The sequence below is a fragment of the Amblyomma americanum genome, chromosome 5, assembly GCF_052857255.1.
Source record: "Amblyomma americanum isolate KBUSLIRL-KWMA chromosome 5, ASM5285725v1, whole genome shotgun sequence".
Taxonomy (NCBI): Eukaryota; Metazoa; Arthropoda; class Arachnida; order Ixodida; family Ixodidae; genus Amblyomma; species Amblyomma americanum.
This window is the reverse complement of record NC_135501.1, coordinates 57,675,603-57,739,997: the sequence shown is the minus strand read 5'-3', so window position 1 is coordinate 57,739,997 and position 64,395 is coordinate 57,675,603. Positions and strand designations below refer to the sequence as shown.

The window sequence follows — 64,395 nt, the reverse complement described above, 5'->3', positions numbered from 1 at the left end:
AAAAACATAGTAGACGTACCCTAAGGATAAGCCCACCACGTTGACATAAAGTAATAGCAACCCTTAAGCCCTAGACATAAGACCTATAACTTGAACACTATGCATAAGTTTTATCCTTAATAAACTGCTTATAGGTCACACAAAGATCTTGGCATTTGCAGGATATGAACATGCACATACTGCTGTTACATTGGATGTAAAGTTATTGGAGGTGCTTGACTTACCAAGACATCTTGCGATGCTGAGAAGTTACTTAACACGTCCACAGTAACAGACTCATCCGAAATGTCCATATCTTCTGAGGCCACATCAGAAGCTGCCTGTAAGGGTGCACACTAGAAATGAATCCTGTCCAGTGCAGGTGTGAGTTTTTTTTTTTTTAAACAGCGCTACCTAGTGAGAGATTGGAAGAAATTCAACATATATACTGTATCATCTTGAGGCGCTTGCATCTCTCGATGAAACGTGCTAATGGCTTCTGTTGTTAATGACGCAGTGCTTTGTCCCAGAGAACGCTAGCAAAAAATAAAACACAATATCAAATATCTTTTCTTCTAGCCTAAAGGGGAGGCATTCTGTTGCTCCGTTTCAATAGGAGGAGTAAGAAAGCTGTTCTAATTTTCAGCGCTTGTCTAGGAATAAATGTACAATGCATACGCTTGTCACCAAGAAAATCCATTAGAAACGGTCACTTAATAATATATATAAGGTCACATTTTTCTTTTGTATTAAAAAAAATGCAGCCACAAATCAGTGGCTGTCTTTCAGCCTTACCATTGCAAAAAATACTCTTTTGAATCTGGTTACTCTTGAATGCAATTAAGAAAAATTAAACCAAGTACACAGCAAAGTATATTTGCAGACATACAACAGAGAGGATGGCCTTTCTGTTTTATCTCGCGTACGAATAAAACTAGTGCGCATATTCCAGGGCATTAGGAGTACAGATGCTCAAGCGGCAGTAACGAATGGCATTTTTCGAAAAAGATCTTACAAACGCCATTCTTGTCGCGTTGCAACAGCAATGCATAGGTTCCCGCTTTGAACTCCGCTTATATTACTCAGCCAGCCTGGTAATTTCGTTTCCGGGGGCTTTTTGACGTGTCATTTTCATATTTCACAGGCTTGCTCATTTCTCTGAATGGAGGAACATTGGCACGCAAAGGCAAACAGCTAGTCCAGCAAAAAGCAGAGGACCGGAGTGTATATACGTTCGAGCTCAGCCGAGACGTGGAAACCTGAAACTGCGCGCACTTTTTCTCCCTCAAAAATCACCACCTTAAGAGTCAAACGTGACCTCGCAGCGGAGCGGCGGTGCCGCTGAAGGTACCTATGTGTAAAGCAACAAAAATTCGCCGTACGTGCGCCTAGCTTTGACGTCGTCTGGCGAAGCTCTAGTTGCCGCAAATTTATATGTGTGCATTTTACTTATTGAAAAAATAACTCTTTCACTATTTGCTTGAAAAAATCTGGGGAACAATTGAAGACGAACCCGATAACGTAGACTCCACAAACCTGTGAAATTGACGGCACGGCTCTTTGTTTCAGCCAACCTGAAATCATAAAATCCTCAGATTTGAAGTGAATAGAGCAGACACAGCTCCATTTCGATGGCGTCCAAGTTTCGTCGCGTTCCAGCGCTTCTCGCAAAAGAGTTTTCAATTTAGGATGTTTTGGAAACCTGCTGTGAAAGGTTCAGCACGTATCAAGATATGTGAAATTGAATCGGCATTCAGATTAAGTAACGTCATTTTTGTCCTAAGTCAAACTGAAACGAGTTTAGTATTAAACACTACATAGACATTCCCTAGTCGGCCATAGTTTCGTTTCTCAAGGAATGAGCGCAGCTTATTTACTCACCGAAGAAACGAAACCCCAGGACGGCGTTCTTCGGTGCAGCTCCTGCATCCCGCACGCAGCACTTCATTGCGCAGCTCAGACAACCCAGCCGCACTTCGCGAAACACACGGGCGCACTGAGGCACTGTCCTCTCGGCACATACAAATGTCCAAGCTCCATGGCCTGTGTGCGGTTCTCAAATTTCGAGCGCAGCCGTGTTGGTCGTCTGACGCAACACAGGGAGAGAGCGAAACCGGAAACGAGATCCGGCTAAAAACTACCGCTGCGTTGTCACGTGAGGGCTTATTTCCCATGGTGATTTCCCTTATATTTTTATGACTAGGCTTCAAGATTATGACGTCACGCTCCCTCCTAGTTTTTCTTCCTCCATGACCATATTTTACCGTGACGTCATCATTGGCACATGGCAGGTGGTTGTTTCTACAATGCTAATGTAGATGGCGCTACAAGTCTAAATGCGGGATGCGCTGTTTTCTAGTTGAAGCACACAGAGCGCTTTGATCTCAGGGTGGTAGGAGACCTCAAAAAATCTCTAAACGTGAGAAGTAGTTGCTGCCAAGATGGCGCAGTGATCAAGGGTGGTAGCAGACCCCAAGAAATCTCGAAACATGATGAGTAAGCGCTAACGCTCTTAAAAATCGCATGGGGAGAGCTCAGGCGAGTATGGCGGATGGGGAAGTACAGTAATGCTGTGCTTGGCGAGAAATTTTGTCAGTGTGCGGACTTGCGTTATGGTGGAGAATGCTCTATTGTCCAGATGCCCATAAGTCAGGGCGACGGAGTCGCAGCGCATCAAGCACGAGTTGGAGCACGCGGATATAAAACTCCTGATTCACCGTATGCCCGTGTGGCACGAACTCGTGGTGTATGACACCTCTGGCACTAAAAAAAACTTTCAGCATCGTCTTTGTTTCGGTCTTCTGTTGCCGCACCTTTCTAGACGCCGGAGAGCTTGTCGACCGCCATTCGGCGCTCTTCCTCTTTGAGGATCGTATTAAAAACACCATGTTTCTTCTTCAGCAATGATGCTGCCGACGAATGCAGCATCCTTCTCTGCCTCGGAAAGCAAATCAGCGCTCACTGGTGTCCGCCTGTCCTTCTGGTCCTGTCCGAGGAAGTGCGCCACAAGTCTGGCATTCAGCTTTCGTTTCCCTCTAGTTCTACCGCAAAATTTGGTGGCACGTTGTCTTACTAACGTCGAGAGCATTGGATAGCATGCGGACTGTAATGCTGTTGTCTTGCTGTACGATTTCCTTGATCCATTCCACGTTATTTTCATTCCGTGAGGTTTAAGGGCGCCCCTGCCTTGTGTCGTCTTCCACCGACGTTCTCCCCGAAACGAACCTCTTCTGCCACTCCAAAACTCGCGCCCGCGATAGCGTCTCGTTGCCGTAAACGTCACGAAGAAGCTCATACGTCTGTGCGGCTGTCTGCCAAGCTTCACACAGAATTTTATGTTTACACGCTGTTCGAGGTGGACGTCCATCTGTCTACATTCGCTCACAGTAGAATGCGCAGACGACTAGTGACAACGTATTTTTCTGCATGTAGTGCCATCTAGCGTCTGCCATCGCATTTAGCATAAATAGCTCAGGTTAGTCCGGAAAGATGGCTATGCACCAACATTTGTTTTTGGGGAATCATTTCTAGAGAAGAAAATAAATCAGTCTCGAGACTTTACGGGCAAAGGTTTGCTTGAAATGTTGTAAAGGTGTAAATTCAGTTTTCCCTTGTTTCTCAGGTGCACGTTCCTTCCTCAATCGGCTCAGAGTCGGTGCTCCTGTATCCGATGCCTGGTGAAACATAGTATTAGCACGGCGAGTAGAAGCAACTAGTGGCCGGCGGTGGGATAGAAGTGGACTCGTAACACCAAGCAGAAGGGTAGAGCCCGGTAGGGTTCGGCACGCTGTCGCATCTTTTTGTACATGTGTTGCGAATATTCCGCGAGAGGACAGTGACCTAGGCTGCGCGTCCGCTTTTGTTTTATTTTGGTTTGCTTTGGTGCACGCCGTTACAAGGGGACTCATGCCTTTTTGGTTAGTCTCCCAATTCGTCCTTGCGGTTTCCTTCGCCGCTCCGGACGGCGGGCCTATCTGTCGGCCTCGGCCTTGGACCCCAGGGAAAACGCTGACATCAGTTCTGAGCTTTCCTATTCGTCAAAACTGATGAGCCGCAGTTAGCAGTTTATTTTTACGTGTGGAAAGGGGCGCGGGCATCTTCGGGGTGTACCCGCGAAGGGAGCCGCGCCCGTGTGCTTTTTGGTTCTAGCTACTTCTAGCTGGCAGGCGCTCGGTCTGGCCGAGTGCGGAGGGAGTGACCGTTGAGAGCTGGTGCAAGGCGCGCCAGTTTGACTGTTGAGACGCAGTGTCCCTCGCCTCTGTGCAGGCGGTCGGCTAGGCCGGCCGCGGATAGTAGTGGCCGTATACTGACTTTTGTTTGTACCCATCTGTAAATAGCCTGTATAAAAGTTCGTTTCTCACTAAATCGCTTCGCCTGCAAGTCATTTCATCGAGAAGCCTTCAAGCGGTGCATCCAGTTTCTGGACATCACCGGACCAACACCACAGGCAAGCCTTTACAACCCCAAATCACAGTGACAAGGCGTTGAAATGTTTGTCCAGAGTCACGGATGCAAAAGGGCAATCGGATGTGTACGAAGATGCCGAAGGATGTAATGATGGCAATTCTGGCTACCCCGGATGGTTCCACGGGGATTTGAGGCTAGGCCCTGAGCGGGTAAATTTTAGAGAAAATGGTGGCCTCAAGCAGCATTGCTCTGAAATCCGCGATGTGAAGTGGCGACAGCGCTCCGGAAATGTCGAGTGGGAGCGTGGTAATCACCAGAGGGTCGCGAGAGTTGTATTGTGTTGGATTTTATGTCACATAGGCGACTAAAACCATCATGCGCCAAGCTCAAGGTATAATGAAAGTTTCCTCCAGAGTTCTATAGAAATTTGAAAAATCATGGGTGGTGCAGCGCCTAAAATGTTAGTACTACCTAATGATGAAAAAGAAAGATATTTAAGAAATGGCTACTAAGAAAAGCGTTCAAGAGGGTAGGGTAACCTCAGCAGCCATCCTTGCCTGGTCAAGGATATCAAGGCTCCCAGCCACGCAAAAACAAAAAACCTGTCTTCTCAGGAGTGAGAATGTGGTCGTAAGTCCCCTGGGGATTACTTCGCTACCATGTGGAGATTTGACGCCCAAGGACTAGACGAGGGTCGGCTAGTACCGAGTTCAAGCATGTGCGCGAACTCATTGCGGACAATCTGGAACCAGTCTGGCGCACGACGCCGGAGTCGGGCGTATGTGGTTGGGCCAGTGGTCACAATGGGATACCCGACCTGGTGCTTGACGGGCACCAACACGTTGGATGAACGGAGTAGGTCCGGGTATTCGTCCAGGAGGGTCTCAAAGGCTGACTAGGGTTTGCTGGGTATAGTGGCAAGCGGTGCTCGAAGAGAGGCCCTGAACATTGAGGTTCGTCGCGGCGTCCACGAGACACTTGCAGGGTATGTTGACAAGAAGGTTGTAGTGAGGCAGGCAGTCAGATCCTAGGATCGAATAGCGCACGTCCGCTACGAGGAAAACCAATCGAAATACACGTGGAAGCCCAAATTTAGTGTGAGGGCATGCTCTCAGTACATAGCGATAAGGGTGAGATTGGCAGCTTGGAGCTGTGGTCCCGAAAGGTGAGAGGGTGACGACGTAATGGTGCGGGGAGAACGCTCACCACTGCCCCGGTGTTGAGAAGAAAACAGAGGCCTGAGGTGAGATCACGAACCAAGTATAAGCGGCTGGCCTCTGGGCCGACACGCGCTCGCCGCATCTAGTGGTGTACGTAAAAGCTCTCCCGGAAACTACAGGGCGGAGCACACCGACGCGCCTCGTCCAAGATGGTGCGATGGAACCAACACTCGCCGTCTTGAGCGGTAAGGCGAGGTCCAGCAGAGTGGAGGAGAGCGATCGTGGGCCGTGGTCAGTGCGATGAGCTGGTCAAAGAGCTGAGCATGGAACTCGTCACGGAGTCACTGGAGGTCCAATCGGGAGAGAACATTTGATGGCGGGTTGAGAGGTCGCGAAAAACCGCTGAGAGAAACAGGGTAACAGGAGATATTCGTGGCGGAATCAGCAACTCTGCGAGCTTCTCCAAAGACCAAGAGTGGGCGACCACGCGCGCCATGCGGACTGATGATGGCAAGCGCTGAATGAGCAACTCCAGAAGAAAGGCTTGTTCGAAGGTGGCAGCCTTGTCGCCTAGGAGCTGCCGGAGCCGCCGCGGCGACTGTGTAGGTTTGCGGTCCCACTGTTCATCTGAGGAGATGACCGTTGCAGGCGACTGTGCACTGACGCTGTTATTCGCTGGAAGAGCGCTGCATTCAACGTGTCAAAGGGCGCCGAGGCGGGTGGCGTTATGAGAAGATCGCGTTCATCGCTCAACAAGTATGACGCCGGGTTGAGGGAAACGTGGACTGATTTATTTGTAGCAGTACCAGGGTTCGATGCGCTCCCTTGAGCCGGGCGGAACAGACTCTCGCCAAGAGGGGCCCAGCCAGTATGCTCCTCGGTGTCGTCGGCATCGGCGGCCGCTGCCAACTGCGCTACGTGAGGCTGATCCTCGTGGAAGGAGGGCTGGGCGAGAGACTTCCTTTTTAGGCGCGTGCAGTTTAAATGCTAGCATGCGCTGCGGCCTGCCGCGCCCTCATGGCGCATTATTTCTGTTCACGTGGGCTCCTATTGGTATCTGTTTACTTCCAGCCCAGAAAGATGAAAAATTACCTTCTGGGCGCTCTTGACCGGCCATGCAGCAGAGCCACGGCCTTCGACAAACACTGCCAATCCAGAAAAGACACCAGGTGCTTTGTGAAATGAAAACTTATTTCGCTGCTTATAAAGCCCAAACACATACAGTAGCTGTCGCCATTTGGCATATCGCTAAGCTCGTTCCGCGCTTCTTGTGCGCCCGTCGTTACTGCAACACGGCTCATAAGAGTGGTTGTAGCTGCCACCCTGCATCGTCAACTGAAAAATGTAAATTACGTGCCTCAAAAACACACAAACGACTGCCTCTTCGTTCTCCCTCGTCTGCCCGCATGCTCTGTCGCCGCGCGCGCGCATACAAATGCGCCTTAAAGCTGATGGCGCCACTACACAGAGGGAACACCACCCTTATGCAGTTCCTGGGGCGAGATTTATCCGAGTGTCTGCACTATATAAAATGCTTTCCTACGCCGCTGCGGCTGCTCCAGATGCACATCATGCGGTCCTTTGAAGGCCTAGAGTGACCAGAGATTCCATTGGTCACACGCGGCAGCATGTAACCATAGTGGTCTTGTCCCTTCTTCGCTGAAAAGGGGCGGCCTGAAGGCTGCGTGCGTATCGAGGTGACTTCCCTTGCCCGCGTAGCGGCAACAGTCGACAATGAAGCGCGGCGCACCATGACGACCCAGACAGAAGCATCAAAACATTGCGCAGCTACGGCCTTTTGGGCAAGGTGGCCATGCATTAAAATACAGCACTTATCTCCGGCGAGTACACCGACTGAGTCTTCAGTGTGTCCCTGATGATCAGTTCACGGGGAAGCATGGAAATATTCGCGGTGACTGCTTCGAAAAACAACTCGTTGCAATTAAACTACGAGCGGTGCCATTCAACCCTAATCAAGGTCGTACAAGTCCTAGATTGTTTGTGTTTCGGTAGGAAAGGCTGGAAATCAAATAAGGTAAAAATTACCAGTGCACTTATGTCTGCTTACGTGGAGGAATGCGAAAGTATGGAACCTTCTATAACGCTGTTTTCTTTCCACGACACAAGTACGCGATCTGGTTATGTTTATTTATTTTTTATTTGTGTGATTTTTATTTCTATTTTTATTCCCAGTTATTCCTAATTTTTGTTTTATTTTTACACTTCATTTGCTTTTAACGTCCAGGCTGTGTTGACATTCAGGTGCTATGTTGACGTCCATGGCTATTTTGTCATCGAAGTGTAATCAATTAAGTAATTACAATTCATCAAACAAATGTTTCCCACTGCAAGATCTCATCATGCACTAACCGCATCAAACGTTTGCACAATTACCTTCACAGAACGGCGCAATCGTGCGGAGAACGTTTTGCTGACACGAAAAACGGGGGATATGTGACATCAAAGTGTAATTTTCATTCCTAAATAATTAACTAATTATACCACATGAACCAAATTTTTCCGACAGCGAGATCTCATCATAAACTATATGAAACAATCAAACATTTGCACATATATCTTCACAGCACAACGCACTCCTGTGGAGAATGTTTGTTGACATGAAATTCGGATAACTTTTCAGCAATTCTGCAGTTACCTCTATGGGGCTGAAATTACCCCTTTAATCGTTTACGTTTGAAATTCATTAATTGCGACTTGTCACTTTTATTGTCTCACGAGTACAAGACGAGAGGACCTAGATATCTAGTGAGGCCCACCAGGGCAATGAAATGTTGGAGGATGGTTAAGCTTCGCCTTTAAGAGTGGAACGCGACAGCGTGTTGCAGCACTACCAGGGAGTCCAAGGAACTCCATCGCCCGTTGAGAGCGACGCCTTTCCCGGTAGACAAATCGCTCTGCTACGTACGGTGAAACTGACGCGCGGAGCGGCAAACAACGTAGACGCGCTGCCAGGCGCCTTGCCAAAAGGTGCTGGACTCAAGTTGCAGTCGTAGTTCCTCGGCACATCGTTCTCGACAAACCCGATACCAGGAAGGCCAGCATAGCTTCCGTGCCGAACGAACGGGCAGCAAGCCGCAAGCATCATTGTGAACGCGCTTTGAATGTGCGCTGCGTTGTTAGCCGCTCACCGCGTGATTCTGCATGCCCGCACGGCCCCACTGCGCCCGAACGAGACGAGCGGGAGGCGCTGCCGTCGCACGCTATCTGTTGGGGCCGTGGCGTACATTGCGAGGAGCAGGAGGAGTTTGGGGGAGGGGGGGGGGATTTTTCGCTCCGCGACAACGTCGACGACGCCGGCTTTTCTGCGACACGGGGCCCTTAACGCTATCGCGTTAAAAAAGTCCAGAATAGTGGCAGAACAGGGTCTTCTGTGGTAGCTGCCAAAGACTTCCACTGCGTCGCGGGTCGGTGACAAATAATTACTTCTATTTCTGACATTCCAGCTAATTTAAACCCTTAATTTGAACATATTTATCTTTTGTCGACGCTTAATCTCGGTTGAGTACTGATTTTTTTGTAATTGGGATATTGATATCGTAGCCAGCGGCAGTGGCTATGTGGCCTTTTGCGTTCGCCTGGCGATGGGAAGGTCGCGGGATAGAGCCCCAGCAGCAACGGCCGCATTGCTATGCAGGCGATAACGAAAGCCCGTGATATGTGCTTGGCCCGCATTCCCTAAAGAACCTGAAGCAGCCTAAATCAATCCGGAGCACTCCATTGGGGCCGCTCGCTTAGCCGCTATACCGCTTCAGACCTGCAAACTTAAAGGCTACTATCATATGGCATGGACGCGTGGTGATTTCTATGGATGCAATTTTCTGGATGAATATGTTTGCGGGCATTCAAGAAGGCACCAATGACTGAGGGCATACCGAGTGTTGTCAGCTTTCGGTGGGAGAGATTCTTTGTATTTGCTTCCACCCCACTGCTCTCTGCGAATGCTGGGAGTTTTGTGTGGGTGTGTAGTGCTTATTATTATGGGAAAGATTATCTGGTTTCGTATTCTATGTGTCAGGGTGGTCGGATATAGGAGACGACGCCGCGGCTGGCGGCGCCAAGCTCTTCTTGTGCGCTGCGAGTGATGGCGCTGGGGGCTCGGAATCGGCGTCGCCCTGTGGTTCGTTGGATTGGGTGCGCTGCGCCGCGTGTTAGGCAATGTTAGGTGTTAGGTGTGTTAGGGGCACGGCAATGGCAGCAAAGGGGAGAGGAAGCGGTGCAAAGGGCTCTCGCCCCACGCAGGTTGTTGCGCGTACGCCTCGTGAGTAAAGGCACCCTGAACGTATGGAGCCGAAGGAGGCGCAGCCTCACGTGATAGCGGAGCCTAGCGCAGCATGGCTTCGTTGCAGGCGTCTTAGGTGGACGCTGATGCTGTATTTTTCCTGGCAGGGTATGAGGCACTAGAGAATGAGGCATTTTAAGACGTGTGCTGTTGTTTACTGCTGTGCGGCACAGCCGTTATAGAGGCGCCTACGCAGCATGGCTTCGTTGCAGGTGTCTCAGGCGGACGCTGATGCTCTATTTTTCCCGGCAGTATTTCAGGCAGTAGACGATACGGCATTTTAAGACGTGTGCTGTAGGCTACTGCTGTGCGGCGCAGCCGTTATAGAGGCGCCTAACGCAGCATGGCTTCGTTGCAGGTGTCTCAGGCGGACGCTGATGCTTTATTTTTCCTGGCAGCGTGAGGCAGTAGACAATAAGGCATTTTAAGATGTGTGCTGTTCATTACTGCTGAGCGCCGCAGCCGTTATAGCGGCGCCTAGCGCAGCAAGGCTTCGTTGCAGGTGTTTTAGGTGGAAGCTGATGCTGTATTTTTCCTGGCAGGGTTTGAGGCAGTAGAAAATAAGGCATTTTAAGGTGTTTGCTGTTGTTTACTGCTGTGCGCCGCAGCCGTTATAGCGGCGCCTAGTGCAGCATGGCTTCGTTGCAGGTGTCTAAAGCGGACGCTGATGCTGTATTTTTCCTCGCAGGGTTTGAGGCAGTAGACAATAAGGCATTTTAAAACATGTGCTGTTGTTTACTGCTGTGCGGCGCAGCCGTTATAAAGGCGCCTAGCGCAGCATGTCTTCCTTGCAGGTGTCTCAGGCGGACGCTGATGCTGTATTTTTCCTAGCACGGTTTGAGGCAGTAGACAATAAGGCATTTTAAGACGTGTGCTGTTGTTTACTGCTTTGCGGCGAAGCCGTTATAGAGGCGCCAAGCGCAGCATGGCTTCGTTGCACGTGTCTCAGGTGGACGCTGATGCTGTATTTTTCGTGACAGGGTTTGATGCAGTAGACAATAAGGCATTTCAAGGCGTTTGCTGTTGTTTACTGCTGTGCGGCGCAGCCGTTATAGAGGCGCCTAGCGCAGCGTGTCTTCCTTGCAGGTGTCTCAGGCGGACGCTGTGCTTGCTTTATTTTTCCTGGTAGTGTGAGGCAGTAGACAATAAGGCATTTTAAGACGTGTGCTGTTGTTTACTGCTGTGCGGCGCAGCCGTTATAGAAGCGCCTAGCGCAGCATGGCTTCGTTGCAGGTGTCTCAGGTAGACGCTGATGCTGTATTTTTCCTGGCAGTGTGAGGCAGTAGACAATAAGGCATTTTGAGACGCGTGCTGTTGCTTACTGCTGTGCGGCGCAACCGTTACAGCGGCGCCTAGCGCAGCATGGCTTCGTTGCAGGTGTTTTAGGTGGACGCTGTATTTTTCCTGGCAGGGTTTGACGCAGTACACAATAAGGCATTTTAAGGCGTTTGCTGTTGTTTACTGCTGTGCGGCGCAGCCGTTATAGAGGCGCCTAGCGCAGCATGTCTTCCTTGCAGGTGTCTCAGGCGAACGCTGATCCTGTATTTTTCCTGGCAGTGTGAGGCAGTAGACAATAAGGCATTTTAAGACGTGTGCTGTTGTTTACTGCTGTGCGGCGCCGCCGTTATAGAGGCGCCTAGCGCAGGATGGCTTCCTTGCAGGTGTCTCAGGTGGACGCTGATGCTGTATTTTTCCTGGCAGGGTTTGAGGCAGTAGACAATAAGGCATTTTAAGACGTGTGCTGTTGTTTACTGCTGTGCGGCGCAGCCGTTACAGCGGCGCCTAGCGCAGCATGGCTTCGTTGCAGGTGTTTTACGTGGACGCTGTATTTTTCCTGGCAGGGTTTGACGCAGTAGACAATAAGGCATTTTAAGGCGTTTGCTGTTGTTTACTGCTGTGCGGCGCAGCCGGTATAGAGGCGCCTAGCGCAGCATGTCTTCCTTGCAGGTGTCTCAGGCGGACGCTGTGCTTGCTTTATTTTTCCTGGTAGTGTGAGGCAGTAGACAATAAGGCATTTTGAGACGCGTGCTGTTGCTTACTGCTGTGCGGCGCAACCGTTACAGCGGCGCCTAGCGCAGCATGGCTTCGTTGCAGGTGTTTTAGGTGGACGCTGTATTTTTCCTGGCAGGGTTTGACGCAGTACACAATAAGGCATTTTAAGGCGTTTGCTGTTGTTTACTGCTGTGCGGCGCAGCCGTTATAGAGGCGCCTAGCGCAGCATGTCTTCCTTGCAGGTGTCTCAGGCGAACGCTGATCCTGTATTTTTCCTGGCAGTGTGAGGCAGTAGACAATAAGGCATTTTAAGACGTGTGCTGTTGTTTACTGCTGTGCGGCGCCGCCGTTATAGAGGCGCCTAGCGCAGGATGGCTTCCTTGCAGGTGTCTCAGGTGGACGCTGATGCTGTATTTTTCCTGGCAGGGTTTGAGGCAGTAGACAATAAGGCATTTTAAGACGTGTGCTGTTGTTTACTGCTGTGCGGCGCAGCCGTTACAGCGGCGCCTAGCGCAGCATGGCTTCGTTGCAGGTGTTTTACGTGGACGCTGTATTTTTCCTGGCAGGGTTTGACGCAGTAGACAATAAGGCATTTTAAGGCGTTTGCTGTTGTTTACTGCTGTGCGGCGCAGCCGTTATAGAGGCGCCTAGCGCAGCATGTCTTCCTTGCAGGTGTCTCAGGCGGACGCTGTGCTTGCTTTATTTTTTCCTGGTAGTGTGAGGCAGTAGACAATAAGGCATTTTAAGACGTGTGCTGTTGTTTACTGCTGTGCGGCGCAGCCGTTATAGAAGCGCCTAGCGCAGCATGGCTTCGTTGCAGGTGTCTCAGGTAGACGCTCATGCTGTATTTTTCCTGGCAGTGTGAGGCAGTAGACAATAAGGCATTTTGAGACGCGTGCTGTTGTTTACTGCTGTGCGGCGCAGCCGTTACAGCGGCGCCTAGCGCAGCATGGCTTCGTTGCAGGTGTTTTAGGTGGACGCTGTGTTTTTCCTGGCAGGGTTTGACGCAGTACACAATAAGGCATTTTAAGGCGTTTGCTGTTCTTTACTGCTGTGCGGCGCAGCCGTTATAGAGGCGCCTAGCGCAGCATGTCTTCCTTGCAGGTGTCTCAGGCGGACGCTGATCCTGTATTTTTCCTGGCAGTGTGAGGCAGTAGACAATCAGGCATTTTAAGACGTGTGCGGTTGTTTACTGCTGTGCGGCGCAGCCGTTATAGAGGCGCCTAGCGCAGCATGGCTTCCTTGGAGGTGTCTCAGGCGGACGCTGATGCTGTATTTTTCCTGGCAGGGTTTGAGGCAGTAGACAATAAGGCATTTTAAGACGTGTGCTGTTGTTTACTGCTGTGCGGCGCAGCCGTTACAGCGGCGCATAGCGCAGCATGGCTTCGTTGCAGGTGTTTTACGTGGACGCTGTATTTTTCCTGGCAGGGTTTGACGCAGTAGACAATAAGGCATTTTAAGGCGTTTGCTGTTGTTTACTACTGCGCGGCGCAGCCGTTATAGAGGCGCCTAGCGCAGCATGTCTTCCTCGCAGGTGTCTCAGGCGGACGCTGATCCTGTATTTTTCCTGGCAGTGTGAGGCAGTAGACAATAAGGCATTTTAAGACGTGTGCTGTTGTTTACTGCTGTGCGGCGCAGCCGTTATAGAGGCGCCTAGCACAGCATGTCTTCCTTGCAGGTGTCTCAGGCGGACGCTGATGCTGTATTTTTCCTGGCAGGGTTTGAGGTAGTAGACAATAAGGCATTTTAAGACGCGTGCTGTTGTTTTCTGCTGTGCGGCGCAGCCGTTACAGAGGCGCCTAGCGCAGCATGGCTTCGTTGCAGGTGTTTTACGTGGACGCTGTATTTTTCCTGGCAGGGTTTGACGCAGTAGACAATAAGGCATTTTAAGGCGTTTGCTGTTGTTTACTGCTGTGCGGCGCAGCCGTTATAGAGGCGCCTAGCGCAGCATGGCTTCCTTGCAGGTGTCTCAGGCGGACGCTGATGCTGTATTTTTCCTGGCAGTGTGAGGCAGTAGACAATAAGGCATTTTAAGACGTGTGCTGTTGTTTCTGCTGTGCGGCGCAGCCGTTATAGAGGCGCCTAGCGCAGCATGACTTCGTTGCAGGTGTCTCAGGTGGACGCTGATGCTTTATTTTTCGTGACAGGGTTTGATGCAGTAGACAATAAGGCGTTTCAAGGCGTTTGCTGTTGTTTACTGCTGTGCGGCGCAGCCGTTATAGAGGCGCCTAGCACAGCATGTCTTCCTTGCAGGTGTCTCAGGCGGACGCTGTGCTTGCTTTATTTTTCCTGGCACTGTGAGGCAGTAGACAATAAGGCATTTTAAGACGTGTGCTGTTGTTTACTGCTGTGCGGCGCAGCCGTTATAGAAGCGCCTAGCGCTGCATGGCTTCGTTGCAGGTGTCTCAGGTGGACGCTGATGCTGTATTTTTCCTGGCAGTGTGAGGCAGTAGACAATAAGGCATTTTAAGACGTGTGCTGTTGTTTACTGCTGTGCGGCGCAGCCGTTATAGAAGCGCCTAGCGCTGCATGGCTTCGTTGCAGGTGTCTCAGGTGGACGCTGATGCTGTATTTTTCCTGGCAGTGTGAGGCAGTAGACAATAAGGCATTTTAAGACGTGTGCTGTTGTTTACTGCTGCGCGGCGCAGCCGTTATAGAGGCGCCTAGCGCAGCATGGCTTCGTTGCAGGTGTCTCAGGTGGACGCTGATGCTGTATTTTTCGTGACAGGGTTTGAGGCAGTAGACAATGAAGTATCTTAAGGCTTGTGCTGCTATTTACTGCTGTGCATAGAACTGGTTTATTCTCGGCATGAGGACAGAGTATGATGTGCTGCAGTGCTCTCAGTGAATTGCTGGCTAGTGGCGGGCGTGTTGATAGCCGCGCTTGGCGGCTGGCGGACAGGTGCGGAGGTGTCATAACGCTGGAGACGTGGCGGATCTGGAGTGAGCGACATGCTGTCATTTGCCGCGCTTATTGGCAGTTTCAATATTCACTGCAGAATCTTCGGCTGAAGTGTTGGTCTCTACTGAACCATCGTTCTCTATTGGGCTTCATCAAATCAGCTAGCCTTTTTCATTTAATTTAATCACTACTACGCCTTTCGTCACACCTTCGCTCATCATTGATGCCCTGAGGCAGTAGATCTCGCTTTAAAAAAATCAGTCACCGAAACCGTACACAAAACCCTGCAGACAGCAAGAGTAAGACGCTTTAATATCGAGTGACTTCCTCGCACTCGACTTTCTACGAGGGAACGCCGTGCACTGCTGTGGACTGTGCGCGCTGCAGAACAACTGCTCCTTGACTAGCAGTGTATGACATTGCTCCCACTCCAGTTCGCCCACTGGAAGGCTCACGCTCTGGCGGGAGCGCTTTTAGAAGTGCTATTTACTGTTCCTGCTCACTGACTGGTAATGCACCATATGTCTCTTCGGGGGTGGACTTCAGAGAAATTCCCGACCAAGCGGAGAGCGAAGCCTACGTCGCAGTGAATGGAAGGCTGGCGGGGTGAGGCTAACAGGGCACTAAATGAGAGCTTGCTTGAAAAGTGGGTTTCAATTTTTGAAAATAACATTTCCTTCCAACCGTTAGATGAGCTTCTTTTAAAAACTCGCTCACCAAGCACCGTGAAACTCGCCTTTCGGCGCTTGATTCGTTGAATTATTTCACCAAAGTACTTACTTTATAAGTAGTTGCTCCGATTCGTCGGCGTCGCTTCTGTGTTGTAAGCGAATGCCCGACTTCATTACTTGTAGGTTTCATTAAATCGGCAGAGAAGATAATCCGCGCAGCATGCACGGATTATCTCCAGCAGGGAAAAAAGTAGGCAATTTATTTTTTAAAGTTTTAATTAACATTTTCTACCCCTTATCACATTTCTTGATCCTTAAAGAGAGGAGTGTCTTTTTCCTTGTGTTTCTGTGTCCAGCCTCTACGATCAGGGAATGTTTCATAAATGTCCTTCTTGGACTTTGGTCTTTCCGTCCTTTCTGGGCGAACCTGGGTAGATATGTCGCTAGCTGGGAAACTGTCTAATACTTTTCCCTTCTACAGTACTGCGACTCCAGAAATTTGTCTGTTTATCTGACCTGGCTTTTCGAGCCCGTTATTCTATGGTTATTAATAAACCTCTTTCACGTTGGCCGGCTGGAATCAATGGGGTCCCGAACTGGGGACACTACCCACATGCTTTCACTGCATAAATAAATATCGTGCTCAAGTTTAGCAAATCGTAAATTTCAATCTGCGAAAGGAAAGGAAACTTTCCACGGCTTTTCCGTTCTGAGTGGCAGCCTGAAAATTCGTTCGGTATGAAGAGTTTCTACCCATTCACAAGCTCTGTCGACACTTTCGTCTTCGTGGCGGCCATCCCAGCAATTGAAACAACTTGTCGCGTTAGGTGGAAGACGCGCGCTAAGAGAGCATTCACGCCAGAAACTGCAACAGTGGATGACGTATTGCCTCGTCTGTTTCCCTAGCAATGATTCCACTTCCCATGTCTAATAACAATAATTGGTGTTTTGGGGAAAGGAAATGGCGCAGTATATGTCTCAGATATCGTTGGACACATGAACCGCGCCGGAAGGGAAGTGATAAAGAAGGGAGTGAAAGAAGAAAGGAAGAAGAAGTGCTGTAGTGGAGGGCTCCGGAATAATTTCGACCACGTGGGGATCTTTAACGTGCGCTGACATCACACAGCACACGGGCGCCTTAACGTTTTTCCTCCATAAAAACGTAGCCGCCGCGGTCGGGTTCGAACCCGGGAACTCCGGATCAGTAGTCGAGCACCCTAACCACTGAGCCACGGCGGCGGGTTTCCCACGTCTTCTAGTGGCATACAAGTCACACAGCGTAACGCCTAGTGACGCGCAGGCCAAACTCCTAATGACACCTACACCTATGCCTTGAACTAAAGAGAACCCTGACCTGACGGCCGGAAAACAAATGCCGTATATATGCGGCTTAGAGGGCCGCACTCGTGTATCGGCCGCTCCCATCGCTTGTGAGCCGATAGCCTAATGTATAATATTCTCGCGTAGCGAGCTTCGAAGGTTTCGCGCGCCAGTTCTTCGAACAAGCTGCATGTGTTCTCCCCGCGGTGCGACTATTACTTTCCTTGTGCTAGGTGCTGTGCAGGGAGCCATTATAGGGGCTCACACCCCGACATTTGGCAGAGCGGTTTTCTCTCTGGCTCTGTGTAAGCAGGAGTTGTGCATCCCCCTCTCCGGCCTCGTTCGAATGTTTAGTTAAAGTAAAACGCAGTGAGACCCACGGTTAGCTGGCTGCAGGGGGACAAGGTCTTCCAAGGCCGCGTCCGAGCCACCAGAGCGGGCGCGCGGACCCCCCGTGGTTTCCAGGAGAGTCGCGCGAAGTGATTGCTTAGGCCAGCACACTGCCCGGCGGACCAGATGCCCCGGAGACGAGCCGCGAGGGCTGAGGGCGCGGACGACGGGTCGCAGGAGGTTGGCGTTCCCTTTGTTTTGGTTGTCGTTTAGTGTGTATCTGTGTGCCAAGCGAAAATGCGCGCGTCTTCGTGGAATTTACGCCGTGCTCTCGAGTAATCAACCTCGTGGGCACCGGCGTGCTATTGGCTGCTTCTGTTTTAAAGAAATCCTTCTCATTGGCTCCGACAACAGCATTTCCGATTGGCTACTAAAAGTGTCCCCAGGATCCTGGGCAAACGTGTTTAATAGGGGGATTTGGCGCCAAGAGGGGAGAGGAACGGCTGCGGTCCTGCTGCTCGGGACCTCTGCTCGGAAGATGTTGCGCACCGGTTTTGCTGTCGGAGTGGAATGGTGCATGGTGTGACCTCAGTGAACACAAATATTCGCTTCGCCATCGGTTCGACTTGGTATGACTGACTGCGTTATTATTTACTCTTCAATCTTGTGTATCAGTTTGTTCAGTATAAATGATGTTTTGGACCCATTTTAAATAAATGAAGTTATTTCATCCTACCCATCGACACCTGCTGGTCAACTACTTCGAGGCGGCGGAGCCACCGTTCCGCCCGACGTACGCTTCGTCACGATATACCGGCTGAAAACAAATGCTTTACGCGGGCGCTCGCGTTCCCCAAGGAGGCTGCCATATGAAACCCGCCTGCTTCTATCATTATTAACATTTTCGAGCCTGCACCCTGTTGAATCCGGAGAGCAATTTCAACGCGACTTAAGGCCCTAAGTGTTTCGCGCAAGGCTGTAGTAGACAGCTCTTGCACAGCGAATCCACTCCAGCCTACGTTTCGTGGCTTAATGGCTCCTGCGCGATCTCGACCACGAAGAGAAACAGAGCAGTGAGCGACGGCCGCACAAAAACGTTGTTTACGCCATTCACACGGGCTGCTATGCTGCGCTTTGTTCACGCCACGGCCGAGACGTGACTTTGGGGCCATCTTCCTAGCGGCGGTAAGATCGCGACCGAAGCCACGGTCTGTTCCCAGAAGCTCCGATTCAACCTCCGAAGAACCGCGCCGCTTCCTCGGCTCATAAACAAACCCGCGCCAAGCTGCTCTTCTACCCTCGGCGGTCCTCCTGACCGTCCCCCACGGCTACGTAATGTGACGTGAAAACATAGGGACAACGTGTGGGGACCTGGGGAACATTTACTCTACTTATACAGAGCACCACCATGTATGAGCGCTCTCCTGTCGACAACCCGCAATATGTGACCTGCTGTACAAAGCCCTTCGTCCTCCCGCAACTTCGCATCTCTGTTGATTCGGGCCCGACACCATGCCGGAGACGCCAGTGTCGCTGACCAAGTCTCAACAACCCCTTTATTCCTGAGCGCTGCCTGTGAGGGTCTTAAAGTTTCGCTCGCGCGGTCGGACGCAATTTTCATTTGTGCTGCATATTGAGCCGTCCGTTTTGCCGGTCTGCCACACGTGACAGTTTCCGATGAAAATAAACGCTTAACCGCGTACGATGGGGCTCTCAAGCTTCTAGTTCTCGCATACGCCGAACTATTGGGAAAGCGGGTAGCCAGTATTTTCAAAAAACCTGCATGGCCATACGGCTGCACCTTAAAGGAGTACAGACACCTAATTTTGGTGGCATGTTTTCTTCAGTATAATGATGCAGAAGACAGTACTACGTATGAATCACCATGAGATATTCGTCTACGACCGTTAAATAATTTATAATCAAATTTTTTTCTGTCATGCTCTCTCGGTTTCGGTTTCAACAGCCGAATGGTGACTGTGACGACAGAGTGCTTTTGTGCCGCGTGAGGCGTGGAAAAACGTCCATTCTTCTTCTTCGTCCTTTTAAGTGATGGCACATACTCCCATGAGGGGTGGGTCAAAGTTTAATGGCATAATTAAGGAAATTTCCATATGAGATTACGACAAAATTTTAGCACCAAGCGTGAATTTCAAAAATGTATCAATAAAAACGACAGAAGCATATAGTAAAATAACAGCCAGCATTTTGGTGAAAAAAGAACAGCTCGAAGAATTTGAAACGAATTAGCAAATCAACCTATCAGTTGCAATTATGTAATCATGGAAAATCCCACAAATTAAACGCAATGAAAATCCTTTGGCGCTTGCACCGAACGATAATAACACTGGCAGAGATAACGGGGGCCCTAACCTGGAGAGAGGAACCTCCAGGTGAATCTTCCTCTGAAGTGCGAACTGTAGACAGTAGAGGAGAAAATAGTCTACAGATTCAACTTCCCTGCATGCGTCACATAGGTTTGTCGGTGTCAACACACACCTGCATAGATGCAAATTCAAACTGGGAATCCTGCACCGCAACCGCGTCATTGATACCTCACACACCCTAGTTTTACGAAGTTCCAATTATATGCATGCTAAATGCTGATAATCAGTGGTATTTAGTAAGGGATCACGTAACCTGGCTGACATGTGTTGGAACCGCTGAAACCTGGAAATTGCCAGGAAGCTGATATTGGGTACAGGATATGTCACTTACCCGTCAAAAGCAGACCATGCTAAGTAATCAGCCACCTCATTTGAATAGCACCTGCATGTCCAGGGACACAGGCAAAACGGACCTCCTTCAAAATGCATGGGACAAAAATCGCAGGAAACGGCTCAGAGAATATTTTTGTGATGTTTCAAGGGAGACTGTAACTAACAAACAATCAGCGAGAACAATAACGTGAGACAAATAACATGGAATTTTGTGCAGGGACAATTCAAGGGCCAAAAATTCTGCAAATTATATAGAAATAATATTAGGGATGCAGACAGAATAGCTGGAGGCCAAATCCTGCGAAAAGATGCCAACTGCAGCTTTTTGGCAACTGACGGAAGCATCGGTAGAAAGCACCGTATCATAGGGGTATTCCTTTATGTGATCAGAAAGAAGGCCGTTTAAAATGTTTGCCGACATATGTTTCGCATGAGACGAGAAGATGTGGTCAAAACGGAATTCCACTGCTGCCGTCGTGTCAACAACCCACAGCAAAGAACTGAGACAAACATCAATCGGTGTTAAAAGGTTCTGTGCTAACATAATTTGTGGCAATTGATACCGTGGCCAATGATGAAAAAGAATAAGGCCGGCTAAGACACAAAAATAGGACTGCTGACATTAGTCACCGGGTCCATCGACCTGAGGAAAGTTCGCACCGTGAGTATTTGAAAACGGGAAGTTAGATCAGGGATACGGGCTTCCAGATAAAGCAGGGCGTTTGAAACTGATTTTCGGAGACCAAGGCAGAGATGTAGAGCGCGCCTTTCCAGTTGAAGGGTTGAATCCTGTAATTTGCACTACCAGAGAACTTAATGCGACCAAATTCAAGTATAGGTCATACGTAGGCTTTGTATAGTAACAATAACGTGTCGCGGCGCATCCCAAACTTTTTATGGGCGATTCTTGTCAGCCGGCCTAGAGCGCGTTCTCCTTTAGACACACTGTTATTTAAGTAAAGGCTCCAATCTAATGCTGTGTGATATGTAACACCTAGATATTTAACGGATTCCACTTGTGGAATCTGGTTAGAGCGATGGAGTAATGAAATGTGCAAAGACGTGTATGGAGGAGATATCAAAACGCCGCATTTGTCAACATTCAGGGTTAAATTAATGCCGTGAAACCATACTCCAAGAGCATCCAAATATCCCTGCAGAATGTGGTAAAGGGAGTGGATATCCCTGGCCGAGGGAAAAAAAGCTATGTCATCTGCATACACAAAAACTGTTGTATCAGGGTGAATGTGGATGCCACTTACCAAAATATTGAAAAGCAGAGGGGATAGCACCGATCCTTGCGGCACACCTCTTGATTGATAATATGTATTAGAACACCGGGTTCGCTCTGTGCAGTAAAGGTGTCTGTCCTTCAGAAATTCAGATATCCACGCATAAATGTAGGTTGGAGGATGTAACTGAGCAAGTCGGTTAAGTAGTATAGTATGTTCTACACTGTCATAAGCCTTTGCTACATCAACATTCACCAAAGCTGAAACTTCCCTTCTGCGTAGCGAAAGCCAAATTCTGCTCTCTAGATCCACATGCGCGGACCATATAGAGCATCCACGACGAAAGCCAATCTGGGCTGACCTAGGACCGTTGACGTCATGAACATGTTTTGTGAGGCGACTGTGCACTATTCTTTCTATTAATCTGACTAAATTTGAAGTTAGCGCAATTGGCCGAATATTATCTAAGACGTATCCTTTTCCTGCATCTTTCATGAAAAAAATAATTTTCGGTGTCTTCCAAGTGCTTGGAATCCATGCATTTTCCAACGAAGCATTGACGATATCTAAGAAGTCGCTTGTAAAATCCTGGGCTAAAATTTTAATCACACCAACAGTGATACTATCTTGTCCAGGAGCTGCAGGATGCAACACTGCCACGACTGAGAGGAGCTCTGATGAGGCAACCTCGGTATAATCCGAAGAGGGTGAGATTGTGCACAAAGGGACGTTTCGCTGCGTCTTGAAACTTAACGCCAATCCCTGAGCAATACGCTCCACGGTTTCCTTAGCCTTTTGTGTTGATAACACTCTTGAACTAGTGAGGAGTGGACTGCAGAACGCTTGTTACGTTCCATGAATCTATACAGGGCTCCCGATTACGTGGATTTGAAAAATATGTGTTTAAATTTTGGTTATACTTCTCCTTGGCTTTTGCAGTTGTTATTTTGAAAGATGCAGAGAAGAATTTGTAATATAACCAATAGCTGAACTCTGGTTGCAGAACAGCCTCTTCCAGGCCCCTTTTCTGCGACGATAGGCATTCTCACATTCTTCTGTCCCCCAAGGAGACAGTGTTTTATTAGGGGCTGCTGCGGGCACACTGTACATTGAGTGGTCTACTGTATTTCGCAAAAATGAAACCGTCTGCTGTGCTCTGTCACCCCGGCTTGTACTAACTAGAGAGGCAATTGAGGCGGACATCAGATTTTTATAAATATTGTGGTTGACAAATTTATGGGTTGCACAACTAGTTTTGAGCGGAGATAACCGGATAGTGAAAGCTACAGGAAGGTGGTCACTAGATGTACCCGAACCCTGTGTCGACCAATCTGTCAACTCTAGCCTACCTGCTGATAAAGTTAAGTCAATGGCTGAGCGAGAAACCCCACGCATAACTGTTACTTCTCTGGAATTGCAGCAGCAAAAACGTCCATAAAATCGCTGCTTCATCATTTTAATTTATTGCAGTACTGAAGCTAGCCTTCCTCAAAAGCCGAATTGAAAGCGAATGAGGAAGCAGCGATTATATTGCAGTGACCTGTAAGTACACGTTGTCGTCAGAGTCCTCTTTCGGCTGTTGAAACCGAGACAGCACGAAAAAGAAATGTCATTTTAAATTATTTTATGGTCGTAGGAGAATACCAGGTAGTAACCCATGTATAATAATGCCTTACGCATCATTACAAACTTGAAAACGCGCACCCAAAATATCTGTGTCTATACTCCTTTAAACAATGGCGGGACAGCTCCGTCAAGGTAAAGGTATGGGCAGACATGGCGCCCTCCTTACACGATTAAGGGGGGGGGGGGGGGGTGGCTGCACACCGTGCCCGCACCCCCTGTGCTCACTCCTATGAAGGCAACCGGCAGCTGACAGGTATGACAGCAGTAGGTACACAGGCAAGAATTTGCGTTCTTACAATGTTACACACTTTCCTGGAACCAAGGCCGGATTTACGATGGAATGGAGAGAGCCACCGTCCCCTCTTCCTTCCCAGAAGTGGAAAAGTTAACGTAGGCACACCATTGTGAACCCAATTTTTGCCCCAAAATGCCCAAGCAATGCACGGTTCCAGCCGCACACGCCATCCGACTGCCCCCTCCAGTAATGGCCCCTTAGTCTGCCCCTGCGTTGAAGTGATTCTTTTATCGGTGTAATGAAACGTGTCATTTCGATCCATAGACCGGATTATATTGTGCGGAAGCTATGCATTCTGAGAAGGCCACGAAGTTATTAGCGCGGACTTCTGTCAGGAGTGTAGATAAACCACAACGTGCCAGTGCAAGAGCTTTGCGTCAGCAGTATGAGTGCGTGGTTGCATCTAATTGGGCACAAAAGTCGCCGATAGGTGAGGCTGTATTCAGATTCCCGATAACCGCCGTTCGCAATCACCCTCGACGGAGAAGCTAATGGCTCTAGGTCTGCATAACACCTTTGAGGAGCTAAGGGAGGCCCAACTCGTAGCTCAGCTCCAGAGGCTAAAAAAGACCGAAACAGGGACCGAGCTGCTGAAAAGATGCGGCTACGAGGGTGCACTGTCAGAGATAAAAAGATCAAAACGAATACCCGATGAACTGCGGCAAACAATTAGGGCAGCACCAATTCCCAAAAATATGGATCCGAACCTGCACGAAGAGCGACGAGAGTCTAGGGCACAGTATGTGCAACAGAACCTAGCCAACAAAGAAAACATTACGTACACGGATGCGGTTGCATACGGAAGAGCTAGACAACATAACAAAAATAGAGCGGTTGCAACGGTAATTAATCATCAGCTCAAAGAAATAGCCAGCGCAACTATCAGGGATGGCACGATTGAGGAGGCCGAAGAGGCTGCCATTGCCCTAGCGGCGGCAGAGGGCTACCGTGCTCAAAGGTCCCTAATAATTCTAACAGACTCGCGAACACCGTGCAGAAACTACATGAATGGCAAAATAGAGGGGACAGCGCTCCACATCCTAAAGACAGCCAAACTACCGCCGAAGGAAAAACAATTGCAACACATAATAATGTGGGTACCGGGACACACAGGCTTCGCGGGGAATGCCGAGGCGGATAGGAGAGCTCGAGAGCTTACAAACCGAGCCTCCAACCAAACCAGCCTCGAGCAGCCTGACGCGGAACCAGTGCCCTTAGGATACTCAGAAATTCTGAATTACTATAAGGGGGTCAGGATTAGATATCCCCCACCTCACAAAAATCACCACCAGCAGGAAGTGGTCTATTGGAGAAAGCTACAAACGGGAACTTTCCCGAATCTAAACATACTAAGCGAGATTCACCCAGGGCTATATAGCAGCAAATACCCGTGGTGCGATGACAAAGCCACAATCATTCATATAACGTATTGTGAAAAGAGGACAAATGCGGCTGCAATAAACAGAATCCCGAGTGCGGAGCAGTGGGAGAGGATGCATTCCAGCGAGGATCCGGCGGTCCAGGCAGGACTGGTCCGGAAGGCCTACCTGGCGGCAATACTCAGTGGGGCCCTGGACTAGGGGCTCCAACCCTTCCACAAGAGCCACAGACCACATCAAAAGATGGGAAGAGTGTGTCTACACCGAGACCCACCCATATATTTCTATGATTAAAGTTATTACTACTACAAACCGTCGTTCGCACGGAAACATTTGGCTGCGCACAAGCTCCGTCCCCCTGTTATCCGTCTTTCATCGTGGCTTCACGTGATGCGCGTGAGGGAAAGATCGGCTGCTGCGATGGGAAGCACGCCTCGAGGGATCTCAAAACTACAAACACACAAACACAAAATATAAGCATCCTGTGCAGACCGAAGAATGCTGGGATGCGTTTACACCGAACCATCCGCTCAAGGATCGCGTTGCCTGTCGTGTCGCAACGGATGGCGGAGGCGCTGAGCCCTACGAGCTCGCTGCGGCGCCGGCAGACGCACCATCCGCAAGACGCTCTTCGCAGCTAGCGGAAAGGGAAGACGAAGCGGAGAGTTGAAAAAGGAGAGAGAGAGAGTAAATAAATAAAGGCAGCACAGGAGCAGCCGTGTGCCCGCCCACTCCCTCTCCTCATCCCGCTGGTGCTACGCCTCACCGCGAGAAGTTTCGTTTTTGCGCCAGTGCGCGTCATATCGCTCGGACTCTTGGACGACTCGTTCTGCTCTGCGTGAAGTTGCCTACAAAGTGAAAGATGACTTGTGAGTACGGCACCAGTTTTTATTCCTACGTTCTGCTAGCAAGAAACAGCTGTTTCGATACCCTTGTACTGTCACCTCCGAACGCTGTAGCCCATTCTTTTGGCTGCTACTCTGACGTGACGCGCCATGCTGGACCGCCGAAACATTTAAATGCGAGATATGTTACCGGCCCCCCGCTATTATATTTCGTCTTAAGTGAATACGTGTAAATGAAGTGTAGATCCTACATAGTGCGGCTGCTGACCCGAAAGACGCGGATTGGATCCCAGCCACGGTGGTCGCATTTCGATGGAGGCAAAATTCTAGAGGCCCGTGTACTGTGCGATGTCAGTGCACGTTAAAGATCCCCAGGTTGTCGAAATTCCCGGATCCCTCCTCTACGGCGTCTCTCATAGCCTGAGTCGCGTTGGGACACTGAGCCCCATAACCCAAACCAAACCTACATAAAGAGGGCACTTTAGTGGGCGCCAATGTTGACCCGTCACAGTTCGGCAACTGGCCTTCAGAGTGTTAATTATGCTCGGTTCGGTGCTCCCAGTAAGGTGACAAACACGGGGACGCGAACGTCGCTTAGGTTGCCGGTGTCACACTTTCAGTTGAGCGCGCTGCCTTCTCTTTTGGAGCTAATCTATGGGGACCAGCAGGTGACCACAGCCATTTCCGGTTTGCATGCACACATTGTGCATACTGCGTTCATTTGCTGTACGCTATACGCACAATGAGTAAAACCACTTGTTACGGCGCAGCCAGGGTATACGTCGTGGGAAAACGTGAGGAGTGCCGCCGAAGTCTCTAGTGCAATGGAATGCGCCGACAAGCGGGCAAAGACTGAAAACAGCGCCGCGCCCAAGTTTTGTGTTCTCCGGGCGAAGAGAGTGAACAATGCTTTGTTTTTCACAGTATATATCCGAAACACGTGACGATGTCTGGACGGCTCGGGTAGACCGGTGCTGTGCGTTTTTAAACAAAAGCTTCACTAGTAGTCTACGTAGCTTCATCGCCGTATGCGCGAGTTTGACCTTCTATACCGAGGAGAAACCACGTGACAGCTATGATGTCACTCAGCCGCCGCCGCCGAAACCGAGCTCTCGCCTCTCTTAGCATAGGCCGTCTGCGATCATTGTGTTCATTGGCGTTGGCGTTGTCAACGTTCTAGATTTTAATTATTTTTAGGAAAGGAAGTATAACTGGCTCCCTGGGTCAGTGGACACCTCAATCGCGCTTTGAGGAACGTGGCGATGGGGAGAGAGAGATGTGTCCTGCATGCATTAACGCTCACAACGTTGTGCATACACGTGGCACTGCAGCAGTAGGCCGCAGCGTTCGTTGGGTGATCAACCTCTCGCGATCAACCATTAATTTAGATGCCAGGGCGGTAGGCTGGGTGCGCTGGCTTTCCAGTGTGCGTTCCCGCACTCAACATTACAGACGCCAAGCGGCATCTATATGCCCGATGCACCACAGCTTTCGCTCTGTAACCATGTTCAGCAGTAGTTAAACCACAGCTATTTTTTTTATTTTATTCTTCCCGGCTTGCTTGCCAGAGCGGCTAACAGGGACGCACGTGTTTGATATTGTGTTCGTTTCTTTTCGCTGTGCCTTTAGTTAGCCGCCGTGGCTTACAACTAGGCGCCCTTTCGGTACTGTGTTCTTTTCTATTCGTTCTTAAATCTTAGGACTGAAAGATGGCGTTAGAATCATCTGCAGTCAAAGCAACGTATAAGAGTACCAGTTATATCGATATAGCGCTGTGATACGAGAATGGCCAGTCGCGGCACCATCAGCTTTCACATGTGTTCTGTGGTAAAATAAACCGCTTATAGCAATGCTGTCATAGCAAATTACCGGTTATAACAAATAAATGAGGCCACTGAGCGTCAACCGTAATAGAAACAAAATCTTTAAAGGCTGCAATCGCAACAGCAAAACCACGCTTAAAACACAAAAGCCCTCGCCTAACCGACGGACTGTTAGTTTTTCAACGACGTACGGGAGAACGAGACTTTTGAAAACAACGAACTAGGATTTATTTGCAACTACGTAAAGAGAAAAGAAACACGGGCTGGAGAGCGTCGAAACGAGAGCCTCGCTTCTCCGGGGTCGCTGAGCGTCTGGCTTTGCGTACCCTGGCAACGCGATCGTCCCCTCCCCGCAACCGGCCCTCACACATCGACACCGCAGTCGCAGCGACGCGACTGCAAAAAGGCTCACGCAGAGAAGAGATTCGGGAGCATGATGCGGAGCCTTGGTGGAGCAGTCCATTGTCAACGTCTCAGAGGGGTGCGCCGCCCGGAGAAAGATGCTAGTGACGCGGATACGCGCGAAGCTCCCGCCGGGAAAGTAATAAAGGCGATTTGGTCATCGGTGATGATTGCTGTCGGTCGAGTCGAAGAATTCTTGCACGATGACTATTCAGTCATGACAAGTGAGGATATCACTGACAACGCGATCATGGCAGCTGTCACCGGCGCGAACAAGAACGAACAGGCTTTTGCAAGTTGCGGCATAATAGTAAAAACATTTAATTCGACGTACATTAATTCGGAAATCCGTATCGCTCGAACTGCCGGCGTAGTCCTGGCCGACGCCCACGTAAGTCTGTGGCGTCGTACGCTCGCTAATTCGGACATTGCTCGTGTCGCGCCGGTTAATTCGAACGGGGCCCCGAAGGGACGCTGCGTCTAGGTAAGACTGGCGCGGCAAGAAATCGACGAAATAGCCCAGTTCAAACCTCAATTAAATGCTGCAGTGTACTCCGTGCACCTGAGACGTGCGTGCAACACAAGGCGTGATGACAAATGCACGGCCATGTCTCGAAACCAGTCAGACCGCATAGTTAATAATAATTGGTTTTGGGGGAAAGGAAATGGCGCACTATCTGTCTCATATATCGTTGGACACCTGAACCGCGCCGTAAGGGAAGGGATAAAGGAGGGAGTGAAAGAAGAAAGGAGAGAAGAGGTTCCGTAGTGGAGGGCTCCGGAATAATTTCGACCACCTGGGGATCTTTAACGTGCACTGACATCGCACAGCACACGGGCGCCTTAGCGTTTTTCCTCCATAAAAACGCAGCCGCCGCGGTCGGGTTCGAACCCGGGAACTCCGGATCAGTAGTCGAGCGCCCTAACCACTGAGCCACCGCGGCGGGGTACCGCATAGTTTCCGTTTCGTTTTTCTGAGCCTTGCGCAAGTCCGTAGCAGCCGGCTAACTGAGCCCTGCCTCGCGCCGTTTAAGGCGCATATTGGCGCGATTGCGTTCGTCCGCGTGGTTCTTTCCCCCGTTCCAGTGCGCCAAAGCTGCGCGCTCGTCACGTGCCGTTCGCTGTTTGTGCAGCAAAGCCTTCTCACACGCGACGCTGCCGCTTGTGCGGGATGTGGCGTAGCAGCGGTGGAGCTCCAGCGCTTGCGCGTCGCACCGTCAAGGATCTTGAATTCTCCGTCGGGCGGCTTATATCTGCCGCTCTGCGTGGCACTTCAGGTTCGTGTGTTCTTAGATGGGAGGTTTATGCTTGTTGGCGTCGTTGCGTAGAACGCTTACGGCATGTGTGGAGTATTCACAGCAACCCTCCTCGCGCACATCGGCAGCTGGGGGATGGAGAAAGTGAAGGTTGGTGAACACACGCACACGCGCGCACGGAAGAACGCCCGCGTGCCCTCGCGCGCGAAAGCATGCGGACGCGTACCATCATGCGGCTTTTACGCACGATAAACAGTCCTATTAGCGCGAAATGTTCACACGGAATTCCGGAGTCTTTCATCACAGCTAGAAATCTTATAGTGAAGACGTGATCTGAGAGTCTCTTTTAGGGGTCTGCGGATGTATGTCCGAAAAGAACACGGAATAACGAGACAAGAAAATCACACACACACACACACACACACACACACACACACACACACACACACACACACACACACACACACACACACACACACACACACACACACACACACACACACACACACACACACACACACACACACACACACACACACACACCAGCGTTGTTTTTGGGGAGAGGAAGCAAGGGAATAAAATTAACCGGCATACTCTGACCTCGAGTGGGATTCGTGCCAATGGCGGCGCAACAGAGGAGCTTCGTTTACCGATGCCTTAAGGCTACTCGGCCATCCCCGAACTTTCTTTATGTTGTGGTTGTATGAGATATCAGGAACCTTCCTGGCCCTCCTTGTGCCGTACTTGACCGCGTCGAAACCAGCTGTCTCGTCATACGGCTTCATGCCTCCATCCCTCCTCAGTGTAACTGCACATAAAAATTCCCGAAACCGCACACGTCAAGAAAGGGCAACTAAAAGAGGCTGAACTTTCGCAGCGTATATCTCCCGCGCTAGAATGCTCTGTACTCTGAACAGTCACCTCGTTGGACAATGTGATGCACACTAGAAGAAGCACACTCAGACGGGCTGCTTACAACCCTGCTTAGAAGCGGAGCGTGAAAGACGCATTTATAGTACGACGTGTGCAGCGCGCGGGCGCGCGTCGCTCGCAGTCAGTCCAAGGCATCTACCTTGGTCAGTCGCGCTACTCCGGTTTGGCTGCGCCGGCCGAAACGCCACCCCCGACTTCGGAGCATGCGCAGGACGACCGTCGCCTCGCGCGCCGATCGTCGACACGCCGGCAGTTTGAATTCCGTTCGCGCCTCCTTCTGCGGCGCCTCATCCGTTTCCAGGCGCTCGATGTATGTGCGAAAGATCGCTCTCTCCACGGGAACAACTCACCCGTGGAGAGACCGGTGCTTCGCCTTCTGTTGCCGAGCGTTCTCTTAGCCCTGGTGGTCTCTGAAATCCAGCCTCTTGGTGTCGTATACACAAGGGTGTTGTTTTGATGGCTTCGATAAACCGTTCCACAACGATATCTGGCGCAATTTCAATATTTGGGCAGCTCGCGCCGCTCACGCCGCTCGCACTGGCATCTGCCATTTTTCTCCGCGCGATGCATTGTGGGTCGACGCGGTCGGCGGCGCCGGCGCGCAATTGGAGCAGGAGCCAAATCTGCGCCAGGCCCGTCGGGGCACGCTGGCAGCCGCCGGTTGCGTTGGCCGCTGCAGTGCCACGAAGTATGGACCTCCTTCACCCCGCGACGTCACGAAGATGCGGTGGCGCTGATGTTAGCAGCGACTTTCGCATATTAGGCAAAACAGGGTCCGCTTGCCCGTGCCTACCGCAGCTGCCGCAGCTACCGGCGGCTGCTTCAAGCCTGTGCACTGCAGAAGCAGCATATATTGACCAGCTGCGTCACTGCTGGATCCGCGTAATAGCTTAAAAAATATTAAATTAGCCTTGATGGGTTTCTCGCGCATAAGTTCCACATTCGGAAACTGGCTAACAGGCATTGGGCCACGGTAGTAAAGCGCGAAGTCTGGGAGTCGATAGGCTCTGCCACTCAATGCACTTAATAGCATGCAAGTTACTGCGTTCATTCACCTGAACTTCAGGATAGTAGGCTGATAATTGCTCAAGGAAAAAGAAGACATATGCAGCTGCACACGTACTTATCACCTTGAGCCGGAGTGCACGGTGCGCCGACAGGTTCACTCGCCCCCAAGGGATGCGCTTTTGTTTTGTTAATAGCACACCATGTTTTAATGGCGCGTTTTATGACATTTAATATTTACTTGAAACTGTTCCTTGATATGACGACGTAATTATTTCATTTGAGTAGAAAGAAGTCTGGTAAGTTGTGTCAATCTTGCGCGGTTGCGTTGGTGTGCTTAGAATAGCGTACCTTAAGTGTGCTAAACGCCATATGCTTTTTCATTGCATCATGCATGTGTCATGTTTCATGAGGTAGTACATGATCGCGAAGCTTGTTTGGAAAGAAGCAGCCGCAGGCGTACTACTAACAGACACGTGGCGAGATTGAGAGGGGACGCGGCAATGAAAAGTGTTTTCGTTATTCATGCATGCGATATGTAACTAAACTTTGTGCAAATATGAAATTCCTACGCTAGTTTCAGTAATTCCTTTTATTTATAGGTATACCTGGTGCAGTTCTGGGTAATTATAATTAACACCGTCGTCAAGTCCCCCCAAGGGCTCAAATAATTGAGTAGATAGTGCGCAGTTTTTTATGCCAGCATGTACATAAAGCCCTGTTCTGCACGATGACGCGATTAGTTCTTTTTCTATATGATCAGTACTTATGCATGCATAGTTACATGAAAACGTTTCTTACAAGAAATAACTAACACTACTGCACGTGTAGGGAAAAAAAATCTAGAGATTTATTACGCTCCTCAACGTCTCAGGAATAGTTTGCGACAAATGGAATCATTGATTTTCATGCGAATTACGAAGGTGAGTGATCCAGTCGCAGAAAATGTGAGAGGTCAGAAAACGAACCTTAAAGTTTATTCCCTCGTTTATGGCATCTTCGCTTTCGCTTTGGTCAAAGAAATGCGGCACTGAAATCAAAGAAATTACCTCCAAATTTTTGACGACCACACTTCTAAAAAGCGTAATTTATAAATTTGTACTCAATATTTAGCTATAATTTTTCGTCACGAAACTAGACTTCAGGGCTAGGAAAGAAAATAATTCTAGAAATAAAAAATTTTCACCAAATCGACCAGCTTAACAAGAGGACAAGTCGGCCTGGCTGGTGCGTGGTCATGCGGCTAAAAACAGCGCTAAGCGAGACAGGAGATCAGGGACACGACGCTGTCCCCACTTTTCGCACAGCGCGACACGTACGTATGTCAGCAGACGATGAGCGCATGTCTGCTCCGACGAAACAAGGCCAGCACTTCCCCTCACTATTGTCCCGAAGTAAAATCATTTCGGCTGGTGCAGAGTGTCAAAACTTGTTTTATTCAATGCCTAGCGCATAAATAAACGACAGGAACGCTTTCTACACGTTTACTACTAACCACATATACAATAAACAGTGGCAAACTATTTCTCTTTATAGGCCGCACGTGGCCAACGCGAGCTCGTGTACTTTGACAAATTACTAAGTTGGAAGCATCGACCATTGCTGTGATTCGCAGAAACTGGAAACGCGCCTACAAGCCTTGAAAACCCGCGCTCAACACCTATCCGCGATGCCACTCCCCGACCTTTTGCCTACCACGAGCTCGCTAGCGACTGCAGCGCCACCTTGTTTGTTTACAAACATGCAGGAGGTCTACAGACGGAGATTTTTCACCAACGCAACGCAGCGTGCGCGCGCGCTTGCTTGCTTGGGTTACGTCGGACTATATTCGCGCATCTCAACGCATCCCAAGCGTCCCAACGCAGCGCTGCATAAAGCGGCTGATCTGACGACCCCCACTTCCCTTCCCCTTCGGAGAGAGACATCGCGGCATGGTTCCACAAGCACTAACGTGACGACGCTTTGCTCTTCGAAGAGGGGGAGGCAGGGCGCCGCACTGGCGGCCGGACAACTGGCTGCGCGATCGGCACCGACGCGCTTTCGCTGTTTCTCCTCCGAACAACTTACTCCCAGGCTTTCTTTTTTGCATTTTGGGAGGAAGTCGCCAGTCGCCGAGGCAAACCCTGCCAGGGCTGACCTCATTCCCTCTTTCAAACCCATGAAGAAAATACACTTAGCCTGCTCATCGCCACGCAGGGGGGGTTGCATTGTGCCCCCGCGATATGGGTGGCAGAAATCGAGCACATTCCCCCCACATAGCCACAAGAAGAAGACAGCTCATCTGGCTGTGCGGAAGAATTTGTCTAAGCTGCCAATATTAACGTGCCGTTTGTGATTATTGCTGCCTGTTCGTTGTGTGCCGCTCCTGACATCAAAAGGACAGTTTGTGGCACGTCTTGTGTGTAGAAAAGCTTTGAACCTTTATATATTTTGCCTCACTATTTTCGTCACTCCTCTCTCCATCAGAGTTGGGCCAGCAGCACTGTGCTTCGTATTTCTACTGACAAAACCAAGCATGCCGCACTAAATGCTGCAAGTTTAGGCATAGCACATTCTTTCACGCGCTGTTTTGTCGCTTCATAATGTAGCAGTGGGTGCAGCGTATTCACTTTTGTCCCAATGTGGCGTGTAACCAGAGTTTCGACCATAGTGGTTCTCTTATTCTGATGCTGGCTGGCTCACTTGAACGTTCCCGTTCGCGGTATCTGTGCGCCTCAGTTGGCCAGTGCAAGCGGTAAGCCATAAGATTCGAAATGCGGAGCGAACGACACGGGTAGATCTGTCTTTACAAAAGGTTTAAAACGGGAAATGGCCATTTAACTTGGAAGGGAAATTTTGGTGCTTTGTGCCTGCTCTGTTCGGTAGACAGTGAAACGCGGAGTCCCTATCCGGGCCTGCTCGCTGTTTAGTCAGTTTTAATAATGATTGAATATGTGATTGGATTCACATAGCATGGGAATGGAAAGTGCTTCGTGGTATCTGCAAAGCAAACTGGCTTAACAAATACTGCTCACCTAGTTAGTTTGATAGTAGTAGTAGTACAATACTTTTATTCGGCCATAATTTACAGGCCGAGCATGTCTACCGCGTAGGCAAGCAGTCGACTCTGTGCCTCTTCCCCTTAGGCGCCAAGCCACTCGAGCCAGGTACTGAAGGATAGGGAAGGTGGGATAAGGACCCGACTGCTGATTAGCCGGGCAATAAAGAAGTAATGAGCTATGTCCACATAGGAAGAGGGGCTGTTGGCACAGGACGGATCCGATCGATAGGGATAGGGAAACAGGTGGGAGCGGGTGGTGACTGCTTTCATCTAAATCTTCTGAAGAAGGCTAGCCTCCAGCAGTTAGTGATGGACAAGGTTGAGAATAAATGCGTGGGTCGAGGCGGAGCTCGCAGTAGACCTTGATTGTGCGACGCAGGGAGTGGCTTCCACCGTCCTCCGAGTGCTTGGCCCAGGGGATGAGCGGTTCCCGATAGAGTGCCACGGGCGAGCTGATGGGCCAGCTGATGTCCTTCAATCCCTGAATGCGCAGGGAAGAAACCCAGCGGAGGAAAACGGTGGAAGGCTGCAGTGCGGAGACCGCTTGCTCGAACTCCTGTTGGAGTGAAGGGGGCAGGGTGCGCTTTTGAATGCGGCGGATAGCGGCTTGAGATTCGGAATAGATTGTGCACTCTGGTAGAGAAGGAAGGAGGGCAAATGACTGTAGGGCATGCGCAATATCGAAGACCTCTAGGGGCAAAAGTTATTGAGGGACTATAAAAAGAACTAAAAATCAAGTGTCCATGCCCGTGCCACTAAGTACTACGGGCTTGACCTCTAAGGACAACGCGTACATCACATTCCATAACCTTACTGACCACAGCACAGAATTCCTCCTCCAGACCTTCAATGAGGCCTCGGACAGCGGCTGGCTGCCGAGCTCCTGGACCTGCTTCCTCATTTATATGATTCCCAAGGCGGGCATACCTTCCTCCCTCACTAACCTCCGCCAAATCTCCCTGACATCGTGCGTTGGTAAGATCCTTGAGCGAATGGCCCGGACTCGCCTCTCTGATATTGTCGAGGCGCAGGAGTTCCACCATTCTCTTATCGGCTTCCAAGACCATGCCTGTGCACAGGACTTGCATGTGATTCTAATAATAATATTAATAAGTTTTTGTGGAAAGCAAATGGCGCAGTATCTGTCTCATGCATAGGCGGACACCTGAACCGCGCCGTAAGGGAAGGGATAAAGGAAAGAGTGAAAGAAGCAAGGAAGAAAGAAGTGCTGTAGTGGAGGGCGCCGGAATATTTCGACCGGCTGGGGATCTTTAACGTGCACTGACATCGCACAACACACGGACGCCTTAGCTTTTTTCCTCAATAAAAACGCAGCTGCCGCGGTTGGGTTCGAACCTCCAGCACAGCTTTCTGTCAGCCATTACAACTCAAATTAACGCACTTGCGACCGTCGATATCCACAAGTCCTTCGATGGTGTGTGCCACGACTACATCCTGTCACAACTCGCCTGCCTGTCCTGCGGTTCCCGCATTCGTTTCTAACCGAGTGGCTCGCTTTCGAGTAGATGCCCATCTGCCCGGGCCCCAAGACCTCACACGCTTCTTAGAGGTGCTGTTCTCTCCTCTACCTGCCCCTATCGCCTCCCAATCGGCAGAAATTCCCGACCTGCATTACATCTTTTACGCCGACAACATTGCTCTCTGGCAATTGTCTGGCTGTCTCGGTCACGTACAGGACACCCTGCTGCATGTCCTAGATCTCATCGACTCCTTTCTCATCGCTGGGAATAACAGCGATGAGACGAGGGACAAAGAGAGAAGACAAGAGGACCGGCACTGACCTGTGGTCTTCTTCTTTCTTTGTCCCTCGTCTCAGCGCTGTTATTCCCAGCAGTATATACCAACTAGCTCAACACTCCCTTTTATTGAAGTTTATTTCTCAACGCCGCTGCCCTCTCTCCTGCTCCAAAGAAATTTGAACTCCTCAACCACTGCTCATACCGACTCTCGCACAATCGGCCTTGTCTCTCTCCATCTTTATGACTCTCCCATTCCAGTCGCCACCCAGTGCAAAGTTCTTGACTTCCCTTTGCACGTGGTTTAGAACCTGAAAGCCCTCCACCACGCTGTCACAACCTGTCATTCAGTAACTCCCCTCGTGCAGTCCGCTCAGGGCTCCACGAGGCTCATGCGCGCCTAGTTGCCCGCGCGCTCGCCCTTAGCGAGATCTTGTATTGTACCCTGCGTTTCCTTCACTCAGACTGAACTTAACGCTCTCTCGACCGACGGGCCTTGTGGGCCTCGACAAGGCAGCTCTCAATTTCCCACCACTACCTCTACCGCTAAACTTTCCCACAGACCTCTTCCATCCTCTGCGTTCACTTCTCACTCTATGCCGTGACTCGCAGCTTTCCCGGCTTTCCCTTGCCCGCCAGGGTTAATTTGATGTATACTGTTCAAACCAGCGGACAGAGTGTCACGCACATGCAGGATGACAGAACTGCAACTGGGACACAAGCGCTCGCTATAAATTAATTTTCATTGCCAAGATTTGGAGCCTTATCACCGCTACATTTACAGACAACACAATGGGAAGCATCGGAGAAAAAGTTAAACCAACCATTCGTTGAACTGACTGCCACTCCTGCTGTCCCAAACCTAGCGTGTCTTTGGTTCATGCTTACAGCTGCTTCAATGTAGGTATCCACGTTTTTCTGATGTGGCATTTTTTCCCCGCTATCATCCTCTTCCTGCCGAATGACATCGCTTCACCCGCGCATTGAGAACGTCTCTTGTTTAAAGATTCTTCTCTACTTCTCCCTTTATACAGGCGCCACCAACAAGAGAATCTGACTTCTTGAGGTTAACGATGCGCTCATAAAGCCCCCTTGACAAGAGTTGAAGTACACATATACAGTGCTGCTTATTTTCCAGGTAACCACAACGCTGGGCTCCTCAGAAATGTGAAGCTTTTGAGATAAAAAGCCATGAAGATACTTGTACTATACCTAAGAATAGCTGTGCTCACACTACAAACAAGGTGCGCATTTGTGGGTGGCAGTGCCATCGTATTTTCTTCTTTTCAGTCATGTTGGCATTACAGACAATGAGAGAGCAGACATGTGTGCTGCACATGCCAGAACCATGGAAATAAAACATGCGAACTTCCCACCTAGGGATTACATGAGTTTAGTACGCAGCAAACTAAGTTCCAAATGGCAGGCTTCTTGGAAAAATGAAGGAAACAACAAGCTGCATTTCATAAAGCCCATTTTAGAAGAATCGAAATCATGCCGCCATAAAGAACGTTTTATCGAAATAATTTTATGTTGTCTACGCATAGGCCACACAAACATCACCCATATCTTCTTATTAGCAAAGAAAGGCAAACCTGTATGTAAAATGTGTGGTGATGAGCTGACATTTAATAACATTTTAATGTCTTGTTCGCGTCTCGAAAAACTTAAAACAAGTTTTTGCTGTATTTTACAATGAACACATCCCATTTCATCCCGCATTGCTTTTAGGCGAGCAAAGACTCGTCGATTTTTATCTTGTCTGTAAGTTTCTGAAGAAAGCCAATGTTTTGAATCTAATATAATATAATAACATCTATACAGTTAATATAACAGATCAACTAACCTTGTGTTTGGCGCATGATAGCCACATTAGCTTTTGCGCCATAAAACCCCGTATAACTAACTTATCTTTCTTTCATTCAGTTTTTCATCTTATTGTGAATACCCGCACAATTATGTGGAAGTGCGGAAATTTTTTTGAAGCGGTTCATGTTTGGGAGTGTTGTGTATGTGCTTAGCGGACAGGGCATGTCGATTTTGTTTTTCAATATAAAGCATAGGTGTGCAATAGAAACTCGCCGCCCTTTCTCAGGCACTTCCAAATTAAATGGTCAGCCGCGCTTAATGCGCACAGGGACTAAGGGAACGTGCAAAGTGTAATTTCCAGTTAAATTCTATTGCTGTGTGCGGGTGTAGAAAAGAACCAATAAGCTGGCTAAAAGTATCTCAGAGCTTCTGCTGCAAAACCGAAAAAACTGGGCGCTTTTGTTAACGTTAGCATAACGTTCGTCTTTGACAGCACGAGCGGTCGCTGGAGGCCTCGGCCGCTTCTTCCAATCTCGTCATCCATTGCCGCGACTGCGGCGAACAAAATAATACCGTATGTTCACCGGAGTTAGGAGGCACCGACGTTGTCCACATACTCAAAAATCAGCTGTGTCGGGAAAAAGCAAACGCATATATCTGATCGCGACATCGCGCACCACGTGTGTCGTTATACCTCTGTGACGCTGCCGCCTGTCGGGGGGTCAGTCACACTATGCCTGCTGAAGCGAGGAGAATTGAGCCAACAAGGCGGTAACCCGGCAAAACATATTTCTCTCCCTGAAGGCGAAACTGGGGGTCCGCTCACTGCTGGCTTTTAGGAGAACTGGTTGTCCGTCCGGCAGGTCGGGGCTTCACTCCGCTCATCTTGCGTCGGCGGTGGGTGGTGGTGGTGAAACATTTATTAATCATAGAGAGAGGTGTTGGGGGGGCCGCGGCTGCTTCCCGTGGTCTGCCTCTCTTCCCGGCGGCCGGCTCTCGTCTCCCTGTGTCCGTTGTCTTCCCGCCGCGACTACAGCGCCTCGCTGGAGATTCTCGGCTTCCCTTTCTCTCTTAAGGGTTTTCCTCGCCCAACGGCCTTTTCGCCGTCGCTGCTCGTGCAGCCGGCCAAGAAGGCACGCCGAATTCTCAGAAACAACGCCCGTTACAACGGGAGGGCCGATCGCCTCGTAGGGGATGTCTCGTTGGGGGGGGGGGGGGGGCAGCAAGTGTCTCTCGCAGGGCAACCCTTCTCGTCTCTTCTGTTGGCAGCCCATCTGGTGCCAGCTAGCCGCGGACTTCCTTCGCCACTTCGAGCCGTTACGCCGTCTGCTCCTGGTAGGGAAGCTTGACCGGTGGGAATCTGTTGTCAGCGTCGGGTACCGCACACGTCTACTACCCTGTAGCTTTCTGTGGCCCGTCTGTGTCTGCAGCGCCCACAGCATTCCACAGAAGCGCATTAGCAGGCATATCGGGGTCTATAATTCTTCACATCGGCGCAATGTCGCTGGCGTAAGTCGGCGGAGTTCTTGGAACCCTGACTGTGAGCAATAGTCCTCATGTATTCATGGTTTATGGGGGTTTAACATCCCAAAGCGACTCCGGCTATGAGAGACGCCGTTGTGAAGGGCTCCGAAAATTTCGACCACCTGGGGTTCTTTGACGTGCACTTACATCGGACAGTACACGGGCCCCTAGAATTTCGCCTCCATCGAAATTCAACCGCCATGCCCGGGATCGAACCCGCGTCTTTCGGGCCAGCAGCTGAGCGCCATAACCACTCAGCCACCGCGGCGGCTCCCCATGGATTCAGTCCTTCACACCTCATCGATGGCGTTTCACCCAGTGGCGTTACACCCTATCGAGCTGGATTATCTTGACGCACATATTGCAACTTCATGAGATTAATGCACGCGTTTGTTTAATGAGATTAATGACTTGTTTGTTTTTTGTGTTTTTATGCCTTGTGTGCCTGCGCGTGCTGGGTTTGAAGGCTTTATAAGTCTTTCTTAATAAAAATTCAGTTGATAGCGCATCGTTTGTGTGCGTGTTTCTAGCTTAGTCCTCATTTTTTGGGGGGCTGTTCCAAATGCTACTGCAAAGCGCGGGAAAATATGTACGACCACACAGTTTTGTGACTTTTTAAGCCTCGAAATTACAAACTGAAACTGGTCGGAAACTGCTGTTTCATGAAGTTTCTTGATTGCAGCAGTTCTATATTATAATCTGGCTCCGAATCATATGTGGCAGCTCTCTAGATATGACTAATGACATATGCAAATTGAACAGTTACTCACTAAATGTTTCGAGACTGTTGCAAAGTCTGAACGATCAGTGCGTGGGCATGCAGCAGTTTTCCTATCTATGCACCGTATGTATTATTATCGGAGTCAGTTAAACGATCTGCCGCAAGATGCTTCTTGCGGGCATCGTTGAAAAGTTCTGACCTTATGTATTATCACCCTTTTGTAGTGAGCAGAATGGTACGTAGTTTCGTGTCGCTTGTGCGGGTTCAGTTCCCGTGGAGTCGCTCAGAAGCTATGTATCTGATCGGTAGCAAAATATTAAATTGACTATTAGCTCAACTCAGTTCAATTCTTCTCGGTCATTAAAAGTAGGTTGTTCGGATTTTTGTGGCTATGGTGAGGTTTTTTTTTTGCCTAGAGGAACATATTGCAGAAAAAAAATTGTATTCACAAAGTTACAGCGATTTAGTTCACTTGGCCAAATGCGAAGTACTTGCGCTAGCACGTCGCTTTTCATTTTGCTTTCGGTTCGAGGCTAGGGTTTCAAGGTCAGGCTTCAGGCGAAGGTCGGCGATATCTGCGATTGGAACCTGCGATTGGGTGCCGCGCGCGCGATTAGTCCGAGACAGGACGCTATATACGTGCACGCGGCTATGTACATACAGTTTTTTTCTTTCCTGTAAATAATTGTACGCAGCGGCGCTCACGTGCACTTATTTTCGAACAGAACCTAAACATTAGCGCGCGAGCGGCGCGAACGTGATTGCTTTATGGATTATGTAAATAGTGTACAAAGCTCTACCTGGTCCTTTCTTGCTATCTCTGTCGTCTATACTTCTCTCTATCCTCTCCCTTTCCCTTTCACCTCCTCCGACTGCAGCTGGGCTGTTAAGATATTAGATAGCAATTGCCGCGGCCGGCAACATCCTTTCCCTACCAATTTTTTTTTATTTATTTTTAAATAAACCACTACTGCCTTTGGCAGAAAACAATATGGTTTTTGAGTAAAGAAAACGGTGCAGTAACTGTCTCACATATCTCAGAGGGAAGGGATAAACTAGGGTGTGAAAGAAGAAAGGAAATAGAGGTGGCGTAGTGGAGGGCTCCGGAATAATTTCGGCCACCTGGCGATCTTTAACGTGCACTGACATCGCACAGCACACGGGGACCTTTTGCGTTTCGTGTCCATCTAAAAGCAGCCACCGCGGCCAGGTTCGAACCCAGAAACTCAGGCTCAGTAGCTGGGCGCCCTAACGACCGAGCCACCGTGGCGGAAGCGCACTATAGGATTTTGGGATCGATTAACCCACCTTAAGAGGGCTGTGTGATAGCGGTGTGTTCTGGATCCATTAAGTACGGCCGAAACTTAATGAAGATTACGACGTGAAACGAAGCCCAGGCGCGTTGCAGTCAAGGCAACATTTATTTTACTTCTGCGTGTCCAGCTGTCTTGAGACAAACACACTGGGTTTTTCTCGAGATTGCAAGCCTTAGTTTTAACGCACTATAATGAAACATTCGTTCCCGCCACACTAACTGAATTTGTAATGTGGCCACCAGACAAAATTCTGCAGTCAACGCTTAGAAGTCAACTGCCCAATTATGCTAAACTGGGCGAGTTGGAGCATTTTCATCTTTCGAAACTGAGCGCGGAAAACCAATTTTTGAGTATCATTGCACGTGGCGTATATTTAGAAGCGAGAGCTTCACTACGGGACATCGTGCTTCGATCGCCGTGTCGCTAGTTTTGACCTTCAGCTGAGTTAGAGGTCAAACCATGAAAAAGAGGAAAAGAATTCTAATCAATATCCATGACCCGGGGTCAATCCCGCGGCTGCGAGAACAGATATGCTTTAAGGGCCGCTCAGCGGGAAAATCTTGACTGCAAATTCAACTGGAAGTAACCGGTTTAAACTGGGTGTAAGTGCATGGTTCCAGTTGCAAGCCAACCGTTGAACTTTTGAAAAATCTCGCCAACAATAGTAAGTGAAAAGTTAATTCTATCTCGAAGTTCTTCAGACAAAACGTTCCCATGGAACGCGATGAAAAATCGTACACGCCAACCACACGATCGCTGCCGCCATGGCTATACCCTAGCTTGTGAGACGTGTGTGAAACTGACGCTTGTTTTGCATTTTCACCTTTTCATACTACGTACTCTGATTGTTATGCCACAAAAAATAAGTTAATAATTTTTAAATCATACCTTACTTTTTTTCACAACTTTAATCGCCGCTCACAGTTTGTGCTATTATTTATAAATATGTTACGAACTTCAACGCAATGGCGGCGTAGAGAATGACACCGCGCTATCCGCACCGACGGCCCAACGGTTCGCGCAAAAGTCACGGCATGTCACGGTAGTCATGGTTGGTCGCGGTCTCAGAAATAGGAATTCGTTTGGGAGGTTGGAAAATTGTAAATATAATGTTACCCTGCCCGAAACGCCTATGTCACAACGAGCTGGAGGGCGGGCTTAAGAAAAAAATTTAGCTGCTAATAACGCGGGCACACGATATGTTCGTGCTGCAGCATGGCCATGCATGCAAACGCGCATTGCAGAGTATTGAGGGAAGTGGTGTTATTCGCCGGGGGAGTGTCTACGGGCATTTTCGCATACAGTGCACACAGTGCGATGGGACTGATGTTAAGCCAACTTCCATCTAATTTCACAGTACGTTCACTTAATTCTGCGCCTGACTTCGCGATGTGCTGATCCGCAGCAACATTTATTTCCTTCTCGACGTCCCTTCAAGCAGTAAAAAAATTTCCCATTTGGTTTTTACCGATGACCAGTTCTGCCCAGTTGGCCATCAATTGGGAATTTTTGCTTCCCACTTGACTACAAATGGAACCACTTACTTCCCAGTTGGTCTCCAGTTCCTTCCATTTGGCTGACGACTGGGAAATGACGTTTCCAAGTTGATGGCGAACTGGAACCATTTGCCTCCCATTTGGCCCCAACTGGACCACTCGGCCCTCAACTGCGGTTCAAAGTGGTACCAGTTGGCTTCCAACTGGAACCAGTTACTCCCAGTTGCAACTATTTAGTTTCTCCCAGTTCAATTTCCAGTTGAACATTTTCACCTGGGTTCCAATAAAAATTCAGTTCTGAGAAATGCTCGTGTCATGTCTCTGCCTTCTGTTCTTGCACTACATTTCGAATAATGCTCAGAAGTGAATGGGGTTGTAGAGTAACCTCAGGCTTCTGAGGGTATAAATATTATCTCTTTGTCATTTCAGTCTGCTTGAGCACACGGCTGATGATGGTGACACCTGTGTTTTGTTTTTTTTTGCTTTTTTAACCTATAAAATCTATTTTCAGTGAAAATGGCATCTGTTCCCCTAGAACGTGACAGTGTGCAGATGCAGAACAACTTGGCATTGTCCCCAGTGTCCTTTGAAATTGCAGATGCAATTCCATGAAAGGGAAAAATGACGAGAAGGCATTTTTGGAGTCGGGCATAAAAATTATAACGCATAGCATGATAGGAAAGAGGCCTCATGTGAGAAGGCAGCGGTAGCTCCTAACCAGGTTTAACTTTCTCTGGCTGCGCAACCGTAACGCCTGCGCTTGAAATTTATGACCCGCCTCGGGTGCAGCCCAGGGAACCTCATAGCCCCTGTACAAATTCCGCCAGAGCCACTGGACAGGCACTGCACCGCTGCATGCAGATTCACTAAAAAACACCATGAATAAAGAGCCATGGCTTCCAGTATGGTAACTATGAAAGGTCAAATTTCCAATATTCACTGCCATGGAGGAAGGAAAGAACTGCTCGCTGCGCAAAAGGGCCCAGGCGAGAGAAGGCAGCGGCGTCAGAGGAGGATGGCTTGACGTCACGCTCCCTCCTAGTAATTTTTTCCCTCCACGGGCGATTAAAACTGCGACGACGATATTTTGAGGGGGGTGGAAAAAATAGAGGTGAGTTCAGTGCAGGTGAAATAACTCTTGAATGTCCGGATTGATGCTGAAAATTCCTGTATAGAGTCTACGTAATGGCGCTTGCATTTTCTGTGACTAATAAAGAGACCAGAATCTATCAAGAGGGTTTTGTTCATTCCCTTTGTGCAGTTGCGAGCTCTTGTGGTAGCCACGTGCGGCAAGTAACAAATTAAGATTCTGCAAGATCACAGACAAGTAGTTCTTTGTGTGTCAGTTGACGCACCCTTGGATGTTTATAAAAGCACTTTTCAAGACTTAACAGCTTGTGATGCGTTTGCGTGACAACAAGTTTCTTTTCCAGACTGTCAGAGCTGCCGTGCGAGGATACCAGAGGAGAAGGTAGAAAATACACTGCATCCAGTGAGTATCGTACTTTGAGTTCCTACAGGCGATTTGGATTAACCAAGTTCTTTATTATGGGCAGAACCTACAATGTTCAGGAAAAAGTTGAAAATTTGTTACGGGTCTCCTTTAATTCTTCAGAGCAATTCATACGGATATTGCAAAATGTGTCATTGCCACTATAACGCTACTTTAGCTGCAGATGACTGCATGCAACTAGCACTTCCTCAGTGTCCTCATGCAATGTGATACCAGTGTAGATTGCCAGGAATCGATAACCTTATTTTCTTTTCCTTTTTTTTTTGCTCACCACAGCTGCGCGCAATTATAGTTCCTGTCACGTGCGCTGCATAGAAGTTCCGAGTATATTCATTCTGGTAGTCGCAGATAAGGGACAAATAATTGGTGGTCTGACGAAGGCTGTGGATAGAGGCTGAGCTGCATGAAGCGAGTACATGCATGAGATCAGGCGCCCTTCGTCCGGTGGCGTTCCCTCAATGCACAGTGGTGATACGTTGGCGGTAGGTGAAATTTTGTGTCCAGACATTAACGCCCGCTGCGCAGCGAATCAACAAGCATTTAACTGGTGGCAGCAGTACCAACCGAATAGGAGCGAAGAAAGGCCGCTTGTTTTTCGTTCTGTCTTCTGTCTCATTCCTTCCTCCATGGCCCGGTGTTTCACATTCCTGATTAGGTTGGTTGACAGCCCTGCTTTTGAAAAATTGGCTGCGAGGAGACAACCGTACATCTCCTGTGTGAGTGCACTTCTTTTGCGATCGAAAGATATACGCTGCACTGTGATCTGGACAGACTCGATCCTCGTCGCTAATCAGAGGATAAGATCGTCGGACAGTGGCCACAGCAGTCAACTGTCATCAAGGACTGCCCCAAGCAGCACAGGTAATCGCGCCAATATTTTAAATATTAGCAAGTGCTGGTCCTATAAAGGACCAGCGTGAAACAATTCATTTCCACCTGTCCATCATTTCCAATATTGGGCCAATTACCTGTGCTGTTTGGGCAATGCACTGTTTTTCTACGTGAGGGCGACTGGTTTTAGTGAGATATTGTAACTATGCTCCTCGCCCCTCTGTTTCTCTTTTTAATCCCTTCATCCCTCTTCGCTAGTGAAGGCTAGCCAACTGGAACTCCCTTCTTGTGAACTTTCCTGCCTTCTAACTTTTGCTCTTTATCTCCCTCTCTTCGCAGCCTACTTGACTCGGCGGGTCAGTAGTTCCAGCTAGCCTATGACTACTGATCCCAAGGTCACAGGATCGAATCTCGGATGCGGCGACCGCGTTTCGATGGCGGTAAAATGTGAAAGACAGGTCATTTCGAGTGCAATGTCGCACCCGTAAAAGAACCCCAATTGGTCGAAATTTGCAGCCATACGCTACGACGTTCCTTATAGCCCACGTGTCGTGTTGGGATGTTCAAATCCCACAATTTCTTTTACTACCCGCCATCAACGTGGCCGCCGCAGCCGATGCAGTACGGTGCGGGCATGCACAGAATTCTGGTTATCATGCATAAAGGCTTCACAGAAGAAAAATTTCTTCAGTTGTGAAAACATGACCCATTCTTCGTTTGAAGTGGCTTTGTATATACCATGTGAGTCAAATAGTGACGGGAAAAAAATCTCCCTGAAAACTGTGGCCTGGAAACGCTTATGCACCCAGTGCTTGGAGTACAGACAAAACTGAACCCATTCACGCCTGCTGTAATTATGCATTGCTGTCGAGGTTTTGTTTTCATGATTTTAGGAAAAATGTCAGCATTGCTGGAGCGTTTGGAACTGTTTGCTGTGCCTGCCTTGGTGTCGAAGAATGCGCGGTGTTGGCCAGTGTACTTTTGCTGTCTGCTTTTCCTGTCTGTAGTAATCAGGTTTAGAGGGACGGGTTATAAGTACGGAATAATTTGCTACGAGTTGATAAAATGGTAATGCTCCGGCTTTTACCTCTATACGACCTGACGTAAAGCATGGCACTTTGGGGCTGAAGCGAGAGAAACATGTTTTGTATATATTTAGTCAGCAGGATGTGTGAGCTATGATTGAGGCATCGTTTCCTATCGCTTACCCCCGGTCGCTGACTGCAGAGTCGAATGTATTCAGACCATAGTGTGTATCACAAATTAAAGAAGTTGGAAATTCAATATTTTTGTTGTGTCGGTTGTGTTTCTCTTAGGAGCAAGCAGTTCCATATGCTACACTAGACGGAGAAATAGCCAACCCGGGTTAATACACATGCCTCTGTGTGCTACGTATATTAATGCCATAGATATTACACATTCCTAATGGCATACAACTGCAAATGTAAATTCTTATTTTTTTGACAGTTCAGCGTAGAGGCTTTCCTGGCCAGTGGCGAGTTCACCGACTTTGAGTTCGTGGTGCGTCCCGAAGATGATCCCGATGTACCGGAGCGGAAGTTCCGTGCTCACAAGTTGTTCTTAGCTATGAGGAACGAGGTTTTCTGTGCCATGTTCTACGGGGACCTCGCCGAAAAAGATCAAGTGGTCATCACGGACTGCTATCCGGACGGGTTTGATATACTTCTCAGGTGGGGGCAATTCTGCCTAGTCATGTGCCTCATTTGCTAACTGTGCTGGGAAAAATTGCTCTGTATATTTAGTTTTTTTAGTCGTGTGGCAGAAGTATTGTACTAAAACATTTTCTCAATACAAGCTGGAATAAATGTATTACGGACGAGTCTATTTTGAAATGGCAGGTCACTAAACAGAAAGCGTGCCAAAAATCCCACAGATAAATAAAATAAAGCCACGTATTAACTCATGATTTTATATTTTCATGTCATGAGTGAAATGTGTATACAAGAAACTTGATAACCATCATTGATAGCCACAGGTTTATGTTTTATGGCAGAGTATACAAAGGGCACAATTCAAAAGTGCAAACTTGACTTGTGGTCAAAGCATACAGTCCAGCAGGTGACATCATAGTAACTGAATACATTACAACCGTGTTAATGCGTACTCATTTCTAAGGTAATTCCAGTAGAGTTCATGTTTATTCCTGTGAAGTTCACTTGAATTGGTGAAGGACGTGTAGCAGGAAGCCACCTGATGGCATTTGATGGGCAGCACACAAGGAACCCTGAAATTGAACTTTATAGAAACTCTTTACATGGTGGAGAACACACAACGAGCATACAAACAAATTCAACGTCAGCGACTCAGGGCGGTATCCCAAAAATCGCGGCTAGTCTTATTCGCTCAAAGAAGCCTTACCAAAAACCTAAGCATGCTACGCAAGGTTTATTACACAGCGTGATTTTTCATTCTTATTTTTGAAGCCTTTAGGAATACTACAATGAAGTGAATGTTCGTTACTTAGCTATAGCTCCACCAGATTGAAGAGGAGGATGAGAAGGCATTGATGAATAGCAGGAATTAACATAGTTTATAAGCATAGAGTATAATGAGATAGTCTTTGCACTGGTTAAAATAGACAAAAAAAAGCATACATTCAGTCGTACAAAGGGGCACACGATTTATTGTAGACAAAAGTCACTGGGCATATCATGCTTAAAATAACGGAAAGTTGGGCCAGCTGGTTGTCCATATACGTAGTACCGGAAGACAACATTGACAGAAGATTCGTCCTTTCTTCCTGTTTTTTGTCTCGAGCTGTTATCTATAAGCATCATGGTGGTGGTTTCTGTCGCTCTGCAAATACTTCATTTCATTTCATTTTCATTTTTATTTGTTCTTCACAACATGACGTACACATTGTGAAAGGGGCCAAGAAGAAAAGCCGTTCCTTTACGGCTTGAAAAATCTTGGTCCCCCCTGGCATTGACGGCAACGAAGCAACACAATCCAGAAACAAATGTACAGAAAAAAAAAATATACAGAAATATACAGAGACAAACAAAATTATAACTTGGCATTTTTATGAAAGGTATGGCGACAAGCTCATGGAACGGTCGGGAAATAAAGACATGCAGTCATAATGAAACAGTGGCTAAATATCTGTACAAGGTGTTTTGTTTATGAAATGTGTGGTGTGTATTAGGGACATGCAAATTAATAAAACAACGCCTTCAGGTTCCGGAAATTTAGTCCTAAAATATCTGTTCCCGCTTTAATATGTTCATTTAGTAATCGAGGCAGGTTATTCCTAAGACTCTGAAACCCATAGTTCGTACGGCATTTTGGCACTTTCCAACGGTCTGTTGTCCTCGTATTGTAGGCCGCGTTGCCTATTAATTCTAAGTTCGATATGTCCAAAAGCAGCCTTTGATTTTCCTTGATGCTGAGTTTATATTTGCGTAGGAGTTTATAATGATACATTTTAGTTATTGGAATGACCTTAAGATTTCTGAAAATAAATTTACTTGAGTAAAACTTAGGCAAATTATTAATGATCCGTAAAACCTTTTTTTGCATCCTTAAAAGACTACTAAGGTTTTTGTCGGTCGTTGTGCCCCAGACTAAATGAGAATAGTTCATGTAAGAAGAAAATAAGGCATAATAAATGGCTAGTTTTGCAGACATTGGAAAGACATAACGATTTCGACTGAGTATACCTGTTATGGAACATAATTTCTGCAAAATATGGTTTACGTGGTCATCCCATTGCAACGTCTTGGAAAAGAAAACGCCCAATACCTTTATTATTTCGACGACCTCAATCCTTGTACCTCTAAACAGAAGATCGTAATCGGTAGATAGCTGCTTACCCTTAGGGTGAAAAATTACTGCTTTTGTTTTTTTTTGTATTAATATTCAATTGATTACTGTCTGTCCAAGCTTCCAACTTTTTTAAGGCTATGTTTCCTTTAACGAACGCGTCAGCACAAGAGGATGAAGGCACAAATATACTAGTGTCGTCTGCATATATAACAAACTTCAGGTCAGATGATATACATACTATATCATTAATGTATAAATTAAAGAGTAAGGGACCAAGAATACTTCCTTGAGGTACGCCTGCGACTATTGCTTTCTGACTAGATATTAAATGGCTTACTTGAACAAATTGTTTTCTGTGAGAGAGATAACTAATTAACATATTAAGTGCATGTCCTCTGATACCGTAGTGATGTAATTTATCAAAAAGAATAGAGTGATTAATGTTGTCAAAAGCCTGCGTAAAGTCAACAAAAATCCCCAGAACGTAGTTTTTATCCTCGAAGTTTTGCAAAATGTACTCTTTTTGATCAAGAATTGCCAGTTCTGTGGACCGATGTTTTTGGAAGCCATACTGCGATTTTGTGATTATATCATATTTGTGGCAGAAACGTGAAAGTTGTTTGAATAGGATTTTTTCCAGACCTTTAGAAAACACAGGCAATATTGATATGGGGCGGTAGTTCGAAACATCTCGGTTATCACCCTTTTTTTTGTATAGCGGAATCACTCGAGCCACTTGAATTTTTGTTGGATAAACTGCAGTTGAAAGGCAAAGATTATATATGTAGGTTAGTATGGGACTTATAACGTCAAGGACATATTTCACAGGACTAATTTGCACATCGTCAGCGTCGCAGCTACACGAATTTTTCAAATTTGCAAACACAGAGCAAACTTCTTGAATGTCGGTTGGTTCTAAGAAAAAAGTATTGGTGTTAGCTGTACTTTGCATTGTGTTGTTTCCTGAAGGGCGTGCAGTCACATTCCTGTTAAAGAACTCGTTAATAGCATTAACCATTGCGTCCCCTCTCAGCGTTTTTCCGTCATGTATAATCTCTACTACGGAATCTTTTTCCTGCCCACGTCCCATAAGAGCATTCATTTTACTCCATAATTCACTCATTCGACCTGAGCACATAGAAAAGTAACGAAAGTAGTAGGCGTCCCTGCACTTTTTCAGTTCTTTATTTAAAACATTACGAAAACGTTTAAAAGCTAGAAGGTCCGCCTCATTACGGGAATTCATAAATTATTTGAAAAGTCGATCTTTTTTATGGATTTTTTTATGAAGTTCACGGGTCATCCAAGGTTTTTTATAATTTTTGTTTTTTACACGTTCCTTACGAATGAAATGCTTTTTATAGATACATAAGAAACGACCCATAAACGCTTCATATGCAGCATTTGCATCAGCAATGTTCCGGATGTAGTCCCAGCTTGTAGTTTCTAACTCTGTACGGAAAGAGTCTAGTGTTTTCTGTGAAATCAACTGAGAAAACATCTCGTTACAACGAACTTCACGGGACCGCCGAATTTCAATCGTTATTTTGAAATATCGTAGTACTGAAAAACCATTATTTTCATGTCAGTAATGCATCACAAGAACTAAAATAAGGTACCTTTGCAGCAGATTTATGTGTTGGTAAGTAAATAATAAACGATAACGCTGGGCACAGTTTAACTACAATTTATTGCTTGAAAAAGTCTTATCTTCTTCTGGCGAGTAGACGACAAACGCTGCAGGACGAACGTCTCCACATCCTCGACCTTCCTGTGCACGTCATCGGGGACATCTTTGCAGCGCCCGAGGAATGATCGGGTCTTCTCTAGAAAGACTAGGACATCCGAGCTGGAAACAATCTCTTCCTCTTCGTGCGCTGATCCAGTGTTGGCATCGTCTTGCTCACGCACTTGATTCACGATGTCTTCGGTGGTGAGCTCCGCGGATGTAGCCGCCGCGCTGTCGCTATCCACATAATTCGAAAGTCGCTGTCCACGGTAGTTGCCCAGCCGCAGACGTTTTCTTGAGGGAGCCAGCTGCGACACTCGATGTAGTTTTACGATCTTGTCCCGATCTTGGAACATCGTTGCTATTGTTGACGGTGTAATGCCAAGCTCCCTGCACAAGTCCGCTTGCTTTTTTCCAGCAGCTGCGACAGAATGTCCGCTTTTTCTTTAAGCGAAAACTGGCGTCGCTTCTTTTTAACGCGGGGGCCAGGAGAACTCATTGTCAGCAAAGCTAATGCACAACACAATCACAGCGCCGATAACTTCGCAGATCCTAACGTTCGCTGTCGACGTGGTGACACTGCGCTGAATAGGCTTAAGACTGCTGCGCAGTACGTATGTGACCACACGCTGGGTGGATGATAATGGCCTTACCCTTTGTATCGGGCGGCAGCTCGCGCCGCCTCGCGTGATGGCGATACCGCTGGGGCTGTATCCGTTGCAACGAGTTCCCCAGCGCATAGCTGATGCTTCGGATGATGATGACAGGCGTCAGCTTCAGGGATTTGGTACGGAACTTCGTAATAACGAAGCGTTTTGCGACGAATGCGAGATTAAATTACATACGTTATTCTGAAATATTCGGTAATTTGAAATTCGTAGTACTGAAAGTTTTTTACATTGAAAGTATAGGCATTTTGGCGGGGATTTTAAAAAAATTCGTAAATCTGAAAATTTCGTTAATCTGATGTTCGTAGTAACGAGATTTTACTGTAAACGGATTAGTGTCAACCTTACAACATATTGCCATATGGTCACTAATGGAACAGGGAAGAATAGCTGTAGTGATGGACCCTATATCATAATTAGCTAGGAACAAGTCTATAGTAGTTTCTGAAGTAGGTGTCAACCGAGTAGCCATATTTATAAGGTTAGAGCAGGCATTGCTACTAAGCAGATTTTCAAATTCAACTTTTCTGGAGGTATTACATGACATGTCAATATTAAAGTCACCGCCAATAATGACATTATAATGATTTTCATTTACAAATGTTAACATATTGTCTAGGAACTCAAAAAAATCACACACATTGCCATCTGGAGGACGGTAGCATGCTGCAATAACGATATCTTTTGCCTGCACACACACAATTTCATAACTATCTGTAACAGCAGAGAAGTCTGCCAATGAACGGGCTTGTAAGGAGTTTTCTACAAGATGAGATACGCCCCCACCACGGCGCTTGGTTCTATGAACATAAAATGCTTTTATGGTAGGAAGGTAAAACGCATCCGTTTCATGAGCTTGCCAGGTCTCGGTAAACATAAGTACATTGAAGCAATTCTGTATTCTATTATATAAGCACTCAAGTTCAGCAGTTTTGTTTTGTAGAGACTGAACGTTTAAATGGAAACAACGCAGGAGAGTGTCTCTATTTCCATATTCTTTGGTTAGCTCATCCAAAGATATGTATCCCAAATGCGCCATTGAACTTGGAATTTAGACAGAACAAAGGCAACACAGCACAGACACAAGACTCAGGTGATCAGGTTTGAGAGATCACTTTCACATTTGATGACTACGGCGGAGTCCCCAGGCCTTCTGCGCACCAGGACCTTTCCGTTTGAGTGCCAGGCAAAGTCATAGTCATGCGATTTAGCCCATGCCTTGACAGCTACCAGGAGCGCTTTTGAACGCTTTGTCATGTTTTCTGTGATATACCTCTTTCCTTCGGAATCCCTCAGAGCTTTTCTTTTTTCCAACCATGCATCTCTTAGGTCCTGGCGCGCAAACCTCACGATCACGGCTTTTGTGTACCCGGGCTTCGCGGGCAGCCTATGAACAGCCAGAACGTCCTCCTTTACGAGTTGATGCATGTTCAACTCGTCCGCAAGTTCATTGACTTTAGCAAGGAGGTCTTCATCTTGAGATTCCGCTAGACCATGTATTTCAATGTTTAACCGCCTACTCCGCCACTCAAGCTCGTCAACATCCATTTGCAGTCGCGCCAGGCCCCCAATGTCTTCCTCTCTCTCAATTCGGTCAATTCGTGCCTTAATGTCTTTTATTTCCTTTCGCTGTTGCTTTAACTTTTCTTGCACTGCATCGAACTGGTTCGATAACATCTGGATCGATTGTTCAATGCCATCTACTTTGTCTGTTAGTGGGAGAAGGGATGACAATTTCCGGTTGATCTCTAATACGAGGGGCTTTAGTTCAGCGTCCTCCTTTCCAAAAGCCACGGGACCGTCGTCCCGAGCGCCACTTGGCCTGCACATTGCACATTTCCAGGACTTTTTGCTTTTTTTAGAGTTGAACACTTCTTCAGTCATACCAGAACACTCAACAGCATGAAAATGAAATTTGCAGTCACAGCAAACTATTGAAGGCTCGTCATCACGAAGCGCCACGCGACAAGTACAGCACCGAGGCATGGCTCGCAGTTAAAGCACTGAACACTGTAGCAAGTTGGCAGCAACGGCAGCAAAAGCGCGTGATAACCGCGTGGTAAAGATAAGTGACGGTCACCAACCTGCATGTGCAGAAGAGCGGCGTTACGGACGTGTTGCTCGAGCTGCCGTCGCTGCCAAAATGCGTGACGAAACACGCCCCCCTGTAGCAGTCCGGAACACAGATGTCTCTGCTGGTGACGAAATGGTTGCCAGGAGCGGTCGCAGACGCGCCGCCGAATGGTCCGGAATGGTCCGGAACGTTGAGAACGGTGGCTGGCAAACAAAATCACTGTCCAGTCTTCGGCATAAAAGGCTTGCAAAAGCACGAAGGTGGGTAGGCAGCCGCAAGAATTTCCGGCTGGCACCGATCAACCTGCATGTGCAGAAGAGCGGCGTTACGGACGTGTTGCTCGAGCTGCCGTCGCTGCCAAAATGCTTAAATAACGTTTGGAGTCATTTTGTAGACCCATTGATTGATCAAAAGGCAGCTTATCAGGATCGTATGCACGTGCATATTTCACAACATTTGTTATGTTTGTATTTTTATTTTCGTCACAGTTGTATAGTTTATTATACTGTATGTGTATTGATTGCCAAGTGGAGAATGTAGCGTTCCATGCTGATCTGTTCGCCACCCTTGCCAAGAAGGGCAGGAGCCTTGTCAAGCTACTATGGCAATAGACTTTTGTTCTTGCCCCTAGTTTTTTTTTCCACCAGCTTTTAGGCGAAAGAAGATACTACGTTAAGATGTTTTGATTTGATTTGAATCATATAGCTTGGATTAGACCTTAGCGGGAAATTAAGAGTCCGCCGTTCGCCACCCGTGGACAGAGTATTGCCAAAAGTGCATTAAGCTTCGAGTCAAAGTGGCGTTACTTGCTGTTTACGGGCCCGCAAAACAGGTGGCTTTCCCGTCGGCGACAGGCATCCAGGAAGGGGAGATCGACATATAGTATGTGGTCTCCCTTTGATGTTAAGTGCGTGTAGCAGCTGGCCATAACAGAACACTCAGAACGCTTAGATTACAATCCCGTGCCCTTTGTAGCCTTAATGAAGAGACGCGCCAGGTTCACTAAATGCGTTTCGAGAATCGAAGCTCGTCTCTGTGTTCGTTCAGGAACTAGCGAATTTACAGTCTGTCGAAAACTCTAAAAGCCCACTTTGGAGCAGTATGTCGGTTTGTGTCTTCTCTATGTGCTTGTTACAGAAAGCATCGGTATATCAGGCCAAAAGCATCTCGAAGGACAGCCATTTGGCACAAATTAATAATGTCGCATTTCGACAGAAATGCAGTGGACCATTATCGAAGCATCTCTAGTTTATTGACCACTGGAGATGATGCCGACACCCACTATTCCTACAGGATGGACATAAGTTTTTGCATTATCTGCTTTGTGCAACATGCAGTTCATCAAATTGGCATTGCCTAAATTCGTGCCAGTTGAAATCCTTTGAAGGTGATCTGCAAAACAGACTGTTAATTTGGTATTATCTGATTCTAAGATATTTACAAAACCTTGCCACTGTCTGAGCTTGCAGAGCTTCTTGAACGAACTGGTAAGTCTTAGTGAAGCACATTATCTTCCATTGCTGCTTTCTGCCACGTAAGGAGTGCTGATCGTAAATATAAGGCTGGAACAAAAAGTGCTGTGCATGAGCTCATGGGGAGAACACACAAAATGTTAGTTTTTATCCCAGCGGCAAAAATCTGTTACTTTGACATATAACGGAACCGTAAGTTTTGAGCCTCCAAATAACCTGTCTCATGTCCATGCGGGTGTGCAAAAAAAGGGCAGCATGGAAACCGTCGAGACCCAAAAAACGTGCAGTTATGCGCGAAGGCATTTATATTAGCTGCAAGAAAATACTAGTATGTGACAGACCGCAAAATTGAGGTTAGACATACGACTGCCAGCCAAGGGGTGATCTTAACACAAGACATAGCAAGCACAAGTTCCCAAAAAGTACAGCCTTTGTCAAAAGCTTTCAGCCCATAAGTTTTCTTTGTAATGCCTATTGTAGAGCTTCTATACATTCCTGGATGTCACACCCACTGTAGGGGGCAAGACTGTATATCTGCTTACCTTCAGGAGATTTGGAAGGATGTGGATACAATACGAGCCACACAGTGTGGCTCAGAAGCAAAGAGCTATGGCTCTAAACTATTGACAGACTATATGTATTCTTCTCACTTATAAGCACATTGCCATGACCGCTATTGTACGCCACTACTGAATTATACTATCACGTTCTGTAAGAGATGATAAGAAATTCGCTGAAGGACATTACATTAGAAAAACAGGGACTTAGTGTATCGGTCTGCCATTCATTTATGTGCACAGAGTAGTTCTGGCTCATCAATAGCGCAAAGTTTTGTGACCACAGACTCGATTTTATTTCGGAGAGTGTATATGTGGAACCATTTCTTTCTTTGAATGTATTGGAGTTGCCACTTGTCATTCGTTTCAAGCTCTTTTTGTTCTGTATTGCACTATCGCTGTGATGCCTTTCTATTTTCTGTGTGAAAACAATAATAGTAATAGAACAATCAAGCAATGAGGCTTTCTTAAAAAAACCGGCTGGGGAGGCAGAGTGCAGTTGTGTCTCTTGTATTTTTTTCTGAGCAGTTTCATCATGACGCATGAATGAAGCAGAACCCTCCCCCCACAAGAAAAGAAAAAAACCTTTACCTCCATAAGAGAAACCAGTGGAATTTTGCTATTGCACTTCGTAATTTATGCTTGCAGATCTTAGGAAGATTATGGTGCAAGAAATGTTTTCCTCAAATTGCTAGTGTTGTATAATATATTTTCTTTGTAACGTCTGCATCCCTTTTGAGTCGAGGACTCAAGCAATGCTTAGCAGACAAGTACTCAAATTATACAGGACCCCATGGTTGCTGGCTAAAGTAGAACTGTCTACTGGCTTTTATGTCCAATATGCTGTACGTGCTCGCATGCATTGCCTCATGAACAGAGCAGAAGCTTTGCGGCGCCGCATTGTTTAAGATCAGGGTGCCAATACATTTCTCTACACAAGCGTGACACAGAGTAAACTTAAAAGTAAGCGCTGTTTTGAATGCTTTTCACCGTTCGTTAACAACAACACAGGTATCTCTACTCGGGGAAGCCCAAGCTGAAGACCATCAGCGACGCACTGCATGCCAGGTTCGCCGCCAAAAAATACCTCGTTCCTCAGCTGGCAGACGCCTGCAGTGCATACATTGAGAAGAACCTCAAGGCTGACCAACTGTGTTCATTCATAGATTACTACATGCGGAGCCGCGAAGCAGACATGGACAACATTGTACAAACTCTTCTGACGTCGTCCAATTCCCCAGCCGTGTTGACCTCACAGGAATTCAACGGTGCGTTGGAGGACACTGTTCTCTATATTGTGGACAATATCAAGAAGGTCTCTGAAGGCAGCGTCTCGAAAGCCGTTTTCGGCTGGGCCCAAGAACAGTGCGTCAGGAGCCTCGGTTCGGATACTCAACTCGAGTTGAAGACAGTGATGCGTCCCTTCTTTCCAAAACTGCGATTTCTGACCATGACGCCGGAGGAGTTTGTAGTGGGACCAGGGTCTTGGGGCGTGCTAGAAGACACCGAGAACCTTTCACTGCTGCGAAACATTGTGAAATACGGATCACAGCCTCTGCCTGAGGGGTTCTGCACTGTCACTGATGATCGCATGTAGTCATGGTGGATGAAGGCTGTGAAGAATTTTTTGGGTTGTGTTTGTGCACTAGATAAACTATCTACCTTTAGCAGATTTTTCTTGTTATGCTGTCTAATTATAGCGCGACTAGATAACAGTAGGCGATATACAGCAGTCTATTTCACGTCAGTAAAAGGTAGCCTGAAGTTATCAGGCGCCTAAAGTAAAGGTTATTGTATAACCGTATAGAGTGGTGTTTCCAAAACGAAACAAGGCGCACACTTTTCTAGTAAGTATAGAGACAAGTTTTAAACAAGTGCCTAAAAATGTAAAGCGAAAAAGTGCAAAATGTAAAAAAAGAAATAAAAGCATGCACATTGGAACAGAGTGTTGTCTCTAGTACTGTGTGAACGAGTAACACAACTCATTCCACTCTACGCCTCAAGCGATACTGGTTACCTTCAGTGCCCTTGTTCCAGAGATATAAATAGGGGTTCTTCGGAACTCCACAAATTATAAAAGGACATAATGTCATGAAAAAGGAATCACATGTGCGCTATAGTTTGTATCATATTTTGTCATATTTCAATGTCAAATTGACACGGAATTCGTGTTTATGTAATACAAGGAAATCTAAGGCTATAGTTAGTAGCTGAAACTTAAAGTACCTCTGAAATCGGAGGATGGTTCTTGTATCATTGCTTTGTGTGCTTTCTATATGATGTATTTGTTTCAATGAGGGATAATTTGATGAAACAACGAAAAAAAAACGTATATTGAATGAAAAAATGACAAATTGTTGACATTTGATTCAGATTGAATGCACGGGCTTTATTGTGTTTTGGCAAAGACTTTTGACTGCTTTTACGTTCATGAATGACTGGACAGAGGCACAGGCATGGTGCCTTACTCAAATTTGTCTTTTTTTAGCATACACGCGAAGGACGATGTTGCTGGAGCCAGAACTTCTAGACCGCGCTGCGTAGAAGCCCTAGAAAAAAATTCTAATAGAAGTTTGTATTAGTCTAACACCTTTTTGTATTTGATGTATGAGTTCCTATATTAGTCAAATGCACTTTGGTATTTGAAGGGGTGCGGCGGCAATACCAGGATGAGGGCTTCAAACCCTTTTGTTTTCTTTACCCAGGATTTTCTTGTATTGCTTCCTCTACTGGTGGGGCAGCCGCCGGCATTACGCTGCGCATCGTTATCGGGCGGTACGGCTGCTTGCATCGATCCTGTCATCACTTCAAGTATTTCAAGATTCCGAGAGGCCGTATTCCAAGATTTCTACTGCAGCCTTCCCAGCGGCGCCACTGCTTCGTCGACGGAAGCAGCAGAAGCATCGGCAGCAGCATCACCAGACTGTATAAAAGAGGGGTGCCACGAAGCACGCGACAGTGGGCGCAGCGGCAATACCAGGATGAGGGCTTCAGACCTTTTTGTCTTCTTTACCCAGGTTTTTCTCGGATTGCTTCCTCTACTGGTGGGGCAGCCGCCGACGTTACGCTGCGCATCGTTATCGGGCAGTACGGCTGCTTGCATCGATCCCGTCATCACTTCAAGTATGTCAAGGTTCCAAGAAGAGGCCGTATTCCAAGATTTCTACCACAGCCTTCCCAGCGGCGCCACTGCTTCGTCGACGGAAGCGGCAGAAGCATCGGCAGCTGCATCGCCGGACTGTATAAAAGAGGGGTGCCACGAAGCACGCGACAGTGGGCGCAGCGGCAATACCAGGATGAGGGCTTCAAACCCTTTTGTCTTCTTTACCCAGGTGAGCAAACGCTATGGAAAATGCTTTCGTAGCAATAATGCTTGCCTTCTTTTGCTGCCGTGCCCACGGCCCGTACTTGATGTGTAGTTTAAGTGTTTCACTGCGATTCTTGTTGCTCCTGGGGTGCGATATCGAGGCAAACCCCGGACCAGACAATTCGATTTCGGAGCAATTGAAGTTGATTGCAGCAGACATACAGGAAATAAAGAAAGGAAAAAATGTAACGAACCAGAAGCTCAACATTATTGAAAAGAAGCTGGAAGAAATAGGAAGCCGTAAGGAAAGTCATGGAATAGGAAAAAAAATGTAACTGAATTGGAGCAAAAGCTGTCCTTAATGACAAAAAAAAGATTGATGATTTAGAAAATAGAAGCCGACGATCGAACCTGATAGTTTTGGCATAGTGGAACAAGAAGCAGAATCTGACGAATAACTTAAGACTATTGTAACAAAAGTTACTCTTGAAGATAAGCTGAACGTGACAATTTCAGGTATTGAAAGAATACATTGGCTCGGTAGACGAAAGGCAGACAATGGAGGCAAGGATAGACCTGTGATCTTTAGGTTACTAGACTACCGTGATAAAGTGAACATTTTAAAGCAGTGTTCTAAACTTAAACGGTCTACCTATTCAATCAGCGAAGATTTTTCACAAAGTGTCCGAGAGGTAAGGAAAAAGCTGTGGAATCGAACCAAAGAAAATCGTGACAGGAAAAAGAAAGTGAGGCTGACGTATGATAAAGTCCTAATAAATGGTTGTCTTTTCACCTCGGACAATGATAGCAATGACATCGTTGAACTAGGATCAAAAAACGAAGAAAGCGAAGTAGAGCACAGTGTGGAACCATGGACCACTCTGTCAGGGCGCCGCAAACATTGATCAATGTAGAAGTGCGCAGCCTTATCAACCAGCCTTATGAAATCACCATGAATGAAGTAAAATGTAATGAAATATTAACAAACACTTTTTTTCGTTGTCTCCATGTGAATTCGCGGTCTGCCGTAAATAAAACTGCTGATCTTGAGTACCTGTTTAATAAACTAGATACATTTGAAGTGTTTATGATTACGGAAACATGGTACTCCTGCGTTGAAGAAGTGATTAATATGCCCGGATGCAACTCGTTTTTCATGAACAGATTGTTAAATCGTGGTGGCAGTGTTTGTGCTTTATTAAAGAAGTGTATAAATTGTGACCTAGTATCAAGATTTTGTTGTCACTTGTGACTACGAAATGGTTTGCTTAAATTTTGACCGCACTATTATTACAGTTTGTTACCGCCCTCTTGATGGCCGAATTGCAGGATTCTTTTCTTTCGTTGACATATTTTTGAATTTTGTGAACTCTAACAACTTCAGTGTCATTCTAGGCGGCGATTTTAATGTAAATATGCTTTCCGATAGCAGCACATCAAAAGATTTGATTCTGCTGCTTTCTGCAAATGGCTGCATTAACACAATTGATACACCTACTAGAGTTACTATGCATACAAAATCACTTATTGACCCTTTTATTACTAATTTTGATCAAAAAAGCGCATTGCGTCCGCTGTCTTTCATCATGACATTAGTGACCATTTCCCAATGCTGCTAGAGGTGAAATCAGGCATGAAGAAAAAACCAGCACGTGCTTGCTTTCATCAAGCGATAACTGAGGAAAACCTTGCTTCTTTCAGACAGGCTGTTTTTTCAGATATAACCTGGTCTGACGGGCTCTCTATGGCAGACGTCGACGCAGCTTATGATAGCTTTCTTGATAAATTTAGAGTGCTTTACACCGAACATTTTCCATACAAGGCGCACGTAGCACCTCGAAAAGGGCGCAAGGAGTGGATGACGTCACAATTGCTCAAAGAGATACAATCTAAAGAAAAAATGTACCAAGACTTCATTAAAACAAGTGATCCCGAAATATTAGCAAGATACAAAGTCCTCAGAAATAAGCTAAACAAATGATTAAGGCGTACTAGGGCTTTGTATTACTACGGAAAATTCGAATCATGCGACGGTGATTCCCGAAAGTTATGGAACCAGATTAACAACCTTGTTTTACGTACACCGCAGCCTAGCTCTCCTCAAGAAGTACTTATTAAAGAGTGAAGTGTAAATAGGCAGGAACTAGCAGAGGCGTTCAATCAATATTTCGTTACCCGAGAATGCCAAAGTTCGTCATACATGTCATATGATACTCTCATCAGGCAAAGCAGCGATTCTATGTATTTAAGTCCAACTACATGTTCTGAAGTATTCACTGCATTTTTTAACATGAAGAACAGCAGATGCCATGATGCGGATGTTGTACTGATATGGCCTGTGAAGCATGTGTTAGATATTCTAGCTCCAATTTTAGCACATATATTTAGTTTAAGTTTTGAATGCGGAATGTTTCCACGCCTAATGCAAATTGCTAAAGTGACTGCTTTGTATAAGAAAGGAGATAAGCTTTGTGTTTCAAATTACAGGCCAGTTTCCGTGCTGCCAATCTTTTCTAAAGGACTGGAAAAAATTATCCACACGCAAATATCATGCTTTTGTGACAAACACCAAATAATAACAGACTCGCAGTTTGGTTTTATCAAACACAAATCAACCGAGACAGTATTACTAAGCCAAAAAGAGTATATCTTACGGTGTTTCGAGGAAAGAAAACTTGCCCTTGGTGTTTTTATAGATTTTTCGCAGGCTTTCGACTACATCATTTATAATATATTTTTGGCAGAACTGTACGACTATGGCTTTAGGGGTCATGCTCATGTGCTTCTTTCGTCATATCTTGAACACCGCTTTCAATTTATAAGTATTAATAGCTGTCAATCCTCAGTAAAAAAAAGTTACTGCTGGCGTACCTCAGGGAAGTATCCTTGGACCGCTTCTTTTTAACCTATATATAAATGATATCGTTAATCAATGCCTGCATGCGAAGTGTGTTATGTATGCAGATGACGTCTCACTGTTCTTCTCATCAAGCATATGTGGAGATAAGATAAACGAGGCAAATAGGACACTAAGTGCGCTCCATCAATGGTCCCTTAATAACCAGTTGAAAATTAATGTAACTAAAACTAAGGCTATTATATTCAGACCAAAAAATAAAAACATTATTCTACCATGCGATCTTAATCCAGCAAACAACGTACCTCCCCAGGTGCGCCCAGAAAGGATGGAATGTCCCAGTCCCAGTAAAACATTTATCGAACATTTCCAGGCCATAGAGGCAGGACACAGAAACACAAGCAAAAGGGAAGTGCGCCCACTAATGTCCTAGAAACATTTTTTCGAGGGTGTTAAGCAGAAACAAAAACAAATCTTAGCATTTTGGTCCCAGAAAGGAAACTGGGAGCATGTTTTTGGGACCAATGCTTTTCAACAAAAAATACAAATTGACACCTCGCTTCCTTTTCTTTCTCCCTCGCGGCAAAAGCTACGGGGAGAGAAGGTTTTGCTCTTGCACTCGCCGTTTTGAGAGATCAAGCAGTTTTGTTCGAACAGCCGAAGGAAGCGCATTTTACCCCGCATCTCTCTCGTGGGCCGTCGGCTCCATGCTGCAGGCACGCAGGCGACGGCTTTTTCATTGCACTGCCGGGAGCGGCGGTCACCAATGTGCCAGTCTTCTATAGTGTTTCCAACTTCAGCACGTTGCGGCGGTCTCTGCAGGCAACTCCAACTACCAGCAGTCCTCGTTGCGCCGCTGTGTAGCAGAGGCGCAGTAATTGCCTCCCATCGCTCGTCCGGCTTCCTCGCTGGACGGAAGCCATCTTGCGCACACGTATTCGCGCAGCCCCTAGCCGCTCGCACGTAAGCCTCAGCGCGCGGCAGCCCTTGCTCTCATCACTGGGCTGTCGTGAACATCGTAGCTGCGGATTCATGGCAGCTTTCCCGCGCACCTCAGCGTGCTCATATAATTCCTTTTGGAACTGATGCAGCGGCGCGCGGCGCATCGCGTCTTTTGCGCAGCTTCACGGCCCTACACCATAATGGCGCTCTTACAGGCGTCGTTCGCGGCAGCGGATTTCAAGGCAATGGGCGACTCCTAGGGCGCTCTCTGCATCCCTCAGCGCCTCCGACGACTGTGGCGTGTTGTAGGTGGCAGCGTGGCCGTCCACTGCAGTCATAGGCGGGAGAGATCTTCGGAAGCCCACCAGACTCTTGCTGCGAGTGCCCAAGGATTAACCTGCTCTACCTAAATTGCCGTCCTGTCGCAGCGGTATAGTTTGTGTTGTGTTTGCGTCGCTGACTTTCAACCCACCCCCACCGGATTACTTGTGCCTTGATCTCGTTGATCTCGCCTCCCACTCCGTATTGTGCCGCACGCGCGGTCTGCTATACCATGGGTGCGGCGCGCCAGGGCTCCTACCTCAAGACGTCCCCCCTTTCCATCCGGCTCCAAGCAGTCTTATCTCCACACTTAATCACAAGAAAATAAAACGGGGGTGTAACGAGGATGTAAGGCGTATGTTTGAGTGTTCGCTGAGCCGCGAGAAGGCGCAGGACAGAAGGCGGCGTTGAATTCATGTTTATAGTTGCAGCATTTTATTTCATCCCCGAGTTTCCGTTGGCAATGTCGTCAAGGTATGTTGGTTTATGCTCGTTTTTTATTTTCGCCTGGAAGAATTAATTTTTTTTCCTGTTTTGGTAACACGCTCAAGCTTACTCCGAGGCTCGTGCGAGAGGCAAAGCCAGAGGGAGGTTTCACCCTGCAGAATATCCCTGACCTGAAACCGCGTATCTGTATCGTACGCCTATATTGTCTTTTCTTTTGGCACCAAGATTGCTCTTTACATGCGTTTGCTTTTGCGTGTGCATATATGCTTTTGTACCCTTTAGAATGTTTGCTTAAGGTGCATCAACTTTCAGCCTGTATTATGTTTTTATTGCTTTATTTCTTCAGATTTCTCAGAGCTAGAGAATTTAGCCATTATATGCTGGTGCCGTAGTGCTCCGTGCATTGTGTGTTAAATGGTGCATACATATGCGTCTCCTGTTTGTACTCATTTAAATGCAAAGAGCACATCTAATAAACTGAAATTACATCTGTGTTGCGCTGCTATTTCCTGTTATATGGGCGGGATCGGGCGACTCTTTGAATTCATATTTCCTTTGTGTGTAAAATTTTGGCGTATTTCATGTTCTTGTGGCGGGAGCAGCGCAGAACGAAACAAAGAATAGAGAAGCGGCAATCAACGCTGACTAACAACCACATTTTTAATCCACGTTCGATCGAATATATACATGTTGCTCGTGCAATAAGGAAAGGACAGAAGCATGACAAACGCATAAGATTAGAGATGGGTCGCTCAGGAGTGAGCCGGATCTTCTGAGCCGCTCTTTTAAAAGAGCGGGTGAGCCGTGGCTCAGTAAAAGTGAGCGGCGGTTCTTTTGGAGATCCGGCTCACTGATCCATAGGACCGTAGTCCCGCGTAGTGATCCGTGCCGAACGGCGAACTGTCTGTTCCGTCAGAGCTGTGTCGCTGGGTCTTCTGCCGGGTGCGATTTGCGCGCCATCTGTTAGCAGTGCGAGAAAGCTGGTTTGTCGTTCAGTTAGCCGTGTCGAACCGTCCGTCAGAGCTGCTGGGTTAGGGCCGTTGTACGATCGTTTTGGAGCGCCTTCCGCCTCGTCCGTTTCGGGAGCGGTCCGCCAGTTTTCGGCCGCCAGGCGGACGTGAGGCGGAAAGGTGTTGTACGATCACTTTGGCGCTTGCGAGCCAGGCGGATGGTCCCAGCATGCCGATTGGCGCGCCGGGCATATCCGTCTGTCCAATAGCCTTCTCCGGCTGGTGGCAACCTAGCCGGCGCGAGCGCACCGCCAGCATCGCTCCACGCGCCGAAACGGGCTCCCGTATCCCAAGGGGCAGATCGGTATGCGCCCGACTACCTTCTCCCTTGCCTCCTTTCCCGCCCCCCTCTCCAAACCCCGATATCCCTGCACACTGCGCTCCCCCCCCCTTCCCTACCTACTTCCCGTACGAGCGCCCCCCCCCCCCCCATATTAACCTCTTTTCGTGGTCACGTGGTACTTTTTTGCGTTCCTCGGCGACCTGCACCTAGGCCTAGTAGGCTGCGCTTCGGCATTCGGCTTCGGCATTTCGGCTGAAATAAAAAATATAGCAATTCTTATGCAGCGAAGAACGAAACGAAATGCCAACTATTTCGCCAACAGAGTTGCGTGCACCGACCTGCTCAGCCACACCTACAA

The 64,395-nt window shown here is 47.7% G+C and overlaps 1 protein-coding gene across 4 annotated transcripts; it reads left to right on the top strand.

The window, feature by feature from the left end:
* The first annotated feature begins 25,050 nt into the window (after positions 1-25,050).
* LOC144132466 (BTB/POZ domain-containing protein 6-A-like) lies at positions 25,051-57,194 on the top strand. 4 transcript variants are annotated; one of them, XM_077664895.1, is made up of 4 exons: positions 25,051-25,182; positions 43,662-43,732; positions 46,052-46,275; positions 55,882-57,194. In XM_077664895.1, exons 1-4 carry the CDS (start codon positions 25,176-25,178, stop codon positions 56,465-56,467), a joined length of 888 nt encoding a protein of 295 aa, XP_077521021.1. In that variant the 5' UTR covers positions 25,051-25,175; the 3' UTR covers positions 56,468-57,194. The 4 variants fall into 4 exon arrangements, with proteins under 4 accessions (XP_077521021.1, XP_077521022.1, XP_077521023.1 ...); XM_077664896.1 differs by having other exon boundaries at positions 43,674-43,732; positions 55,882-57,193; XM_077664897.1 differs by lacking the exons at positions 25,051-25,182; positions 43,662-43,732 and adding an exon at positions 44,103-44,235 and having other exon boundaries at positions 55,882-57,193.
* Positions 57,195-64,395: the final 7,201 nt, after the last annotated feature.

Bases quoted from the DNA above. Each gene is read 5' to 3' on its own strand.
- LOC144132466 (XM_077664894.1), top strand. From the start codon at position 44,380: ATGGCCCGGTGTTTCACATTCCTGATTAGGTTGGTTGACAGCCCTGCT. The intron at 44,470-46,051 runs GTGAGTGCACTT...TTTTTTTGACAG, and splicing joins GACAACCGTACATCTCCTGT to TTCAGCGTAGAGGCTTTCCT. The intron at 46,276-55,881 runs GTGGGGGCAATT...ACAACAACACAG, and splicing joins GGGTTTGATATACTTCTCAG to GTATCTCTACTCGGGGAAGC.